The sequence below is a fragment of the Vanessa cardui genome, chromosome 18, assembly GCF_905220365.1.
Source record: "Vanessa cardui chromosome 18, ilVanCard2.1, whole genome shotgun sequence".
In the NCBI taxonomy this organism is placed as follows: domain Eukaryota; kingdom Metazoa; phylum Arthropoda; class Insecta; order Lepidoptera; family Nymphalidae; genus Vanessa; species Vanessa cardui.
In genome coordinates this window covers 1879267-1951355 of record NC_061140.1, presented here as the reverse complement: position 1 = coordinate 1951355, position 72089 = coordinate 1879267, and the positions used below count along the sequence as shown (strand labels likewise).

Below are 72089 nucleotides of genomic sequence, written 5' to 3'. Positions count from 1 at the left end.
CGTGACAACTTGTCTAGGCAACCATATACGCTAGGAACGCCATGTTGTAGAAATCAAAAGTAGGACTCTTTAAAATGATATTAATCAAAACCATGACACCATTTTTTATGAGGTAAGACACAGGGTCAAAAAGTGGCGAAAATATCGCTAGAATTTATTCCCTCCCTCCTATTATAAAAAAAAAATAAGAAGAAGAAAAACAGCCTCATCCCCTCCCCCCTCTTTAATATTTATTACGTAAGAATCTAAAGGAAAAAATGAATACACGTTTAGTTTATTTTAATCAAAGTAACAATATTTTTTAAATGTTCATTTGTAAGTTCAAAGATTCAAAAGGTACGTATAGATATGTATAAACCTCGCCAACCAAGTGGGTCTCAAATAATTTTAACTTTGCTCAATTTTTTGATTTAACATAAGTATCGAAACTCCTTCCCAGCCCCTTTTAGGAAAAGATAAGACATGGTCGAACCCCCTCCCTCTCTCAATCGTCTGACGTAATAAGTGGTCCCCAAATAACAATTATAAAATTAAAACAATTAAATGTATTTGTTTACATTTTCATACTTATCAAATCAAATCAAATTAATTTTATTCAAGTAAACTTCACAATGAAGCGTTTTTGTATCGTCAACAATTAAATACTATCACCGTTTCGGAAAGCAGCTTCTAGCGAGAAGAAACGGCAAGAAACTCGCATAGTTGCTCTTTTCAAATAAACAGATTTACAATGCTCTTATTTACAGTAATTAGTATCCTATGATGGAACCCGAACCTAACTCCATGCGTTTCTTTCTAAAAATCTAATGAATAAATTAAATTATAAAGCTAATGATAAAAACCGTTAAATATATATGCCAAGAAATTCGCAGGGGTTAAGAATATGAGGTTAATTCTATCAAAAAGATGGTCACTTTCTAGCAATCGAATCAAAACGTAATCTTATCTATCTAACGTTTTTCTATTCTTCTAATACAATGAACTAATTGCGGTTCCGTCGTAGTTGATTCAGAGTATCTTATTGTAAGCGTTTAAATGATTAAAATTGGCATTTAAGACTTATTCGAAGTTTTTGCGATGCATAGAATTAAAAATGTAGTGTAATTATTATTAATTGGTACAATTAAAGGCTAAAGTTACATAACAGAGGCAGGATCTCTGGTTAGAACGCGTACTTCAACTGATTGCGGTTTCAAACGAGCAAGCAATGAATTTCATATGCATAATTTGTGTTTATAATTCATCTCGTGCTCTATAATTAAGGAAAACATTGAAAGGATGCCTCATCTATTTTCATGTCAATAAACGTCTCAATAGACAGCGTGTTAATATAAGTTACAAATCTTCACCTCAAAAGAAGAACTAAATCCCATCAATGGAACATTTACAGGCATATATTGTTTCCTCTTTCTTGACAATTCGGACCCGCGTCTAACGCTTTTATGTGATCTTAATATAATAAATAATATAAATATTGGACAACATCACATACATTACTTTGATCCCAATGTAAGAAGCTAAACCGCTTGTATTATAGACATAGAAGTAACGACGGCACCACACACACCCAGACCCAAGACAACGTTGACAATTAATGAACTTTTTCTACATGGACTCGGCCGGGAGTCCGGGACTTCGGAGTGGGGTAACCATGAAAACCGGTATACACACTACTCGATCACGGAAGTCGTATTATAAAAGTAAGAGGTTCCGTTCAGTTGTCCTGAAGATACAAAAGGTTTGGTGACCCGCGTGCAAGCATAAAATTATTCCTTTTAAAGGATTGTACAGTTTGCCGTTCAGTTTGTAGAGATTTAAGATTTAGTTCTGTGTCTTGCAACTTGTTAAATAGAATGTCGAAATTCTAAACTGATATTACGTAAAGTAATCTCGTTGGAAAGATTTATTACTCACTATTGTATGTGATGTTAAATTAGTACTTTTAAAACTACTCGAAATGCGTTTTCCCAACCGACTTCAAAAAAGTTCTATCAATTCGTCTGTATTTTTTTTAAGTTTGTTACCTCATATCTTTTCACTGGGTGAACCGATTTTGATATATATGTATATACATACTTTTGTTTCAAAGCAAGTGCTTCCCGTGTGTTCCCATTTTTTCAGTAATGGACATCGGCTCCAAATATAGCAATAATTATTATAATTGTAAATCGACTTTTAAGTAGCCTAATATTTTTCATTTCATTTTACTTAGGACTCTAAGAAATATGTTGAATACGCAATTATTTTTATTAATTTTTAGTGCTTATTTATTTGTTTTAAAATAATGTTTTGTTTGAAGTCGGTTTTTCTTTTTGTTAAATTTTTTATTTATTTGTTGCAAATTTTATGTTTGTAGTGACATCGGCAACATTTTAAATTAGAGACCGTTTATTATTTCGGACTCTGTTTTATTTATTTTAATATTTTAATTAACATAAAAAATTAATAACATTAAATGCTTAAATATAAACCGACCTCCATGGTCGATTGGTGCGCACACCAGTTTTCATGGGTACACCACCCTGAGGTTCGATTCCCGGCCGAGTCGATGTAGATTACGATTAGTTTTCTATGTTGTCTTGGGTCTGGGTGTTTTTGGTACCGTCGTTACTTCTGATTTCCATAACACAAGTGCTCCAGCTACTTACATTGGGATCAGAGTAATGTATGTGATGTTGTCTCATATTTAAAAAAAATAAATAAATTAAATTGAATAGGTCATATAATGCATTTATTTATTTATTTTAAAAAAAATACCAATATGAATAAAAAATTCTGTATAAATTTTGACAGCGTGGAACGGTGGCAATGGTGACAGAAGGGCTGGTTCGTTTTTTGCCCAGAGGATCGGAATTGCGATTCAACGGGGAAACGCTGCTGGCAATCTTGCCACCATTCCACGTGGTCAAGATTTATACAGTAACTAATTTTAATTCATAATTCTTCTTAAAATATATTATCAATTAAGGTGAACGAATATTAACAAATAAATATGTACATACATACAAACAATTTACATTCATACAACAAACAGCTCATACAACTATTTATGTTTTAAAATATGGATTAAAATTAAATTAAATTTGTTTTTAATAGTCATACATAAATCCTCAAAGACACAAAATATTTTAAACCATATGGGCGGGGTGAATAATGATTTTCGTATAATAGATGAACTGTGCCAGCAAGACTCACTAACTATGACTGCAAATCACACTCCTCATCAGCCTTAGTTGTTAATTATTTTATAATTAACTAGCGACCCGACCCGGATTCACACGGGTGCAATCATCACACAATAAACTTCTAAAATTATCATTATTTATTAACTATATTGTCCATGTATTATATACAAAAAACTTCCATTCGAATCACTCTATCTATTAAAAAAACCGCATCAAAATCCGTTGCGTAATTTGAAAGATCTAAGCATACATAGGGACAGACTGCGGTAAGCGACTTTGTTTTATACTGAGTAATGATAAAGCGTAACACGCAATCTGTTCATTGCAATCATTTCATCGATGAATATTTACAATAGTCAAATCTCTACTATTAAACCGTTGAATGGTTGAAGTTCTATGAAATCTTTGTTAAGAAGTTGTTTCACAGTAACTTCGCGAATTCATACGTGAAACTATAAATTTAAATATGTAGTTACTTCGTTACGATGCAACGCAATGTGCTAAGCTGTTTGTATATGTGGGAAATAACAGCTTTTAAATCTCACTGAAGTATCACCGCTGAGTTGTGTCTGAGTAGTGGTCTTATTAAGGTTTAGAAACGGATCTACTGTATAACGGATTCACTTGATTTAGAATTATATTTAAAGCCAAACATTAATAAAATAAAAGATAAATATCAAGAAAATAATCGTTTTTTTTTACGCTGACAATAAGGAAGATAACGCACTAAGGATATTCTCCATTTCAATCTTAAATAGATCGCTATTTAAATAAAGATGACCAGACTATGGAGGAACTGGTCATAAAAATAGTAACTGATAAGTTTCTTACCTGTTCTTTTCAGGGACAGAGATAGCTGGCAACATTTGGCGGAAGCTTTTACCGCAATAGGCGGCCCTTACATATAATAGAAAATATACAAAGAGGACAAAAATAGAATAAATAAATAAACATACTAAAATACTAACACATAAAAGATGACATTGTTATATGCAACTAATAAGGGAAATAAAGCTTTATTATTATTATTATTATAACTGTTCTTTTCGGTGGAATTTACGTTCAGAACCGATGGTAGCTTCACTTAATTAGTTAAATGACGATTTAAAAGTGCTTATAAAAGCCTGTTTGAATAAAGTATATTTTGATTTTGAACCATTATAATTATTAAAGTATAGTATTGTTTGTTTCTGTTGAAAGCTAAATAAACAGAAGCATCCATTAATGTGTATATTATGAAAGTGTCAAGCAGGTTGCAAGATCGCAAGCTGTAATTATATCGTATGTGATCTCATGACATCGTATAAAAGACGGTGTGCTTTTTAAATGACTAACGACATGTAATTTGTCAATTTCGATTAAGGGCCCGGACACATGACACGATTAACTTAAGCGGTTTTTAGACTAAGTGTCATGTAGCAACGTATATTGTATTGCGTGTTAATCCGTCATTTTGGTCATAGTGTGTTGTACATTAAATAATATATTTATAGAACAACAATCAACAAAAGCCTGTAAATTTCCCACTGAGGCTTTTTCACCCTTTAAGAAGAAGATTTGGAACATATTCCAATGCGTGTTGGTGGAATATACATGTGGCAGAATTTCTATGAAATTAGACGCATGATGTTTTTCTTCACCGCGGAGCACAACACAATTAAAACACATGAATATACAGTGATGCTTGTTTGGGTTTGAACCCGCAATCATCGATTAAGATGCACGCGTTCTAACCACTGTGCCACCTCGGTTCTAGATGTGTACATGTAATCGGATTGGAAATTATATTTATCGTTTATACAAAATTGCATTTGCAAATTTTTGTGTAATCTATCATAATGTATTATTGTATGCTAGTAATTAGATTTACATATATTACATACCTCTCGAAATTTATCTAATTTTTTGTTATGTTAGGTTACCGTTTGTATTAATAGCATTGTTGTGAGTTTTGCGTTTGGTTGTGTTTCTAAAACGAGCGTTTTCAGGGTTATTATAAAATTGCATTATAAGGACCTTGCTTTAGTTTTTATTCATGTTCAATTAAAAGTGTATTATTAATTATGTATTGTAAATATTAAACATACATTTATACAACACAACATTAAGACCAGTTTAGAAGTTTCCTTCTACATTATAATAATAATTTAAAGTAAATAATAATTATTGTTGTTGAACTCTTTTTATTTAAAATTGGTAGCTAGTTGTTCACCTGATAATAAGCAGTAATCTACATATTAAAAAACCTTTTCAATACCAATGCATCACCAACCTTGGACAATGTTATATCCCTTGTGCTTTTAACTACCCAAACTAACTCACCCAACCTTCAAATCAGAAAAAAAAATTCTAACTATTGCTGTAAAATATGGCAGTAAAATATTTGACATGTGGTTGGTACCAAAACGGTTTTGCATGGGCCTGTTAATTATTATTTACAACGCTATAAAACGCAGCGTTTTCACCTCAGTGTGTACATACCGTTATATTTAGTCATGATATTCTGTGACCTATTAAACGGATCCGTTTGACGATGTAACAAGTTCACAACGAATATGTCGATGATTCTAAAACTTCATTTGATTTAAGTTTGAGACGATGACGCTTAGATAAACTGAAGTCTAGATTAATCATCTCGATAGCTTTGTATTTCAGAAGGCTATGAACTCTTTATATATATTGCATAACTGTAACATTCTAATTTCAAATGTTTGTATTAAAATTGAACTTTGGAATTTATGAGATGGTTAGTACTTGATAATGATTGTGGGTTCAAATCCAAGATCTAATTTTCATGAACAAATTATTTTGAATCTTTTGACTTTTAATTGTGACTAATTTCAATAGGAGAGAGCCAAGCTTTGAGATTAAATTTACTTTTACTTTAATGTTAAACAGAATTTAATAATTGATGTTACAAGACCCAATAGATTGACGATTTGAAAACTGTTTTTTTTTTTTTTTAAATATTTATAATGCCCAAAATATTTACAGAACCAATTTTTGGCTTTATAATTTAAAGTGTTGAGCATAATTTCATCAATCTACAATCTTATCAATGTTATCAGTGAAACTATTATTATGGCGTGTGTACTTTTCTGTTAAGTTGTTACTTGATATTTTGTCGGCATTATGAGAGGGTCAGATATTTTAGTTGGATATAATTTGTTGATTACTTCATTCTTTATGTCCGCAATTTAAATCGAAATAACGGTCATTATCAGATAATGTGTTACGAGATCGTTTTTATGTTTTGAAAAAAGAGGTTAGAAAAAAAAGGTTATATATTTTTTTTAAATATTTATTTCATTTCAATCACACAGTGATTTATGATATACGTTTTCGTACAATATTTATATGTACAAAATTATGTTTTTTTTTTACGATTTCTTTAATGCTGTATAAGTTTTTTTTTTTCATAATTTATTTGCCAATTTAGGGTAGGTATGTCTAGAATATTCTATCACTTTACTTCTAATATTTATAACCTTCCTGTGGGCTGAAGCTTGGGGGTTGGCGAGGTCCACCGAATTGGTCAATACCTCTCTGATTATCTTGATTCCCTCTTCCGTTGGTACCCTGAGAACCAGCGTTGAAAGAACTTTGCGGTTGTGTCTCGAAGCTCTGACCAGGTCGGTTGTATTGGTAAGGCGCTTGGATTGCTGAGCCAGCTGAACCAGCCGGGCCTGAAGCACCCGATGCAAACTTATTGCCTGATGGGAATTGTGCCTGCGTACCCTGGCTCGGAGCAGCATTCGATCCAGGCTGGTTTCCATTTTGTTGATATTGAGGAACACGTCCAACTGGGCTTGATTGAGAGTTTTGGTTTCCATTGTATGAGGTGCTCTGACCTGAGCCAGTGTTTGAACCGGAAGATGGGCCATATTGAGTGTTTTGGCCATTGGAGGATGGGCCAGCATTGAATGCATTCTGGTTAGATTGGTAACGTGTACCTTGTCCAGAAGAACCTGCAGATCCAATTGGTTGGCTTTCTGGTTTGTATTGAGAACCTTGTTGAGATCCAAATGATGACCCTTGAGATCCTGATGGAGCTTGATAAGCTTGACCTTGGTTGGAAGTACTGCCAGAGGTAAATTGATTTCCTGACGAAGGTACATTAGCTTGACCTAACTGATTATCTTTATTGCCGAAACCGAAAGCACCCGCGTTGGCATTTGAACCAGATCCAGAAGTTGATCCAGCTGAGTAGCTAGTCTGTTTGTTTATTTGAGGACGGTACTGACTAATTGAGCCTTGTCCAGTCGATCCAAAACCATTTTGGGCTTGTTTAAATCCGTTGGCATCTTGTCCTTGTCCTTGGCTTGCTTGGTTCACACCTGAGGTTAAACCTTGATTCACTTCACCATACTGACCTGATGGACCACTTGGACGCCCAGAAGCACCTTGGTTCGTTGCGAAGTTATTGATTTGAGGTTGGCTTCCAGCTTGCCCTTGAGCTGATTGGAAACCTTGAGCGGAACCAAAGTTCTGACCTTGATTGAATGCGCTACCGGCGTTATACTGCTGAGGTGACTGATCAGATTCATATTCTTCGGGACGGTACGCACCTAAAAATAAACAATAGTTAACTTGATATGCAAACATTTATTATTCTATGATGAAATAGGCTATGACAAGGGCTATTATTAGACGTCAAATGTAGTAAAAAATATCTATGTGATATTTCATAAAAAAAATGGTGAGTTTTAATATAACTAAAATAATATATTACCTTCTTGAGTACCAGCTGCTGCTGCTCTTGCGTTTTCTTCAATGGACCTTAAAATTTCCTCGGGGATAGGATGAGGTGTGGGTAAATGTTCACCCTGTGGTTGATATCCGTTTTCATCAGCAGTGTAGGTCACTGAATAAGTTTTGCCATCGTCACCGGTGTAAGAATATCCTCCCTGTGCTCTCACACCATTAGTAGCTTCACCAGACTCTTCAGCAGATATACCGTTGGATGTTTCGTAGCTGTATCTATAAGATTCACCATTATTTTCGTTGACGTAACTCAGGATCTCAGCATTTCTGTCAGCTGATGCTTGAGCGCGTTCTGGTGTAGACACTTGGGGCACATTTGGGCCTGATAGTCCCGAGCCAAGACCTTGGTTGAAAGCATTTGATTGGCCGAAAGCAGCGTCATTGGGTCCAATTTGAGATGAAGCAAAAGCGGAAGTGGAAGGTACACGAGATTCAAATGCTGAATCATACGAGCTACCACGTGATGTTCCACCTAATTTGGAAGGTCCAAAGCCATTGTTGCTCGGAGCATTGTTCGATAAACCGAATCCATTTGCACTCGATGGCTGTGCACTTCCCGAAGGTCCTTGACCGAATCCAGAGGAGCTAGACTGATCAAATCCTGCAGCTCCAGGTTGACGTGCTGACCCCGATGGAAGGCCTTGTCCAAAGTTGCTTCCTGATTGGAATCCCGGTGCTGTTAATGCGCCTGGACTACCACCAGCCGTTGCAGCGCTTTGCGGTGGAAGATATGTCCTGTCCAACTTGTCGGCACATCCGCACGCAATAACTGACAGGACTATGAGCTGAAAATACAACAAAGAATACATTAAACTGATATTTAAACACAAATAAGTTTAAAATTATTTTTATGTCACTTAGCACGTTCGATTATTATATTCGATAAGTTAAATTATTAATATAATAATTATTCACCAGCTTCATGTTTAAGCTGTTCTCGTTGCAAAGGATGAACTCTGAATGTGGCTCTACTGGCTCATCCCATATTTATATCAGACAATATTCGTTCACCTCTATATCTTACAGCGAGCACTCGTGGTAACCTTTGACTCAAATAAGTGAATCTTCATTTTACTTGTGTGAGTTAGTTGCTCAATTTACTGATCGATTTTATAGATACACTAATTATTGTGATTTCTGTAATGAAAAATTCGAAAGGTATGTCGTTTACTAAGCCAATTATTTTATATTTCAAATATATTATTACATATTATATATTTTTATGGAACTTAAATGAAACTTTGAAATTACTTCGAACATTGTATTTTTTTATATACAACATTAAAGTATTTATATAAATGTGACATAAAAAATAACATATTTTCAATATTATATAAAGATAAGAAATAAAAGGAAAGTGATTAAATGACTCAACTCTTTTGTCAATTGTAATTAATTGTTTATAATTAATATTAAAAAATATTAATCATTAAAAAATACATAAAAAAATACATTACGCAAAAGACACAAAAAACACAAGTCACGTGTTTCTGGATCAATTAGGCTCTACTGTGTTTCCTGTCGACTTGTAATAACGTAATAATACTGACTCTCTATATATTTTTGTTATAACACGTACATTTCTAAAGTTCATTTATATAACAATACTTTATTTTCGAAATCATATTCTTTATTTGATGATGACGTCATTATAAACTAGTTAATTAAATTAAGAGCTTTATAAATGACTAACAACCCGCCCCGGCTTCGCACGGGTACTTGATATGAATATATATGTATATATATTATGACCATATTACTTAAAATAATTATAAATTGTAACGTATGTGTTATTCCGATGAACTTTATTACTGTTTAATTTCATCGAAATTCGTTCATACATACATCCATCGAGATGGCCCAGTGGTTAGAACGCGTGCATCTTAACCGATGATTGCGGGTTCAAACCCAGGCAAGCACCGCTGTTTCATGTGCTTATTTTGTCTTTATAATTCATCTCGTGCTCAGCGGTGAAGGAAAACATCGTGAGGAAACCTGCATGTGACAAATTTCATAGAAATTCTGCCAAATGTGTATTCTACCAACCCGCATTGGAACAGCATGGTGGAATATGTTTCAAACCTTCTCCTCAAAGGGAGAGAAGTCCTTTAGCCCAGAAGTGGAAATTTACAGACTGTTGTTGTTTTTGTTTGTATACAACCATCCTCAAAAATTTACCTATAATATTAGCAGGAATAGTAGACGTATTATATTAGAAGTAACTCGAAAGTCACCGCAGAACGAGCGTAGAATGTCAAAATGATTTTGGTAACATTTACAACAACTATAATAATCATAAAATATAGAGAATACACATATCAATAAGCGTATCACGCTAAGACAGTCAGTATTTCAAAAGTGAGAAATAAAGTGAATTCTTACAGAATCCCACTTTATCGTGATTTAATGTCGCTCAATATATTTTATCAAAAGAAAGTCTAATTGTTCTTTATTAAGCTTGTGTGAGTGTATTCAAAAATTTATTATAAATCTTTGATCAATGTTTTCCTACTATCACCAATAAAATATTTTATATTAATTTACTTGGTTCCGTGAAGAGGTCAAGCAGAGTCCACGACTGTGAAAGGGTTCTTAGGTGTATTTGGATCATGGTCTAAATAAAATACGGAACCATTTCAATTCATGGGCAACAGTAGTCTTCAAAACATCACAGGTGGATGGATAATGATATGTATGTAATAATAATAACTGGCAACCACCCAATACGTAAAAAATTTGGCTGTCATAAAATTATTTAAAAAAATGTATGTAAAATAGTCTAAAATATACGTATATACAAACATGTATAAATATATAACAAAATAATGTGGACTCTACCAAAAATTAAAGTGACAATGCCAAAACAAATAATAATAATATGTATAATAAATAATAAATGTATAATATTATAAATGTGAAAGTAACTCTATCCGTCTGTCTGTCTGGTGATCTTTCACTATCAAACCGCTGAACTTAATTTGATGAAATTTGATACGAAGCAAACTTAAGCTCTAATAAATTACATATACTTTTTTTATCTGACACATGACAAGCAAAACACTAAAACGTGAGCAAAGCCGTAGGCAACTACTAGTATATCATAAGTTAACATAATATCGTTGCATGATGACATACAATATTATAGTTATTAATTTATGCTTTAATTAATGATATCAATTCTATGATGATATGATTGACGCGCTAGAGTAACTCTATTCTTTTCAATAATCGTAACCTATAACCTCGAGCTGTTACTTTAACCTATACTTAAAATTATTTTACTTTGATCGCCATTGGTCGTATTACACTATATATTTCAAATGTACTTCATGCTGAGATGGCCCAGTGGTTAGAACGCGTGCATCTTAATCGATGATTTCGGGTTCAATCCCAGACAAGCACCACTATATATATGTGCTTAATTTGTGTTTATAATTCATCTCGTGTTCGGCGGTGAAGGAAAACATCGTGAAAAAACGTGCATGTGTCTAATTTCGTCGAAATTCTGCCACATATGCATTCCACCAACCCGCATTGGAACAGCGTGGTGGAATATGTTCCAAAACCTCTCCTTAATGGAAGAGGAAGCCTCAGCCCAGTAGTGGGTAATTTACAGGCTGTTGCTGCTGATTTATACTTCATGCATGTGTTGTATGAACGATCATATTTATTGTGAAAAGATTATCATTTATTCGTTTCGAATATTAAATATAATAACAGACTGACAGGAAGACAGCAAGTAAAAGCTCTACCCTTTTTCTATTAAATAATCTTGTATTGAATAATATGACTGTTATTTTTTTAAATTATTTGAATTTCTGAAGATTAGCATTTTCTCGAAACGGTGTTGCGTTGGACGCACCGGTGCTGAATCAAATCAAATCAAAATACTTTATTCTAGTATCCTTTACAAGCTCTATTGAATCGTCATTTTTAACAAATATATTATGTGAAGCTACTCCCTATTATATAAGTAGACTCTACAAAGCCAATGGCACCCTCTCCTTATCTTCGAGGGACATCACGTGATCATCCTCATGACGTTACCCTGTCATAAGCAGCAGTATTCAGTATTGTTATGTTTTGGTTTGAAGGGTGAGTGAGCCAGTGTAACTACAGGCAGAAAAGACATTAGTTATATTAATTATAATTATTATTATATATATTACATTGTTCCTAAGGTCGGTGGAGCATTGATGATGCAAGGAATATTTTATATTTCTTAAATGGCCATTGCCTATGGCGGTGGTAACCACTTGCCATCAAATGGTCCATTTTCTCGTCTATCAAATGGAAATGAGAGAATGCATGTAAGAAACGACCACGGTGTTCTCAGAACACCAGGGTAACACATGCGCAGACGAAACGGTCAGAATCAGAAATAGATCTTTTAATTATTTTCAATTGAGTAATAAAATTATAAACATTTTAATTATTTTAACATTAACAAACATTTTTGTATAAATTCCTTTATATATACAATTATTATTTTATTAAATATTTCTAGATGTGAGACAATAATAAAGAAAAAAGTGTTATACTTTGTTTCGATTATACTTATTGATAAAAAAATATTTTAATAAAATGAATTAATTATATTATATATTTTTTTTATTTCTCCCTAAGGGTTAACACATTCGCTAAGCTCAGAAATAACTCATATAATAAAAAAGTTAATAAATATATTTAGAGTACACGGTGGTTTGAGCAAGCTGTTGCTCCTACTCCAATTCTTGGTGGTAGGGCTTTGTGCAAGCCCGTCTGGGTAGGTACCACCCACTCATCAGATATTCTACCGCTAAACAACAGTACGCAGTATTGTTGTGTTCCGGTTTGAAGGAGTGAGGCAGTGTATCTACAGGCACAAGGGACATAACATCTTAGTCCCCAAGGTTGGTGGCGTATTGACGATGTAAGGAATAATTAATATTTCTTACAGCGTCATTGTCTATGGGTGATGGTGACTACTTATCATCAGGTGGCCCATATTATTGTTCGCCAACCTATATTATAAAAAAAAGAAAAAGAAATGTACTTATCTTTGATTCTACCATCAAACAACAGTGTTTTGTAATGTTGTGTTCTGATCTAAGAAAAACAATATGATGGTGACCGCTTACAAGGTGGTCCGAAGTCACAGATTTTCGGAATTTGTACCCGCAATCATTGGTTAAAACTCTTGCTTTTTAACCAGAGAACCATAACAGTTCTCTGAAAAGACTATAACGGCTATATATGCATATATAAAAATACATATGACTTCATATTATAAATATCATATTATCACAAGTACGTATCTTGGTATGTATATTGATAATCATTACTAAATTAAGTTTTTAAATATTTTACTAAATATTTTCAACTTCGTAATAACTTGTATGTTTTGTATTAAATTATTTTAAAGAAAAACTCAATACAATATTATAAAAACTATATTTGTTTTGTAAAGAAACATGATAACTGTTTATTAATTCAATATTAAGAGAGGCAATGGCGCCAAATAGACAGGAATGTCTTTATAGCAACGCGATGTTTTCGTCGTAATTCCAACGAATGTGTATTTTTTTTAAATAGTTTCATAATTATAACTTTATCATACAAACGAAATAAATATTCTTCAAGATAAGGAACAGCTTTTCTGAAAATTAACAAGGGATTTATTGTATGTTATTCATCTTTTTCATATACAGTCGTTGTTATCGGTCAGTAACTTTATCCCACTCTCTAATATTAAATCTCCGTTAAATCACAAAAAAATAGTGAATGAAATCAAGAATGGAACTGGAGCTCTTCAAAATAAGACAATAACCGATTTTCTATATGCAGATATATCCCATAATCACTGGGACAAAATTCGTCTCACGCTATCAATAAAATAAATAAATATGAGACAACATCATTTACATTACTCTGATCCCCATGTAAGTAGCTGAAGCACTTGTGTTAAGAAAAATCAGAAGTAACGATGGTACCACAAACACCTAGACCCGAACACATAGAAAACTAATGATAATATACATTGTCTCGGCCGGGAATCGAACCCGGGACCTCGGAGTGGGGTACCCATGAAAACCGGTGCACACACCACTCGACTAAGGAGGTCGTCAAATATATGTATATATGAGATAAAAATCAGGTCGAATCAATAAGGCTAGTTTTTGGATATATTGTGCGAACTCGAGCGAATAATACACGAACTTTTCCAATCAATATTGAGTATTCTAGCTTCAAACAGAGAAAAAACTATACTAAATCAAAACAAAATTATCTTAAAGTCATTTCTAGCAACTATAATAACTTAATTGAAATGAAAAAAAAATATTGATCCGAAGCTAGTTAAACAAAATTTGTTAAGCTATGGATTCAAGATGCTATAAAATAAACGAGGCAAGCTGAAATGCCTCAAATACTGTTATCGAATTTCGCAAAATCGATGAAACGAATCTTTAATAGTATAACACAACTATTTTAATTACATACGTCGATATGAGTTGAAATATACGATAAATATGTAATATGAGTTACTAACTAAAATTATTTTTGCGTTTTTATTTACACGTTGTAACATGTACACGTGAAAATTTTAATTAATTTATACTATTAATATTATGAGACAACATCACATACATTACTCTGATCCGAATGTAATTAGCTAAAGCACTTGTGTTATGGAAAATCAGAAGTAACGACGATACCACAAACACCCATACCCAAGACAACATAGAAAACCAATGAACTTTTTATACATCGGCTGGGAATCGAATCTCGGAGCGTACCCATGAAAACCAGTGTACACAGTACTCGACCACGGAGGTCAACAAACATTTATCAATTAACTTTTTGATAGAATAAAAAAAGAACACATTTATTTTGAAATTGGAACTTATAGTTCGTAATTTGAAAAAGTATTAATTAAATTCGTATAAAAATATAATTAATATAAATAGACGGATAGAACATTAACGTGAGGTATTAAATGTATGTTTTAGATTCAATGCGCATACGCATGGCGATGAGAACGCGGACCGTTAGGTCAAACGCCGCACGAGTTCGTGACCAGGTGTCAATAAAAATATACTTTTCGTTTTGTAAATCTGAAAGGGTGCTAGGTTACGCAAACTAAGGTTACCTTAATTGTAAAATCAATAATACGTATTGTAAAATGCATTCGTCGTGTATGTTTGTATGATTTTATTAATGTTTTTTGTAAGCTGGCGGGAAAATTGGCTAAACAGACATAAGTTCGCCCATTGTGCAACATATAAAATAATTGTTTACTTATATTTTTGTCTTAACAATTATTTTAATTCTTTTTGGTATACAGCAAAGTATATTATTTAACAATAAAATAATGATAATTGTTGAACATATTAAAAAAAAAAATGTTGACTATATATGTGTGTTTTGACTATTTTATATATATATCTTCTATATTTATTTATCAGCACCTAATTTTTATATTATTATTACTGTTGTGATGATTTTTATTCATGTTATTCTGATTTAGAGATGGTAACACAGAGGCATCGTGGTTGGCAGGTTAAGAAAGCGGAATTAGCTCGGCTGACCAATTGACTTACGGGACACATTGTGAGGTGTCAGGGGAAAAAAAAGGAGAAACACAAAAGAGAGCGGTCGGTGGTCAGAATCCGGGTTTAAAGGGGTTATTTTAAAAATTAAGGGTGATTGATTGTACAACTTGGAATTGTGCCGATTGAACCTATGATGTTAAATAAATGTATTTATATCTAATCGAACTGAGTTTCGATATATAAAACTATATAGCATCTCACTGAGATAATTCTTACTAAATATATAATTGTAGTACTTCTATAGAGAATAAAAATGATAACGATATTCTCGTTGATAGGCCTTTGTGCAAACCCGTCCGGATAGGTACAAGTCACTCATCAGATATTTTTCCGGCAAACAGTCAAACTCAAACTCAAATAACTTTATTCAATATAGACGCATTACACTTTCTTATTGATGGTCAATTGAAACACTACCACCGGTTCGAAAAAGAAAATACCCTGACCTGAGAAGAACCGGCGAAAGAAACTCAGCGGTGTTTTTTTTGTTTGTCTCATATATTATATAAATAAATAATTTAATATGAGATGAAATAGCCAGGAGGCGATCGTTTCATTCCCAAGGTGTGCATATCGATCATAAACTCATTAATTGTTAATATATAATTGTAGTATTGTATATATAGTTGTAGTATATATAGTTATATAAAAATCTACATAAGTCCGTATACCAGGGAAAATTCATCATAAATCATCTAAAATAGATCAAGTGTTGTTGATATATCAAATTATATTACAATTTTCACCGAGGATTATTTTAAAACAATCTACCACAGAAGTACTATAATTAAATTGTTACACATGTTTAATTAAAAGATATAAAAGACATATGTATATTTAAAAGATACGTTTTATCGTACTATACCTATCTACTACAACTTTATCTATTTACTTTCCAAGTAAAGGAACTCCATATATCTGAAATAATTAAATAGATTTATTTATTTATTTATTTATTTATTTATTTATTTACAGGAAACAGGAAATAAATTAAAATCAAAAAGACGATAGAATAGGAAACGTTGAATATTGTTTGTGAGAGACAAACATAAAGATGAAACGATTAATCACGACGGATAAGGGCAATTACAGTACCGGGTTTTTTTTAGTAGGTAGGACGGTACCTTTTGTCCCGGGAGTTCGCGTCCTGTTCCCTCGACCGGGCAGAATGTAGAATGTTTTTACTTCCCGAAAAAAAAAGAGGTCACGGACAGTTATTCTGTTTTTATAATAAATAATACAAATAAAAATTTACTTATATATTATACGAGTTATCTTATTGCTTATGATATCTATGCCTTATATATTTACAAATATAAACATAGCGATGTATACAATAAAATTGGGTTTAAAATATAAATTTCATTCAAGTAGGCTTTTACAAGCAATTTTGAATCGTCATTATATACCAGTTCGAAATTTAGATTTTACCGAGAAGGTCCGGCAAGTGAGTTGTAACGATTTTAATAAATGATGCAACTATTCCGTACTAAAATTTCAATTTAAATGAAATAAGAATATGAAACACAGGTCAATCCGTATTCTAGCAGTACAACTACAACATAGTAGTGGCGAAAATATGTTAATCCGTTTCAAAATGTCTGTTAATATTTATTAGAATAATTGTTTCGTTTAAAAATAACATCGTTACGACTCATTGCAACGTTATTATGTAATAGTTCTCTATATTCAAATTGTACAACTTTTAATATTAGTTCACAATTCATGATTATCTTTATTGTTCGTTTAATTGCTCGTCTGAATTCAATTGAGACGTCGATGTAAGGTTATATCAATAGTGTTCTAAATTTGAATTTAATACACTTAAATGCAGTTTAAAGGTGATATCGGAACAATTAGCTCTGAAGTACATTCGCTTGAATAAATCAAATCAATGAAGCGTTTTTTTACTGTCGATATTTAAATACTAGCACCGTTTCGGGAAACAGCAAGAAACTCGCTTTTTTCTGATAAATAAACAGATTTACAATGATATTTTTTAAAATAATTATTGTCCTGTGATGGGATCCGAGCCCAATTCCAGGCGATTTTTCTTAAACAACAGTAACTAAGTAAGTACTCTTTTAATGAATAAGATGTATTTATAAATTTAGTTTTAAATTTTTTTTTTGTTTTGTAAATAGTAAATTGATTATACTTCCCGGTACCTTATTATATTTAGTTATATATTATATATATATATATATATATATAATATGTCAATTGCCAATATGTTCGATCGGTACACAAATGAATTAATTGTCCCTTTTGTTTTTTTATATGTTACTTTGAGTGCTACAAATGAACCGTCTGATTCAACCTTCATAAAATTAATGCAATGCATTTAGTTGAATTGGATTACGTTTTATTACATAAAAGGTTATACCTAATTAATAATTTTGAAACTTTAAAAAAAATAATGGACATTATCCTGTAATAACCTATAGCCCATATACATACATAAACCGTGAGAAATATTAACCGTACTCCACATGCTATGTGTAAAAATCAATGACTTCGACGAAACTTTGCACTGATCGCAAAATCCATAGCCATATAAATAGACCAAATTGTAATCTACATGACTAAATCAGTAAGTCAATGCTGCATCCATTTTTATAAACACTAGTTCTGCCCCCGAGTCCATGCATGTTTTATCTAACAAAAAAGTTATCGTTATAGCTAAAGTTCCTTCTTATTACATCAGCTCTCTATCACTGAAAGTCCAAACAAAATCGGACCAGCTCTTCGTGATATAAGTCGTAACGAACAGTGAGACAAAAATTATTAAAAATGCCAATTTGGTATATATACCGTGTGCATTTAGTAAAAAACGATTATTTTAATATCATAAAGAAACAGAATTTTATTATATTATGTATAGATAACGTATTAAATTGTCTACTATATGGGAATTTTTGGTGAGAAAATCTGTATACTGTAATTATGTATATTAGACATCCTAGAGAGGAATGTTGGACAGGACAGGCAAACAGGCCACCTGAGGGAAGAGGTTACCAAAGCCCATATATGATGTCCCTTGTTCCTGTTGACTTCCAGGCAGAATACATTACATACATATATTTAACTAATATGACTGTATTTGTTTAGTGCTCGTAAAAGCCTACTTGAATTAAGTTAATTTTGATTTTGATTATGTAGTTACACTGGCTCATTCGTCCTTCAAAACAAAACTAAGTATCACTTTTTAGGGTTAGATTTCTTATTAATATCTAAACGAATAACCATCAAATTTTGTCAATTGATTTGATTTGATTTGTCAAGCTTTGGTCTTTTATCAAAGATGTCGCTTTAAACAAAGATAATAAATGTCAGGTCAATTGCAAGCTTTTTAATGCTGATTATAACTTAGTATATAATAATAATGTATCTTTCATAGAATAATAATTATGTAGGACGCGTGTATGTTATTAGCTTCAAATGCTTAAGTATAATATAATAAGTAAGACTTTATGCACTAGAATTAAATCTACGACAGTTGTACTGGCTTCAAGTTGCAGTGTGGCGAATTGGGCATCAAACCCACATGCGTAAACAGCATTAATCGTTGTGTATATTTATAAGATAATAATATTATTGACGTAAAAATGACTTCTCATAAAAGGCATATATAATTAACATAAGAAATCCTTCGCATACTGTTAGTATGAAAATTGACCGTCAAACATTTTTAATGTACAATAATATTAAGTTCAAGATCTAAATCCACTTTCAATGTTTTATAAATAAAAATATACCTCTTTTTCTTTTCGCGCCCTGATTGATTTTATTTTAAAAAAGGAATTACCTTTTGGGAAGTGCTATCATTGTAATGTATTATGCCTCTGATGCCGAGCCGTGACTGCTCAGTGGTTTGAACGCGTGCAACTTAACTGATGAATGCGGGTTCAAACCCAGGCAAGCACCACTGAATATTCATGTACTTAATTTGTGTTTATAATTCATCACGTGCTCGGCACTGATAGATAACATCGTGAGGAAACCTGCATGTGTCTAATTTCATAGAAATTCTGAAACAAGTGTATTCCACCAACCCGCATTGGAACAGCGTGGGGAAATATGTTCCAAACCTCTTCACCTTAAAGAGGCCTTAGCCCCACAGTGGGAAATTTACAGGCTGTTGTTGTTGTTGTTTTTTGCTTTTGTATGCCTCTGATATTACTCATGCTGTACACCTTAATTTGAGTCTCTTCTTACGAGTTGTTAATTGTTTTTTCAATCGTCACGTATTCTGCAATCAAACAGATATACTTTCTATTTTTTTTGTTCACTATATAAGTGAGCCAGTGTAACTATATTCTTCAGTCCGCCTGACACTGTTATATAAAAAGGTGTCTTCTATAGCAGTCACTCAAAAATTTAAGGAACCACAATTGGAATTTGTAATAAAATAACCATCGTAAAATATGATAAAGTGTGACTTTCTATTTAGAGATTTTACAGTTAATTGAGAGTATAAAGAAAAAAATCTTCTTGTACTTTTCATAACACCTATATATAAAAACAAAAGTCACTAACAGAAATATTACTCTTTTTAGAAGTAAAAGAGATCTAATTTCATAGAAATTCTGCCACATGTGTATTCCACTAACCTGCATTGCAACAGCGTTGTAAAATATGTTCCGAGCCTTCTCATCAAAGGGAGAGGCGTTAGCCCAGCAGTGGGGAATTTACAGGCTGTTGATATTTTGAGTAGGAAAGGGTATAGGCGCCTTTATTACCTCAACTCTCGAGGGGGTAAATAAGTGCTTTATTAAAAGTTTTATCAATTTGACGGATAAAGCCGCCGGTTCCGCTAGTACATTACAATTACACAAGTGATGACGTAATAATTGTCATCGACAATTAGTGAAAGCGGATATTAACGCACGAATTAAAATCTAAGACGTTATACGCTGCATGTAATGTTACAAAACTGCATAGCTCTCTTCAAATACAGCACGAGTTCCTAGTATGTAGAGTTAGCAAAAGTTTATATTTCGACATTGCTCCGTAATCGAGATTGGAAGGATTAAAAGAAATCACGAATTGTTATTCCTAATATGGTTTGATATATCTGTATGATCTATCTGGTCCTTTAACGACTTAACCTTTTGCTGCTTCTTGGGTCAAGGATGAACCAATTGCATCGACTGTTATAAATCTACAGGATGTAATTTTCACTTGTCATGTCAATAGTCCAAATAGCCCAACAATTTATATATATAGGTTTGTTGGTAATTCGACGTATATCCGTTAGGAGGTGACAGGGGTGACTATTTGCAATAATTTTAACTCCCATATGCATAGTGCAAAAATAACCATTTCTGAGTTATCACGTTTTTTAGCTTTTTAAAAAAAAAATTTAAAACGAAATTATTTTTACATTTTTTTGATTTTTTTCTTCAAAACTGCCTTAAGAATTTAGAGTGGGCCGTCCCGACTATGCACTGATGAACACATTTTTTTATATCATATTTATATATCTTTTGATGCTTTATTCCGACATCTTTAACAATGAGTTCTATTTCAACTTATTTACATTAAATCCTTAATAAATTATATACCTAAACCTTCCTTATGCAAGTGATAGAATGATACACTAAAACCTTTTGCGATACACCCTCAATTGTCTTTTTTTATGTAATAGATAATAGGAGGGGCCAATGAAACTCCTGATGTATGTGGTCACCAAACCCGTAGAAACTGGCGCTGTTGGAAATATGATAAAATATCTCCTAAGTGGATACTACCTACTAATGAATGGTATAATTTGTCGTTCATCTTTTATCGTTCAACAGTAAAGGAAGATATAATACGGCATGTATTGATTTCACTAATATTCTGACACACTTACATCAAACGCACTAGAGCAGTGAGCAGCAGAGTGTTTTTATTTTTCAGAAGCAAACGAGCTAGTGTGACACTTGATGTGACTAATCGTCGATCGTGGACATCACCACTGGAAGGTACACAGCCTTCAGATTGAGTATTCCCAAAACTTATTAAGGGATATTACAGCACTAATGACTTTCTAGTTGACTGCACACCTTGGGAATGAGATGATCGCCTCCAGGCTGTTTCAAATAACATAAATATGTTTATTATAACATATTTTAAATTGACATTATAAAAAATGAAAAAAAAATAGATCCCGCTGAGTTTCTATCGTCGGTTCTTCAGGTCTGAGGTATTATATTCCGAACCGGTGGTAGATTTTCGACAAATAAGAAAGTGTTAAAACTTCTACTATGAATAAAGGTTTTTGACTTTGACCTATACTATGATTTAGCAAAAACCGCCCGCGACTAAGGTCTTTCCCCAACAGTGACACATTTGTTTTTACTTTTATATTGTTAATTAAAACGTCAAAACCTTGTGCTTTTTATCTATTTGTTACTATTAATAACGTTGATTAACGTTTTTTTTATATCTTCTAACACTACTTGTTGTTTTCGTTTTTGTAAATAAAATTATCTGCTCAAAAAAATTAAGTCATTAAATAATCATTAAGGAAATATTAGGTTACGTTACATTAGAAATAAAAACTTTAATACTGAATCGTTAATAAAATTAACAGGAGGCAATGAAAAAAAACGACAATATTTTCTATTTTATTGTCCATTTCAAACCTTTATCGTTGTATTTACATAATAATTTATTACCATATATTTTACAGGAGTAACGCATTTCATCGCGTTATCGTTTTAATTTTAATTAATAAGCACTAAAAGTCACTAAGCGAATATTCACTAAAGTCTTAAAAATCTACTTAATAATGATATCCCGTTTCATCGAAACTGGGAGGTTTTCTTGGTCCACCGAAGTCTTCTCCTATTCCTGCGTAAGTTTGAGAACCTTTTTGTGGCTCTTGCAATGCTGATAAATTTAAATTTTGTTTTTCTTCTATAACATTTTTTTCAGTGACTTGATCCATATTTTGAGTACTTGGATTTAACTCGCTTTCTTGGACTTCGTTGGCCGATGTCGTGATTTGATTCTTTTCTGTTTTAATTCCTTGGCAGCATGCGCTATAGAAAGAAAATTGCGGTGGGGAAGCAGATGGTATAGTTTCTGCCAAGGTTTCCTGTGTAAGTTCAGGTTGAGATGTTAAACTATTTGTTGTTTGGGAGTTTAGACTCGATTGAGTTTGGAATGTAGCAGAAGTTGATATTGGTGCTTCAGTCGATTGAGAAATAGTTGTTTGCTTTGTTTCGAAAGCGCTTTCAGCTGGAATTGTTGTCAGTTTTTCAATTAGTTGCATTTGAATTTTCTGATCAAAATGCTCACTTTCATCCTGGGTTTGTTGAGGTAAACCTTGCGCAGGTTTTGTGTATTCATAAACTTCTCCTACTGTAGATGTTTGATCTGGTACTTGAGTGTTAGAGGTCATTTGTAATTGTGGTGAGCTTGGAATTATTGTTGAACCTGTATTATATTCAGCTCCAGTCACTGCCTCGCTTTGAGCCAAGTGAAACTGCATTGTAACTTTCTCGGTTACTTCCTGGTTGTATTGTGTGCTGGGTTGCGTATTGAATTGAGGCTGTTGAGTTTCTTGCATATTAATTTCTTTTTCGGTAATTGTCATGGTTTGATGATCCATGTTGGACTGGGTTGCAAATTGTTGGCTGACAGTACTCAATTGTCCATTATTTTCATTCTGAGGTGTAATTAAGCCTTCCGTGGGCTTCTTATAGTCATATACTTCCCCAAACTGGGTTGTGCCAGCTGGAGTTTCAGTTTGAGTCGTACTGGGAATAAATGTTGATGGTTGACTAAATGTCGTTGAAATTTCATGACTGGGTGTTTGGAAATGAGACATAGTAGTCTGCTTTTTGTCTATACTTCCCTCGAATGCTTGTGTACCAGACTGTGTCGGCTCGTCTGTTGCGGTCGGTTGAACGAATGAAGTGGATAAAGTATATTGCTTATCTTGATTTTGAGTATTAAATCCATCAAATGTAGATTGATCTACAGCTGGAATTAATGTAGATGGCTTGTAAGCAAATTGAGTAACAGTTTGTTGAAATTGTGGCAAAGTGGTTGCTTTGTTGGTGTAACTCTCTTGATTAAACTGTGCAGTAGATTGTGTACCAAGAATTTGACTGATAGACGCAAACTGAGTTTGCTCATTTATTTCAGGGGTTGTTTGAACAGCTGGGATCGATGTCGATGGCTGGTAGTTAAATTGTGTTTCAGTTTGTTGATTCGTCTGCTGAAAGTGAGAAGATGTTGTTTCCTTAATACTAAAACCATCTAATTGTGTAGTAGACTGAAGTCCAATAGTTGGGTTATCCGATAAAGTTGTAGAGGTTTGATCTGACAGTTTTTCTGTATTACTTGGTACTGTACTTGGGAAAAGTGTTGAAGGTTTGTAATTTGATATTGCTATTGCAGGACTTGTGTGTTGTTGAAATTGAGAAGTAGTATACTCATTACTACTTAAATCTTGTTGAGCCATGGTCGACGGTAGATTAGCGGGTTGTGTGCTTAACTGTACGGTATGTTCTGTTGGATTCGGGATATCATGTTGATTAAATCTGTCAAGTATTGTTTGTGATGTTTCCGATTCTCCCTGGATAGTATTCTGATCCATAGGTAGGGTTGAGCCTTCTTGACTAAATTGTGAAGTAGATACTGCTAACTGAGGTCTTTCTGTCTTAATATTCAATTCACCACCCTCTTTTTCGGTTTGAGATGGTAATTCTTGGGCTGGTTTATCATATTGATATAATTCATTGGTATATTGTACAGTACTCATTTTATTTATATCTTCATTCATTTTATCTTTCACTAATAGTTGGCTATCAGTATAACCAATACGATTGTCTGAAAATGTAGATAAAACTTCTGCAGTTTCAGTTACAGATGTAGTACTCGTTTGAGGTAATGAGGACTGGCTTGGTGTACTTAGTTCAGATTGTGGCAAAGATTCTTTAAAGTTTGATGAATCAGTGGAGACTATCGAAGGAAAAGGTGATAAAGAAGCCTGTGTTATACCAATGGATGCTTGTAAAGTACTTTCTTTAAGTTCATTTTCTGGTAATGTTGTATACGATAACATAGTGGTAGGGATAGGAGAGTTATTGAAAGTAGATTGCGTTTGATATTGAGTAGTTGAAGTAGAATCTTGAGGAGTTAATGATTGAGTTACTTTATCAAATTGAAGTGATGGCATTCCACTAGGGAAAGTATTTGATTGTATTGAAGGTGTATTAAACGCTATAGAGGGTGTGTTGTATATGTAGGAATGATCAGCGGCTTGTGTTTGGCCATTGAAATTATTTGACTGACCGGTAGTGGGAGCCTGAGTAATTTTTGAAGCTTCAGTTTCACTTTGGCGATTGGGTACAAATATAGCTTGTGTTACTTGAGGTGTACTATTTTCTGAGAATTGAGTAGTTTGTGTATTATCGAAACTTTGAGAAGTACTTTGGGGACTAGTGTCAAAGGATGAGGTACTGAGGCCTGAAAAATTATTTCCACTTATTGTTAACGTAGGTTGAGTTGGGAATTGTTGGTTGTTTGAACTAGTTAGTCCTGAAATTTTGGAAGACTGACTATCTGTTACTGTAAAGTCCTGCACCGTTGTAGTTTTCTGTGATTCAGTTTTTCCGAAATCAGCTACGGTGGCAGGCTCTCCAGTTTTAGGAGCTTCGTAAGGAGTAGTTAATGTAATCTGAGGTTGAGATATTGATATAGCAGATGGAAAAGATGGATCAACATTAGAGATAGGTATATGAGTATGGGCTTGTTCTATTATGTTACTATTAGGATTGAAAGTTCCAGAAGGAGCAGTATTTAATTGAGTTGTTGGTAAACGAATATTTTGATTAGTCACGGTTAAGTCCGGGATAGTCGTAGCATTCGAAAACTCCATATTTCTGAAATCAAATATAGTGGTAGGCTCTCTTATTTTCGGGTTTTCAAAAGGGGTAGTCAGTGTAATCTGAGGTTGTACTGTTGGTATAACTGATGACAAGGATGTATCATAACTTGCGATAGGAACCTGAGTATATTGAGTTTGTCCAAAGGTGTTTACGCTAGGATTGAAAGATCCAGATGAGATCGTTGGAGTATTTAATAACTCCGTTTTTCCGGAATCAAGTAAAGTGGCAGGCTCTTTTGTTTTCGGGGCTTCGAAAGCTGTAGTTTGTATAATCTGAGGTTGTAATGTTGGTATAACTGACGACAAAGATGTATCATAACCAGCGATGGGTATATGAGTATACTGAGGCTGCCCAACGGTATTAATACTAGGATTGAATGCTCCGAAAAGGACATTTGAAGCATTTAATAGCTCAGTTTTACCTGAATTAAGTAAAGTGGAAGGCTCGCTAATTTTTGGGGTTTCGAAAGGAGGTGATAAGATAAATTGAGGTTGTACTGTCGGTACAACTGACGAAAAAGTTTTATCAAAACTAGAACCAGGTACCTTTGTATATTGAGGTTGTACAATGGTATTTACATTTGGATTAAAAGATCCAGAAGCAGTACTTAATTGAGTTGTTGGTAAAGAACCTGACTGAGTCTGAGATGGAAAAGAAGATACTGAAGCAAATGATTGGCTAAAAGAGTCTTGAGTAAATATAGGCTTGTTATCATTGGATGCTATCATTGATTGTTGAGTAATAATTGGATTTTGATTCATGAAATTGTTTGCAGCATTACTTTCTGGTTTATTATGAGACTGACTAGACGTAGATGGACTAACATTTTTATCATTACTAAAACTACTCATAGATCCCTGACTGTTAAAACTGTTTGAAGGAAATGAATTTATATGTGAATTAAAAGCTGGTTGTGAAATTATTCCAGGTGATAGATCGAAAGTATTTGGTCTCATATTATTAAATTGAGGCTTTCCAAATTGACCCTGACCTTGTAAGTTTTGTTGTAAATTCGTTTGTGGAATGCTAAAGCTATCTTTATTACCTCCGATAAAGAATGTACTATCAAATTGACCTCTATTAGGAGGCAGATATTCATTTCTCGAACCGAATCCATTGTAGAAAAATTGATTATTATGTTCAATCTTCGGCACCGTATTTCTATCATTCATATTATTAAATTGATGAGCGCCGCTGTATTTAAAAGGCTCTGAATTAAATTTATCCTTGGAAGAATCATGAATGAAACCGAATTGTCCATTAAAATTTGATGTACCAAATGCTTGTTGGTTTTGATTAATGAAGGTCCCGCTGCCATCAGAGGATCCAGGTCGTTCGCCGAATTTATTCGATTGTCTATCATTATATTCGCCATTAGCTTTGCTTTTTGTGTAATAGCCGCCCTCATTGTACTTCTTAGCGTCATACGAGCCTGTAAATAAAAAACGAAAGTTGTAAGTCATTTGTCAACGCCTCTGTCTAAGCCATTTATCAGTCGGCAATACATTTATCAAGCTACACAATCGGCTTAAATGTAATCCTGTCATGTTTGAACGGATTTTTTAAGAACAAATCAGTGTAAAGGGTTTAGTATTAGTTAAAGTTATTGAACTAACACTTAATTAGTTTCCTGAATATATTTGTATATATCTGTCATATTTTTTTTATAGACGAATGTAAATCGCAAAATATCTTTCACAGATAAAATACATATGGATCTTTTGTTCGGATTTACGTAAAAAATAATGTTCCATTTTCAAATATTCTTCTTTTTTTTTAAATTTAATTAATTACTTTTGGGCGCCAAATATTCTGCCAATGTCGCATTCGCAGAGATAAGATCGATTTTAAATTTGCAGGTTTCATTGATAGTATACCACAGATTCTACATTTATGATATTTCTTTTCTATTTTGAAGGTCACCATTCATTAAATATATAAAAACTAGGTGGAACCCTACATACGTACAACGTGATATGTCACGATCGACGATGACATATTTTTAAATAGTTTTTTATTTTCGGTTTTCTACTCCGTAAACAGTCGAAGGCGTTCTTAATATAGAAACGCGGAACCAAAAATGATCTTAGTTGACTTTTATTGCGAATACAATCGCGTGTTTTAAAAGTGATGCCTAAAAGCACTTGTTTTACTATATACGAAAGATCAGAGCAATCACTACAAGGTTATAGAGACCGACAACTTTCAAACGAACGTCGTTTAAAGTTTATATGTAATAAATAATTTGCCTTAAAAAAAATACGATATTATTTGATACAAAACGTCACGGAGTCTTCGACAGCTGTAAACATCGGAATTAAAAAGATTTATGATTAAATAAAAACTAATAAGTAAACTTTGAGTTCAACAAATAAAACATTTAAATAACAAGTCTAATTATTAAAACGAATATGTTGTTTATATTATTATGATAATATATAGACGAAGTATATAACACTAGCCACCCGCCTCGGCTTCGCACGAGTCGTTATATTATGACCAAATTACATAAAATCATTATAAATTGTAGCCTATGTGTAATTCTGATATTAACCTATATTATTGTAAAATTTCATCCAAATCAAGTTAGTAGTTTTTCCTTGAAAGAGTTACAAACATTTAATACCCATCCTCCTAAAGTTTCGATTTTATAATATTAGTACGATACGTTCACATATGGGTGTAGATAGGCTCTACTTTTACGAAATCGTGTCAATAGATGTTTCTTGTTAATTAATAAATACAACAGTTAATGTTTGTTCACTTTCATTGAAGTAATTTCCGTGACCTGAGATGGTACAGTGGTTAGAACGGATACATCTTAAACGATGATTTCGGGTTCAAACCCAGGCAATCAGCACTACATACATGTGCTTAATTTGTGTTTATAATTCATCTCGTGCTCGGCGGTGAAGGAAAACATCGTAAGAAAACCTAAAAAAAGCATGTGTCTAATTTCAACGAAATTCTGCCAAATGTGTATCCAAAGCGCATTGGAGCAGCGTGGTGGAATGTACAGCAGTGAGAAATTTACAGGCTGTTACTATACTTTAATATCCATTGAATATTACAGTCTATGTAATTTGTGTGAAAGAATTACTACCGTATTTACTTCTGGGTTTTTTTCGACGTAATCCACATTACTATGTAGGTAATTACACGATTAATTAATTATTTTAATTATGTGTAGATATTGATCTTATGATTACACAAAAGTGTTTGAATCTAATGGAATAAAGTATCCGGTTTTGTTCATTAACTGTTTTACAAATTGACTATTATTATATTATGGATGCTGTAAATAAAGCCGAGATAGTTCAGTCGTTGGAACACGTGAATCTTAGCCGGGTGTTACGGATTCAAATCCGTAATTCTAATAGCTTAAGAAGGTATAAGAAATGTAATAGAAATGAATTAATTTAAATCCCGTATTTGTTTTAACCTACGGGTGAAAGGGGGTGAATCTTCATTACCATAATAAAGAAGAATTATGAAAATTTTTATCACGTTTTAAGCTATAATATCTTGTCTGGTAATAGGTGTTAGATATAAAAACTAGCTTATTTGTTCTTTCTTGGTGAAGAAATCTGCTTCAAACCAAATTTCATCAAAATCGGTTCAGTCGTGATAGCGTAACAAATAGACAGACATACTTTAGCATTTGCAATATTATAAAGAAATAATTAAGTGTTCTTTATCCAGGTCACTCAGACAAACTAGAAACCCGAAGACTACATATTATATGCGTATACACACACATATATGTGTATATGCGTAGGAAACGTCTGCTAACGTCTTAAGAACGAGGAACAATAATTCACATAATATTTGTATATAACTTTTATTACATGAGAATCATTAATTGAAAGGTAAATAAACTAATTTATCATACTAGTAACAACACGATGTTATATAAAGACAATTTGTAGCATATTATGAAGTTACTTATACATTTTGCATAACAGGGCGCAAATTCTACTAACAGAACACTTGCGGTTCGGTGGATGTTGTATCGGAATGTAAATCGCTGAGATGAATAAGTAGAATTGCCCTCAGTTACCTTTGAGCTCAAGTTTGATCGAAATCGCGAACGTTTCATTACCGTTAAAAGTTAGTAGAATCAGCCCCCAGCATAGGCGAACAGATCGATTTAATTATAATCGCTATTAAATTATTGTCTAATTAATTAAATTATACACTAATTATTATTACACAGTCCTGTGGCTTAGAAACGTACTATTCAAACACAATGAGATTTAAATATATCCGTAATAGTAACCCATTCTACAAGTCGACCTCCTAAGGAACGAAATGCGTATATTCGACCTTATTCATCGCTACGTACAGTGCCTAGTAATCTCTGAAAAGGCTGGACCGATTTTGACGGGACTTCCACTGGCAATAGGTAACTTGGAACAACAACTTTTTTCCTGAACAAAGTCGCGGGCACAGCTAGTGAATAAATATTGCTGATTATATTACTTGGTAGAAAATATAAAGTCATCCTGTAAATGCCCTAAATCTGGACTATGGCCTCCCCATTCACCCATCAACCTTGAGAACTAAGGCCATGTTACACTGGCTCGCCCACCCTTCTAACCACAACAATACCAGGAAGAATATCTGATACGTTAAACCCCTCAATCGGAAAGTGAAAGTAACATATTATATTTATATACACTTGTTTACAATAATGTGTTAAAAACAAAACCAAAAAAATATAATTTGTTATTTATTAAAAATGTTTTTTTCCACACACAACACAACCGGTCATTTTACGTGGAAAGTAGTTAGTTTCAACGAAATAAATATCATATAACGGAGCAGGCATGTCCGAGCGCGTTTTTAAAAAAACATGACGTCAGCATAGCTGACGTCACGAGTGGCAGAGTTTCGATCTTTAACCATCTTCGGTGGTATGAAATAAAACTCAGGGAATAATTCTCTCTGATTTATTCCAATATGAGACGGTCCGATCGCCCCGACGGCTCGACCAAGTCTGTCGATACCGGCGGGCGCTTGATCTTTTATAACAAGAATAGGTGGGTAGACTTATTCACTCAACATACAATCTGTTTACAAACACTAAAATATTTCAGAGTAATTTAACATTTCAAAATTCACTAAAAATTATTCATTTAACAATGAAATAGTTTTAAATTATTAAAATAATCATTTCTGGACACGTGTTTTTCTTAAATTCGTGGCTCCGCGCCGACACGGCCATTCTGACAGGCGGTGCGCGCTCTGCACCTGCCTAAGTTGTGCGATTGGAAATCTGCGAATCAAAAATATTTTTGAAGCAGGTATCTGTAAGCAACACATCATGTTGACCTTTGATAATTGTTTTGTAAAACAGTACACAAAGAAATCTCTCATGCACCTGTATTGTAATAAATATGGGCAGATTTTACGCATACTATGCTCATAACTTTGTCATAATAACTGTTAAAGGTTCTCGTAGATCTGTGGTGTATACATGTCTATACCACGGTCCACAAGGTCTCCCTACGGTATCTCATGGTTCTCTGTGGATACATCAAGGATCCGCGGGTAGCTCGAGGGTAGCTCGAGGGTAACACGTGGTTAGCTCAGAGGTATCACTCTCCAGATTACGGTATATAAATGGCTACCACGGCTCCACAACGCCTCCCAACGGTATCTCATGGTTCACTTTTGGATACATCAAGGATCCGTGAGTAGTACGAGGGTAACACGTGGTTAGCTCAGAGGTATCACTCTCAAACCAGAGTGTACGTGTCTAGTTATGGTTGCACGAGGAATCTCAATGGTAATTAATATTCAAAATTTTTTTTTTTTTTTTTGTTATTGATCTCTTTTTTTTATTTCTTTTTCTGTTTAGATTTTAAGCTTTTCCTTTTTAGATTATAAGAGGTAAGATAAGTAAATTTTGCCTCACAGTTTTATGCGATGATTAGTTCTCGTCGATGTTGACCACTCGGACTGACTGACCAGCTCGTAATATGGATGGCAACTCCCGCTATCACGGCCATTCTGCGGGACGGTGCGTGCTCTGCACCAGTCGTGTTTCTGGCTGTGGTGCTCGCCGAAGCTGATCACGAGCGCCCTCTGCCGACCACCTTCTCCGCTGTCGTAATTTTTATGAAACCTGTAAATCTCGAAAGGCACACTTAATTAGTCATATCAAGTAATAGTGGTTACGTGGAATCTTAATCTTTACGTTGAAAATAATTAATTTTAGTTTTCTGAGAATAGAAACGATGACTGTTATATTTCGAACAAGAGTCATTCGTTGCTTTAGTTGTGTTATTAGTGCCATTCTGCGGGATGGTGCGTGCTCTGCACCAGTCGCATTTCTTGGTCGCCCGGCTGCGTTGCACGACGTAGCTGATCACGAGCGCCCTCTGCCAACCAACTTCGCGATGCGATGCGATGTTATTCTTATGAAACCTGTAAATCTCGAAAGACACAATTAATTAATCATATCAAGTAATGTGTGGTTACGTGGACTCATTAATCTTTATGCTGAAAATAATGATTTTAGTTTTCTGAGAATAGAAGCGATGACTGTTTTATTCCGCACAAAAGTCACTCGTTGCTGTTGTCGTGTTGTTAGTGCTGCAAAGTCCTCTTGTTATTAATGCCGATCAGGTTTAAGAAGTTCAGGTGGTATGCGATGTTTCCTTTGTGTAATAATAGAGTGGTGCAACTTCATATAGTAGATGCACTGTTCGGTCTCGTAGTTCTTGATTATTATTAACTCGTTTTTGAGGGTAGTAATGACTTTTTCCAAATAGCCATTTGCTCGGCTGTTTCCTGACGTGTTGTTTATCTTAGCGTCTCATTTCCCTGTGATATCCATGTTCTCCGTGATCCACATGGTCAGTTGTTGATTTTTCAATTAAGATGTTCCACACATATGAACAGCATGGCAAATGAGGATGCCCTTGAAGCATATTGTTCTTAATTGTAAGAAGTAGCCGCCTCAAGTGTTGATGAAGTGGGTACTCCCGCACTAGTCGGCCTAGGAGCTGATGAATGATTTATTGGATTCGTGGTTTGCGGTCCTCCCACATAGATAGGCCCCATTACACCAGGCAGTAAGTTTAAGCACTGCGCTTAGAGATCTTCTTATCACTTCGCAATATGGTTCTGTCTTGTAGCGATCCTTATATGACAGGTGGAACCGAAGCTGATGAGGACGTGGCAGAGATCGGAGCTTGTTCCGATCCCACTTCTGATAACGGAGCAAGCATGCCCGAGCGCGTTTTTAAAAAACACATGACGTCAGCATAGCTGACGTCACGAGTGGCAGAGTTTCGATCTTTAACCATCTTCGGTGGTATGAAATAAAACTCAGGGAATAATTCTCTCTGATTTATTCCAATATGAGACGGTCCGATCGCCCCGACGGCTCGACCAAGTCTGTCGATACCGGCGGGCGCTTGATCTTTTATAACAAGAATAGGTGGGTAGACTTATTCACTCAACATACAATCTGTTTACAAACACTAAAATATTTCAGAGTAATTTAACATTTCAAAATTCACTAAAAATTATTCATTTAACAATGAAATAGTTTTAAATTATTAAAATAATCATTTCTGGACACGTGTTTTTCTTAAATTCGTGGCTCCGCGCCGACACATACAATATGCTATATATGTCGTATAATATATTTATGTAAATAACATCATGTGTTGATATAGAGCAAAAGAACAAGATATTATTTTTATAGCAAATCTCAGATAAAGTCAAGGCAATTTAAAATTTATTACCAATATTATATGTGTTGTTGTCCGCGTAATATAAGCCTGTATGTTAATTATTAATAAAGATTATCGGTTGATCTTGCTTGCGAATTGTACAATTGTCTTTAGCGTAATTCAAAAACGTCGTATAAAACGATTCGTAAGTATAAAAGTCGAACAATTATGCTGTTTTATAATAAGTATTCTCTAAATATAGAAGCACCAGACGTGATAATGAATCCTTTTTTAATTATAATAGATCATAGGTCATCACACATGCAGCTTGACGCTTACAAATAATGAGCATTCCTTACAACACTGTGGGAACTTATAAGTAACTAGCGACCCGCCTTCACACGGGTGCAATAGTGATACTAAATATACTACAGAATTTTTTCATTTACGACATTACATTAGAAACTTCTATAATTATCAGTGTTCCTTTCCTATACTGTATATACGAAAATATTCCTCTCGAATTACACTACCTATTAAAAGCCGCATCAAAATCCGTTACGTAGTTTTAAAGATTTAAGCATACAGACATATAGGGGCAAAGAAAGCGACTTAGTTTTATAGTATGTAGTGATGTGTGTGTCAGTTATAACACTGGCTAATTCTTATCAAACCGTTACAAAACAGCTCTAACGGGTGAAAATAACGATTAAGCTGATAAGTGATAACAAATATATTCAGACTTTCAATTTTATAGATATTGAAGTAGTCAAAATACACTTAATAATTATTTCTTTTACAAGATGAAATTAAATATTTATTTTACGGCCTGGAATTAAATGTTAAAGCTATCAGCTGTTAAGGATATTGATTGCCGAGAAGCCTCAATGAGAGTCGGAGTTCTGGAAGCAGTACTATTAATACTTAACAATATTACAAATGCAAAAGTTTGCAACGTTTTATGGCTTAATTACTTAATAGATCACTATGAAATTTTGCATTAACTTCGTCAGGGATAAATAGAACATAGACAATAACTGACGTACATACCACAAACTAAAATGAAAAGTTATATTTTAAAAACTCAAAAATGTAATGAGTATGACAAATTGCATGACCAATATTTACAAGTTTAAAAATATAATTTTATTATTTGACTCGATTCGCCTTCTAGGGATGGCATTTAAGATATATACATTTTGATATATAATTAATCTAGGTGTTTAAGCGAATTAATAAACCGATTTCGATATCGATAAATTTATTTACGATACCAGCTGTACCAGCGATATTGTACGCGTTTGAATTTAACAAAAAAAATATTGTAGCCTAAGTTACTCCTTATTTAATCAGTTATCTGCAAGTGAAAGTCCCATCAAAATCGGTCCAGCCGTTGCAGGAAATTAGCCGGAACAGAGAGACATACAAAAGTTGTAAAAAATATTATTTTAGTATAAGTACCGTGTAGTAAAAAAGGGCTATTTTAATAAATATTTTAAATTCGATTAGATTAGATTCGTAATGGATCGTCTACTTCTTTGTGATCAGAAGGTTTTAATGTGTATATGGCTTTAATGTAAACAAATACATATGATGCCTTTGATTCTTACGTCATTATTACGTTTGGAAGACTTAATTTGTACTCCCATCTTTGTAAGATCCACGTGGCTTACTTAATAAAACATTTAAGCGATATAGGCTTTCTACATATATATTTGGGCCACCTGATGATTCATGCTTACCACCGCTCATAAACAGCAACGTCAGTAGAATATATGAATGGTTGATACCTATCAAAAAAAAGCTTTTATGAGGCATAAGATAATAAGGCTGCTTTTCGAAACGGATACTACCAAGTATTTAATTAAAAAACGCTTCATTGTGAAGTTTACTTGAATACAATTATTTGATTTGATTTAAGTAATTACTCTTATTCTCAAAAATATCCTTTCGAATTGATAAATTCACATGCAATTTAATTAACGTTTCAAGTTATAACACTCAACTTTAATATATTATATTATGAATGAAAACGTTTGATTGAATGAACGATTGTGACTCGTTCATTCATGTGCAAGGGGCGCGGGGCGTAACATCTCACTTCTAATGGTGACGCGTTAGCGGTGCAAGGAATGCTTAAACTTTCTTACGCTGCTAACTGTATGTGTTTAACTATATTCGATACTTCCTACTATTAATCAATAAATCCTTCTTGGGGCAAGGTATCCGTTTCTAAAATAAAATTCCGCAGACATTTTTAAATTTGCCGTCTCGTAAATTCAAATCGTTTATAAAAATACATTGGTAAAATGGCATATTATTCGATACAAGATTTTATAGATGATAAAAAGCGTGGAGTTAATACCTGTTGACTTCCAAACAGGAAATATTAATTTAAATAATTGTATTTAACTAACTTGACTTTGTATTTTTTCAATGTTGAAAACGAGTAACTACTGAATTTCTTGCCGGTTCTTCTCGGTAGAATCTACTTTCCGAACCGGTGGCAGCCTCACTTATTTGTTAAATGACGATTCAAAAGTGCTTGTAAAAGCCTACTCGAATAAAGTGTATTTTGATTTTGATTGATTATAAACTTTTTGAAGATGGATGGATGTATATTTGTTACTCTTTTACGAAAAAACGGATGGACGGATTTGGATGAAATTTTACAGTGATGTAGGTTATATATCAGAATAATATACAGGCTACAATTTATTATTTTATGTAATTTGGTCATAATATAACGTAAAAGTACAAAGCCTGGACCGGTCGCTAGTATGTTATAAATGCCTGTGTCTGTCTATCTGTTTACCTGACTACTAACCCCAAAGCAACTAGTCACCTCTTGTCTTATATATGAAAGCATTAATTATAGCGTTTTTCAAATTAGATATAAAATGTATCAATAGACAGCGCTAAAATATCTCAGAATCCTATTATATAGTAACATTTGAATAAAACCCAGGGAAGACTGTGTTTTTTTTTTAAAGAGTAACAGCAAGGCCACTAATGTATTAACGAATTACTAATATTCATATTTACCCCTCCTTTAAAGCTTATCAATTTAGTTAGGAATAGGGATAACAGCCCAATGGCGATCGATTCTGTGACTGAACTATTCGGCTATAGACGCTTGTGTAGTCGGAGACTTAAATCTACTAACTATATTAAAATATATTGATTACAGTTTTTCGTTTTAGTTTAGTCAACTTATGAAGATATTAATTCATCAACTCACCGTCATCAATGATTCCAGCAGCCTCGTCCCTGGCATTCTGTTCCAAGGATTTCAAGATCGCGAGCGGTATTGGTGGAGGAGTTGGCAAATGGCTTCCCTGTGCTCGAAAACCATGTTCGTCTGCTGTATATGACACACTGTAAACACGTCCATCGTCACCAGTGTATGAATAACCTCCTTGAGCCTGAACTCCATTGGTGGCCACACCACTTTCTGATGCCTTGATACCATTGTTCGTTTCAAAACCATAATTAAACTTGTTCAGATCTATATCGTTATGGTATTTAATAGTATCAGATACATAATCTCGAATGATTTGAACGTTCCCTGGTTTAAAGGAATGCGAGGGTTGATAAAAGGCTGATAAATCTGGTTCTTCGCTATGACCTGATCCAAAATTGGAATTATGGTTCGGCTGCTGATTTGAAGTAGTTCTGAATGCTGCGTCCCCAACCTTTGAATCTGTGGATCCATATGTATCCCTTGATCCACCCAATCCACTCTGCTGGCTCGATGCTCTAGTTCCAGCTATTGCAGCTTCGACGACAACACCTTGGTGCTCATTAACGAAACTTCCAGCTGGAATATTCTGTGAAGCTTGATCGATAGCTCTGGTTAAAGGAACTTGTAAGGAGCCAGGGCTACCACCAGCGTGAGCGGCTGATGGTGGTGGTAGGTACGTGCGGTCTAGTTTTGCAGCACCACACGCCGCTATAAAAGCGGCTAAATAGATCTGTAATTAAAAAAAATACAGTTCAATAAAAATTTAAAAAAAAATCAAATCAGACAAGTTTACTTCAAATTCTAAAAAGAAACACGAAAAATTAACATCACTATCACTTAAATTTATTGATTTGTTTTGATTTAAACAATTATCAACTATTAATAAAATCAGCATTAAAATATCACAATAAGAATCATTACAACTTTCATTCAAAAGAAATGGTATCTCTATAAAGTCACCAATTAACACCGTTAAGAAAGTATTCGATCAACTTATACATATAGGTAATTAATGTCACGTTTTAAATGTATGAGTGTTTAATTACCAAAAACATTGTACCCGACAGACTAGGGATCCTACTCCAGTGATAGTTTAACACGTACTGTGCTCGTAATCATCCTAGTTTTGCTTTTATACTCATACAAAACTCATCTAAAAAAACGTGCTCAGGACGAATAATGACAAACTTAATTCTGCTGTCGATAAAATTCGAATACTTTATTATGCTTCTCTATTTAAATGTACGAAGGTATCATGTTCTGATACATTATTGATCTATAGCGCTGTTTACTGAGACGCGTACTCCAAGTTAAGAACAAAAATGCCTTTTATACATATTCGAAGTTTTATTCCAACTGGTATTGTTAATGAAATTGATCGTTAATATTTATTGTATTGTGTTTCGTGATGTTTTAGTAATTACTTATAAAAGGGCAGTTTATTTTATTGTGTCTAGTGTCAAAAATTGTGTTTTATTATTTAAATTGAGGTATATATTACTTTATTAATACCATAATAATAATGCGATTTGTCTCATATAAAATGTCAATAAATGTTAAAATATTCACGAAATTATTTTATTAAAAATAAATTAAAATTTAATTTAAGAAAATAAATTTATATTTTTTTTCTGTTATTACTGGAATTAAAAAACGGGCAATATTGTTGGAAAATATCGGTCTTGTGAGATATATAAATACGAGTATGTATGTATGTATATCTCTGCAGGTATATACAATTAATGAACATAATTATTCTTTTTTAATTCAAAAATATATTAAATAAATTCATGCGTTTGTACTGTGATCACATTTCTTTTGTTAATAATAGTATTGATTGTAATAAATTGATTGCAACACGAATACAATAATATAGTACTTATATTTGAACATGGGACATATCTCTCTCCTGGGCTGACCTAGGAGATACATATGTACAGCCAGTTATTTTACTTTACTTTTACTTTTACTGTGTACTATATACGAGTTGTTTTATATGACAATTAAAATATTTCAATTCATCTATTTTGGTTTTTCGAATCAGAAATAGTTTTAATTATTAATTTGTAGTGATAATAGAGCAATCAGGATTTACCTAGACCATTCCAGGACACTAGGGCACACCTAGTACGAATATGAGGCCAATTAAAAAAAACAGTTTCGGAGTGAATTGAACAAATAATCCTAAATTGTAGTATAATATATAACTACATAATATAACTGGCAATTACAGCCCCAGCCATCTCTGGTTGCCAGAGGGATGAAAGAAATCGTTATTACTAAATCATTTTGTTAGACTCTTGTTAACAAGGGGTTTAATATGAAGTAAATTGGGTTAAACCCATAAAGTATGACGAATCAGCTCTTCGATCGCCATCAATATATAATAATCTTTATAAAGAAACAGACACACGCGCATTCTGATTATTTAATTCTTTAAATATTTCATTTCTAGCCCGCCCGCGGCTTCGCTCATTTTAGGGTAACCGATACAACTTGGGAACCTTCAAGAAAAGAGCGTACTCCTTTCTTAAAGGCCGGCAACGCACCTGCAAGCCCCCTGGAGTTGCAGATGTCCATGGGCGGTGGTAGTCACTTTCCATCAGGTGAGCCTCCTGCTCGTTGGCCACCTATGTCATAAAAAAGGGTGTTGTCATGTGTTAGGTAATAAAGTAGCCTAGTAGTAGAAAGGACATCCTTTCTTGGAGTTCAAGTTTGCTTCATACCAAATTTCATCAAATTCGGTTCAGCGGTTTGCTCGTGAAAGAGCTACAGACAGACAGAGTTACTTTCGCATTTATAATATAGATATTCAGCGATGTAATTAAATATATTACAAAGATTTCAGATTTCGAGCTTTAGATTGTAAATTATCTTATATTAATAACAAAAAAACGAAAGAAATTTTGGTTTGAAAGGGCGATGAACTTTGCCACGGAAAGCCTAAAATAAACCATTTTAATGGTTAAATTAAGCTTTATTTTTTTATTTCTATAAATATATTTCATTATTTATTTTTATAAAAAAATCAAAATATACATTATAAGCGAATATCTCTGGATACCTTTCGGAGACTCTATTGAGTCTGCAAAAGGTATCCAGGTAGGTTTTAATATCATTATACTAACTCTTATTTTGAAGACGCTATTAAGAGCACAATTGTTAAATTGTCTAAATAGATCAACATTGATAAAAAAGCGTGAAGTTATTTTTTAAATGTTAAAAAAGAGTAACTACTGAGTTTCTTGCCGGTTCTTCTCGGTAGAATCTACTTTCCGAACCGGTGGTAGCTTCACTTAATTGTAAAATGACGTTTCAAAAGTGCTTGTAAAAGCCAACTTGAATAAATTTTGATTTGATTTGATTTTGATGAAACGTATATAAAAATGTGGCTGTCACGGTACACTCTGCATGCGAGTCATCGGGGAAAAAGCAAGAAAAAAAATATATAACAATGTAGAATATTTAGAGCATCTAAATCGATGACTGATTGAATCTGTAATTCAAACCTGGGCAAATGCCAAATACGAAACAAACGGGAAAATGTGTGTGTATTAATTAATACGCACATGTGTGTGCTCGGCGACAAAGTGACGCACATTGGAACAGGGTGGAATAAGCTCCAAAACTTTCTCCTCAGACATAAAGGAGATCATAAGCCGTGTGGACGTTTTTTTATAGTATAGTTTGGCGGGCGAGCATATAGGCCACCTGATGGTAAGTGGTCACCATCACCCATATATAGACAATGACGCTATAAGAAATATTAACTATTCCTTACATCGTCAATGTACCACCAATCTTGGGAGCTAAGACGTTATGTCCCTTGTGCCTGTAGTTACATTGGCTCACTCACCCTTCAAACCGAAACACAACAATACTGAGTACCGTTATTTGGCGGTAGAATAACTGATGAGTGGGTAGTACCTACCCAGACGGGCTTGCACAAAGCCCTACCACCAAGTACAAAGCCCTACCACCAAGTAAATAAAATAAACGTTTACTAGAATATTTACTGTACGTGCAAGTATAGTCAAGGATATGGAGAGCGACACCAGAGAAGGAAAGGCCGGCAACGCACCTGCTAGTTCCCCGGTGTGACAGATGTCAGCCTCCTGCTTGTTTGCCAACTCACATCAAAAAGTAAATCATTTAAAATTCACATTATCTGTGAATTTATATGATTTATATTCTATAAATCTCGTGACTCAAGACAACCTATACGATTAGATTGCCTTTTTTTATCTGGTAAAAAGTTGTGAGATCCATGTAATACCAAGTCTTATCCATGTAATACTTAAGCGACTTCCTGTCTTAATACGTCCACTCCCTAAGACCACGATCGTGGTCCATATATTGACTTGGTCATCGCACTAAATAATTTAATTAACACGTGTTTTCATGCGATGGCCGAGTCAATATATGGTCGTTTGTATCACATAACATAAAAAATAATTATAAGAACAATTATGATGACAATAACAAAAAGGTTATATAAATATCTTAGAATATTCGATTATATAAAACCTCTTCGGTTGATACCATAGACAAGACAAGAAAATAGTTTCGAATATTTAATCTTGACAAATATGGAGCGACGAGTATCCGATTGAAAAAGTCCGTGTTCCATTCAATGTTGGACATTTCAATACGATCATTTGTAACGACGATCTATCTTATCTCGTGTCAAAAATATTCTAAAAAGAACTTTCTCGTACCATAATAATTGTTTCAATGACATGAATGTGAGATGACCCAGTGGTTACATGGGAAATATTAGCCGATAATTGCGACTTCAATTCGGTTTAAATTGGATTTACATTTGGTTAGATTTCTATATATTACAGGAATATAAAATAGGTTTCCTTTAGTATAACACATTAGTTTTATCAATGTATACATGCAATAAAATTGGAGTGTTTGTAATATCTACTAAAATAACTGCCTTGTACTACACGCATGTATACAAGGTAAATATACTAATTCAATTTTCTTTTTGTTCGGACTAATCTCTGGAGCAACTGTGGCTAAAAAAGAGTTTTTTGTTGTTAAATTATTATTATTAATAAACTTGCACGTAGTTTTGGACAGTTTGTATGTAATAAAAAAATAAAAGAATTTCTTAATTTACGACATCACATTAAAAACATCTAAAATTATCAATTTTTCTTTTCTATATTGTCCATGAATTATATACAAACATCTTCCCCTCGAATCACTCTATTTATTAAAAAAAACCGCATCGAAATCCGTTGCGTAATTTTAAAGATCTAAGCGTCAGAGGTACCGACAGTGATAAGCAACTTTGTTTTATACTGTGTATTGATTCGCAAACTTTCAATAACGACTTTACTCGAATTTAATGTTCGAACATTAAACGAATTATTAAGTGTATATAACATATCCGAATATATTAAAGCATACATACTGTATAGTTTATTAATAGTAGCATTAGCAGACATACCAGCAATTCACATTAAAGTTTATCTATAGTCCATATTGGTAATTTAAATAATAGTTGTGTACTAAAGTTTGCTTTACAAGGTCCAATTGTAATGCAACAATGACCGGTTATCAATACTTTTTTTTCTAAAGTTTTTGCTTATTTTATAGTAAATTGGTAGACTGTCAAATCACATCTAAACGTAAATGATCAGCCCCACTTACAGACCAACCAACAGGCACTGTAAGATATAAGACGACCTCCATGGTCGAGTGGTCTGTACGCCGGTTTTCATGGGTACGCCACTCTGAGGTCCTGGGTTCGATTCCTGGCCGAGTCGATGTAGATTACCATTAGTTTTCTATGTTTTCTTGGGTCTGGGTGTTTGTGGTACCGTCGTTACTTCTGATTTTCCATAACACAAGTGCTTCAGCTACTTACATTGGGATCAGAGTAATGTATGTGATGTTGTCTCATATTTATTTATTATTTATATTTATTATTTATTTATATCAACAATTCCTTACAAGCGCTACCAACCTTGGGAACTAAGATGTAATGTATCTTGCGTCTATAGCTATATTGAGCGCTCATGCTTTAAATCGTAACTATACAATAGCAGAACAATAAATGAAATTTTGGAACCCAGACGAGAATGCTTTGATGCTTAAGCCATCAAATTAATTCTACCATTTACTATTAGCTTTGTTAATAATGCATCTGTTTATTGTATATGGGCCACTTAATAGTAAGTGGTCACAGGTTCTTCTCAAATTTCGTACATCAATAAGAAAGTGTATTTATTTTCAATGTTCAATACATATATTTGAATTCATATCTGAATTAATATTATTTCGAAACTGTTTCCACCAGGCTTACCTACATTAATAGCGTCACAGGAAGGACTCAAGAACTTGAAATCCTCTTAAGGGCTAAGGATACGCACGACGTCTATGATACGAACTCTTGGTTTAGCACTTCGGAAGATAAAAAATAAGGTTTTGTATGACCCCGACGTGATTTGAACACGCAACCTTCTGATCTGGAGTCAGACGCGCTACCGTTGCGCCACGGAGTCTCTACGATTGGAATCAAACTTTAGTAATGTAAGGACTTCATTGCTATAGACTAATTTGGGAATTTCAATATGTATATATGTATAGCGACATTTTATATCTATTTTAAGACATAGCTGGACGAGATAAATGGCCATCTTGTAGGTAATGATCACCACTGCCGTTCGTATTGGTAGTTAAGTCATTCCTAACATCGTCAATGCGCCATGAAGCTTAGGAACTAAGATACCACATGTCTTGTGCCTGGAGTTGCATTGACTAACACACCAATTAAACTGTAACACAATAATACTAAGTACACCTGTTTGCTGATAGCATCTATTGAGTGGGTGGTACCTACGCAGACTACCGCCTACCAAGTAAAAGTAAAATCAGACGTAATTTTATGAGATTACCAGAGACCCGCCCTGGCTTCGAGTACTTCTATAATTCGAATGTATAACCTATATTACTGTAAAATTTCATCCAAATCCGTTCAGTAGTTTTTTTTAATGTTAGTAGGATTAGTCGGATATGCATTTTATAATCTTAACCGATGATTGCGGGTTCAAAACCCAGGCAAGCACCGCTGAATAATATACTTAATTTGTCATTACAATTTATCTCGTGTTATCCGGTGAAGCAAAAGATCGTGAGAAAACCTGCATGTGTCTAATTTCATTGAAATTCTGCCACATGTGTATTCCAAACCGTATTGGAACAGCGTGGTGGATTATATTCCAAATTTTCTCTCAAAGGGAGAAGAGGCCCTAGCCCAGCTGTGGGAAATTTAATAGCTATTGTTATTGTTGTATTTACAATTATGGAAAACTAATCGTTGAATTTCAAGTATTCTAAAATGTCAATTTTTGTATAGTTCGAAGACCGAACCCAAGTGTGTCGAGGTTAATATACAGACAGAAGGACGATTGATATTTTCAAAAATAATACGACTTCCGTATCAATTAAAAGACAACAACAAAGCAAAATGCAACCACTACGTATTAAATATACACTAATATACATATGTTGCTTTTGAAACGAGTGATCGGTGTAAAATACCAAGGTTATCTTAGTGCAACATAACATATGTAACATATAGAGTGAAATGCTGAAACAAAAGAATCACATATATCACTTACGCCTTTTTGTATATGTTCTAAACAAGAAAACGTGCTTAAATGAATAATACAACTTCCCACAGTTTTCATATATAATGTACAATTAAAATGGTAAAAATTTAATTTATTGATACAACACGGAACCCATCTGTGTTTACTGTTCATTCATTTATTATCTACTAGCTGTGCCCGCGACTTCGTGCGCCTTTGAATTCAAGAAAAAAGTTATACATGTAGCCTAGTTACTGCTTATTGTATCATCTTTCTGCCAGTAATATTCCTATCAAAATTAGCCGGCCAAACAGACAACTGACCGACGGTCAAAAATTTTGGTATATGTACCGTGTATACACGTATATTCATTTCGTAAAAAGAGTTTATTTTAATATTACAAACAGACACCAATTCCGATACCAATTTCATTATATGTATAGATTTCGTATTTCGTATTTCGTCAGGGTCAGGTGGTCATCATTTGTTCCGTGGTCATAGATACTCTTTGGAAAAATGATTTTGACCTTCTGATTTTGTTCGCGACGCCTGCCTTGATGATTGAATGAATACGTAAATTCCTAATTGTTATTAAAAGAAATTCGGTCCCATTTATAAGCTTAAAGTAACGGCCTATAAATTTCCTCGTGGGCTAAGATCGAGCCGAGATGGCCCAGTGATTAGAACGCGTGCATCTTAACCGATGAGTGCGTGTTCAAACCCATTCAAGCACTAATGAATATTCATTTGTTTAATTTGTGTTTATAATTCATGTCGTGCAGAATTTCTATGACATGTGTCTAATTTCCCTCAAAAAACCCTCATTGGAACAGCTATGTTCCAAACCTTCTCCTCAAAGAGAGAGGAGGCCTTAGCCCAGCAGTGGGAAATTTACAGGCTGTTGTTGTTGTTTTTGTTGTTGGACTCAACCACGCTGCTCGGATCGGATTGACAGAATTGCGTTAACATAAGACACATGCAGGTCTCCTCACGATGTTCTAATAAGAAGAATAACATATTTATATAAAAAGGTATTTAAATGTTAATATTCTTTACAATAAACCACAAACATGAAATACAGAAATCTTTGGAAAATACACAAGCCATAAAAAAAATAATTAAAACTAAAAAAAATAAAAAGCAAAATATATACAAATATTTATTTTATATTATTGGATACGATTTATGTTTGATGTATGTAAAACATAAAACCTTCAAGCCATTTTGTTCGCTATTTTAAAAGAACCGTATCAGAGCACCGAATCTACCAAAAATATCCGGTAATCGTATATTATTTAGAAATGAAAAGAGAATTGTAACTGTTCAATCTCGAAAGCAAAAGTTTACACTTTAAATTAAATTTATTACACGAATCATTGACTTCCGGCTAAGTTGTTTTGATGACGTCACAAACAATCATACAATTCACAAATTACACACGCGTGATTTACAGCGACGTCATAATATATTGTGTAACTTCAATTCATAAAAACGTCACTCAAAATCATATGATTTCTCACGCGTAAAGTGTTCGATTATGTGTTTTTTAAGCCTTATGAACAATCGGGGTAAAAAAAGGTTCGTTAAGGTGACGAACCTTTTTTTCTATTTTCGTGTGCTCAGTATGACCGATAATCTGCTTCACCGATCGAGAATGACATACATGGTCATTATAAGTCACTTCTAGCAAAGAGTATGTAGTTGTCAGTTTAGTGCTTTAGTCTCAAAAGGTTAATACGTTTTGAGACTAAAGCACTTGATAAAGGAATGAACAATGATATTCTAATAAACAGATATGTTATATCCATACTAAACAACAGAAAAAAGTGTGCCGCGCCGGGGACCGTTTATTTTAGTTTATTTTTAAATTTCGTTAAAAATAAAAAGGATAGCTTTATAAATACAATAAGAAAAAGGGATAACTAGATGTTTTAATTACGCAAAACGTATTACTACATAATTATGATGTATTATAACGTGTTACTACCTGCAACGACTAAAGGCAAACGTCCCAATTAGGACGTTTTCTAGTCTTTACTTTTTGTGCGTTAATAACATATCTGTTTACTAGAACATCATTGGGAATGAATGAAAACTGACGAAGGTTTTCTTACTCTGATTGTACATGTGTATAATTTATGAGAGCAATTGGACTTTGGATATTGGAAATTTATTAATGTATACCATTCTTTACTCCTTGTACCTGTGTTTAGACATGCGCGCTAACCCTCGAAATTGTAATACAGAACGTTGTGTCTTTGTACATACTTGATCAAACCAACCTAGTAGGAATGTACAAAGTCGACGGTTGTATATTTCTTTTCATTTTAAATGCTAGAACATTATAGTATAATTAAGAGATAAATTAGGAATCGTTATTGTGAGCTTTTTTCGTTACGAATTAAAAATGTGGTGTAATTCTACAGACATTTTTGCGAGACACAAATTTTCCACTTTTTTTGGCTATAAGTGTCAAAATAATGCAAGCGTTTTTAAACTATCCTAATACTATTATAAAGGCGAAAGTTTGTATGTATGGATGTATGGATGTTTGTTACTCTTTCACGTAAAAACTACTGAATGGATTTGAATCAAACTTTACCACAATATAGCTTATACATCAGAATAACACATAGGCTACAATTTTTGAGGTTTCTAATGTGAGGTCGTAAAAAAACACATTTTTTGCGCTTACATTGCAAACGCTGACTGAATCCTACAAGATAGATCAAAACAATGTACTACAGTATTGTACAACTTAAAAAGGTCTACAAAAAAGTCCGTGATGGTATATGTTTATCTCTTAGGAATAACCCACAATAACCATTTTTTATCCTTTACTTTGTACGAGAAATAATGGCTTATTTACGAAGCGATTTTAAGCGATTACTAGACTAGACGGGACGAACCTGAAGTCCACGCGAACGAAGTCGCGGGCAAAAGCTAGTATTAATATAAAATGGAAAATAATAACGAAAAGTAATGTTTATTTTTTAATATAGCCTGTAAAATAACAGATAAAAAAATACAAAAAAATTGTGTAATTGGAATTTTTTAAATATTTTTAAAACTACTTCATAGCCTGATACCGATGCTACCACACCCTTGAAGAATTTCAAATTTTTCATACATTCACATACCTTTTAGTCTGTCACTGGCATCGTCATACAATAACAATATTTGTAACTACTTAATTATAAATGAAGTTGTTTACAATGCTCAGTGAAACATAATAGGCAGTACGCTATTTGATCTTGGCTTAAAAAAAAACAATTCGTGTTGAAATTTAAATTAAGAATCATTAAAAACAAATTTTTAATTCGATTTATCGATAGGCTTTAACAAGCCTAATTATATATTGGACGAGAAACATTTTAGCAAAATATCGACGCCCCTGTTCGAACCGATTTAAAAATATTTGACATTTAATTATTTTATTTTTTTACAAAGATTTCAAAAGACTTTCGCGTTTCCGGGACCGACTTCAATGTCAATTTATTTTTAAAACCTATATGCATCATGCATAGAGTGTATTCAATATACTATAGAGGCAATTAAAAGATTGACGTATCTACATAATTGCATGGTAGTTTAAATTTTTTAAATGCGAATATTGTGTTTAATTATAAATAATTCTTCAATTAGCGATGTGACATTTACTCGTTATTAAAAAATAAATATCGATAACAGAATGTATAGTAATATTTTGGAGTTTTTTTAGTATAACGCCACCGGCGTTATGACTTACGTATTTTATCATTGAGCCTAATCGTCTACAAATGTCTACGATTATAAATTAGAGAAATATACGAATGAGGAAGTTATCTTCACTTTATATCGTTATTAATTATTTTTTATATGTAATTAATTGCTTACAAATATGATATTAATATTTAGATGTCACCTTTCTTATCTGTCTGTTTATAAAAGTGTTACGGTATTTCGTGTGCAGTTATGTTTGAAATCTTGTTTATTCTTATTACATCTATTAATGTTTGTGTAGTAATAATAATAAATTCAATAGAATTGAACTAAAGAAAGGTTCAAATTCAATCAAATTTATATTGTTAATAAAAACTCTGAATTGCATTCCAAATTACAACACAATTTAACACAACACATTTTAATGAAAACCGTTTAGAAACAACAAAGTATATTATTTTTGTAATTTTTAATTAATAAAATTAAAGTAAAATAGAAAGTAATGCATTTATAAAAAAACATATGCATGATCCTTTAGTCTTTGTTAACATTGGCAACTGTGGTGTTGCTGATGCTTATGGGGTCCCATTTTTGACATTAGTAGCTTCCTAGTTTCCGTCACGTTTTTACACAGTCGATTTTACTCGTCGATTTCGATTTACGAGTTCATTCAGTATTCCTTTTTTCTTGTTTATTCTCTACCTTTAAAGCAACTGACTGTTGTTTATGTTATTCATTGTAGACATGGCGATTACATTACATTGCGACAATGACGACAATTTGTGAACTCACTGCATCTTTTTGATTTTTTCCTGCTAGTCCCTCCTTTTCATGTTTCAAATGTCCATACACAGCGTGGACGGTGGTAGTCACTCTCCATTAAGTAACCCTTCTACACGTTTGCCCATATAGCATAAAACCAAATGTATTAGCTAAGATAACTGACATTAAACCTCAGCTTGTAATAATAACGTCTCAAAACATACCCACGACACTATACAACTAGGATAGATGGCAACTTTAATCTTCCGTCAAATCAATAAGACCCATCTATTACAGAGATAAATCTTGATACTTGAAATCATTCCGTTATAGGATATATTCTTGTCATCGTAATTATAAATACGTTGTCTCTATGATAAGTATCGAATACTTGTTTATGTTTGACAGATTCCGTTTTAACGGTTGGTAATTAATTAGATAGTTCATTGACCTAACGCTTAAGTTATTATTTGGTTTTTATAGCATGACATACTTTATTATGCAGTCTGTATTTACAATTGGTAAGACCTGTTTCAAAGCCTCGTTAGTATAGTTATCAGCTAATAGAGAAATATCTTAGTACTTGACTTTAACTGTTTTACTTTCAAAGTATCAGCCTGTACATTTCCCATTGCTGAGATAACGCCTCCTCTTCCATTAAGGAGAGGGTTTGGAACACATTCCACCACACTGTTCCAATGCGGATTGGTAGAATGCACATGTGGCAGAATTTCGATGAAATTAGACACATGCAGGTTTTCTCACGATGATTTCCTTGCCTGGGTGCTTGCCTGGGTTTGAACCCGCAATCATCGGTTTAGATGCACGCGTTCTAACCAATCTACTTTCATACTTAGCCAGTATCAGAAAGGCACTGGAAATGGTGTTTTTTTTTAAATATGTAAATGAAATGTAAATATTTCAGATATTTGCAATTCTTACAGCTATGATGACTTAATAACTTTTAAGTGTCTAAAAATATATGCAACATACCAACTCGTCAAATGCTGCGTCCTCAAACCACAGACTATAATAATATAAATCGGATTATAAAAATAGTATTATAATATACATGATTATATTTATAGACAAAATCAACATAATATACATATTACATTAATATTGTACTTTACCAATGTAACATATTCATACATAATGTGACAATGCAATTTAATTTTTTTTTTATCTGTTTATTCTAAACGGTACTTGACACAGATTAAAAATTGTTTTTTTTTTTTATATATTATTGTGCAAACGCTACAAGAAATAATGTTAAAGCTAAACGTGTATATTATATCTGCACACTAGGAATTAACCCCTTCAAATGTAAGTAGTTATTCATTTAGTTCTTATCTCTTATAATCTTAGAGTTAGCATGATCCTAAATCGTTTAAACGGCAACGATCACTTTTCGAATTCGATTACGGTAAAATGAGTAATTTTAAATAGAATAATACAATGTTGATAGAATTTTCAATATTATTTTCATAGTTAGACGTCCATATAATTTTCTATTATAAAAAAAACAATTAATGTTTTCTCATTTAAATGGAACGATACCTCGATATCATCATTAAATATTTATCATCGATAAACGATGGATGTTATGGCTGGAAAGAATGTTACTTGTGAGATGACGTCAGATAGGTTGGAAAAAAAATACGTGATGCTCTGACCCCGAGTAAATTGGGATAAGGGCAGGAGGATGATGATATGGTGCATCGATACCTCTGTATAATTACAAATTATGTACGACCTTTCATTATTTTTAAAATCAATAAACTAAAAGACTTAAAAATACTAAAATCGTTGAGCCTTCATCGATTCTTCTCAGAACATTGTACCTATTTATTTTCCGATCACTGGCAGCTTTACCTTTGACAATCATCAAGGAAGTAAAATTATTCCCTGTTTAATAAAAGAATCTGAATTTAAATACACCTCTCCTTCTCGCCTAGCTTGTCGAATCCTTCATTCTGAAGTTACTTGAATAATTTACTCTCTAGATGAGGAACGCATTCTCTACTCTTGATTCTCATAGCCCAAAGAGACCTGATACCGGAAAACTGTTACATTCAGTCTTCTTCGTATCTTCAGACTACTGAGAATTATCTGTCTGGAACTATACTGTTACATTCTATCTTCTTTGTAACTTCAGACCACTACTGAGAATTCAATACTGGAACCATAGTTTAAGACAAATAAATACAAGACAAATAAACTATAAGACTTTTTTTTGACGAATTTATGTTTGAATCGATGATCTCGGAATCTGCAGCCTTATAATTTGAACCAAGTATGCCTAATTATTTTAAAAAATGTCTGTTAAATAAGTAGTCGTGTAAACTATAAACAATTTTATATATAACTAAGATTCCATTTAAATACTTCTTTATTTCTCTTGAATTAATTAATAACTCGTTCCTCGCTCATAACTACTTATATACATAACATACATACATCTTATATACATACACACATTCATACTAGATGCATCTATAATATCAAAGAAAAATACAATCATATATAATATCCTTATTAAAATATTTAAACGAATAAATATATTTGTTCTTATTTACTCATTGTTATAAAAGCAAAACTGCGTTTGCCCCGAATTGTTGATGTGTTTTCGTAATTAATCGTTATTTATGAAAAAAAAAAAAACAATTCTTACACTTTCACCAATCAAGGGGACTAATAATTTACAAAACACACTCACCTCCCTAACCGGAAACCTTATTTGCATTAAAACTTTACAATTGGAAAACAAAATGAAATAAACATATATGTATTTCGTTTGATGTTTAAATTATCTATACATGTAATAAAATTGGAGTGTCTGTTTGTAATATTAAAATAGCCCTTTTTTAATGCATATGTATGAATACGTGGTACATATACCAAAATAACATTTTTTACAATTTTTGTGTGTCTCTCTGTCTGTTTGTTCCGGCTAATCTCTGGAACTTCTGGACCTATTTTTACGGGGCTTTCACTGGCAGATAACTGATATAACAAGGAGTAACTTAGCCTTTTTTTATTAAATTCAAATGCGTACAAGGTCGCGGGTACAGCTAGTTAATTAAGTAAAATTAATAATATCATAACGTTATGCAAAACACATCACGAATTTCGTCTGCACACGTCAATCAGTATAAATATTGGGTAATGTAATTAGTTTCAACAAATTTGTAGTTTGTATTAAATTTTGCAATTATTATATGAATATTTTAATAATACGTTCGTATATATAAAAAACTAATAAATTATTAATAAAGTTGTTGTTATTGTAAATTTATTTATTGAACACAAATAACCGTACAAGAAATATAACTAAATATGTAAACATAATACAAGGTGGTGTCGTACTATACGTTAAACATAATAAATAAAGTATACATAAATTAATATTTATTTTATATATTGGAGGTCATATTTCTAGAATGTTTAATAATTAACAAAAAAAAACATAAAATTTGAAATAAATAAAAGTGAAAGTCCAAAAAATTATCCACTAAAATGCTTTACGGGTTATAGGGAATGATAATCCGGAATAATTCCATCCATCGTAGGTTCCTAACGACATTACTTAGTGGATGGACCTAGTGCTCTGGACATTTTCTACCCATTTATCAGATATTGCACCATCGAAGAGCAATACTTAATATAGCTGTTACTGTTTGAAGGTTGAGTGAGTCAGTGTGACAGGTAGACAGGCACAACAGACGTAACAGGTTATTTCCAAAGGTTGATGACGTATTAGTTATTTATTTTTAATGCGCCAATGTCTCTAGTTACTTATCGTCAGAATGCCAATAGCCCTTGCGACTAAAGAATAAAAAAAATAAAAAAAAACAACAAAATCACGCTAAAGTGTTTTGAAATTGGAACACACGTCCATTTTAAATTCTCGTATTGTATCTAAAACATCGTTGAAATGAAATAAACTCAACTCAAACCTGACTAATCCCTATTGGTGGTAGGGCTTTGCGCAAACCCGCCAGGGTAGGTACCACCCACTCATCAGATATTCTACCGCTAAACAACTGTACTCAGTATTGTTGTGTTCCAGTTTGAAGGGTGAGTGAGCCAGTGTAACTACAGGCACAAGGGCTATGTCCCTTAACATCTTAGTCCCCAAGGTTAGTGGCGCATTGACGATGTAAGGAATAGTTAATATTTCTTACAGCGTCATTGTCTATGGGTGATGGTAACCACTTACCAACAACTATTCCATAAAAAAAAATGAATAAATAAAAAACTCCTGATCTAATATATCAAATATAAAATAACATTTAATAATTGGTTCTTCTGGGTTCATAGAGTTCAGAATAAAATGTATTTATCACTTGATACAATCAGAGAGTCATTTCTGTTGAGTAATAACGATTATGATGCGTTATCGATTCTATTTCGATCGTTCAACGTTCACAGTGATTCACAAAAAATTACGAACAATAAGTAATTTAATTTTTATTATTGTTATTTTTGGTATGTCGTATAATTGTCACTCATATGAGATCCCACTGCTGGGATATGGCCCCATCTCCCTATGACGAGATGGTTTGGAGCATATTCCACCACGCTGCTCCAATGCGGGTTGGTGTAAACACGTGTGTAGACACATGCAGGTTTCCTCGCGGTGTTTTCCTTCGACGAGCTCGAGATGAATTATAAACACGAATTAAGCACATGAAAATTCAGTAGTGCTTGCCGGCTTTTAAACCCGCAATCATCGGTTAAGATGCACGCGTTCTAACCACTGGGCCAGCTCGGCTCTCTATCAAATTTCAAAGGTCGTAATTCGAAAAATATTTTAATGCAAATGTGACAAAATATAAAAAACATTTTATGTAGATAATCATTTCGGACAAACTACAACGATTATATTTTTAATTCGATTGACAACGAGTGACAGAATTCTAAAAGAATAAAACGTAACTGATCCGGGGACTACCAGAGAGAAGGGCCTCTACAATAGACATTCTGAAAAAAAAAACATAATTTCGAAGAGTAAACTCTTTAATATAAGATATGTATGTTTTTTTTTTTTGACGTTACTACTAATGAGATGGCCCAGTGGTTAGAACGCGTGCATCTTAACCGATGATTGCGGGTTCAAACCCAGATAAGCGACACTATATATATGTGCTTAATTTGTGTATATAATTCATCTCATGCTCAACGGTGAAGGAAAACATCGTGAGGAAACCTGCATGTGTCTAATTTCATCGAAATTCTGCCACATGTGCATTCCACCAACCCGCATTGGAACAGCATGGTGGAATATGTTCCAAACCCTCTCCTTAATAGAAGAGGAGGCCTTATCTCAGCAGTGGGAAATGTACAGACTGCTACTTTACTTTACTTTACTACTTTACTTTTTACTTTACTTTACTAATTAAAAGGAAATATTATCTCTATTATAGTCTACAATTCGCCAAAATACTATTCACAAACGTAGTTATAATCATATTTTAGAAATATAACAAGAACATTAAGCAACACATAAAATATGCAACTGACAAATCAATCTTTTATCCTCTTTAATAATATGGCCGTCGTCCGCCCGTTTATCTGATATCTTCTGTAATGCTTCGTCGTATGCCCTGTGACGTCACTTCATTTTCGTTCAACAGTATTTATAAATTATTGAAAAATCTGTATGATTTAATAAATGGATGGCTGTATGGATGTGTTCCTTGTTTCCAAATCATAGAAAAACTACCAATTGTCTCTGATTATACATTCTTATCGGTGAATATTTGAGGTGAGTCCAACTACCGCTCATGACTGATTGATATAAATAATATATATTGTAATCAATAGATTGTGTTCACTCGTGGTGGATCAAATGGGGCTAATACCTCGGGTCACGGCCCACTGACACCACCTTGACAGCAAACTTCCGTAATTGCTAACGTACATTGCGAGTAACGTGTCTCGTGATGAAATTTAAAATTAAGCTAACTTAGGTTATTACTTCACTGCAACGTACTTAATTTAACTTAAAAAAAAGTTTCCCACGTATTATATGGATGTGCTATCTGATGTGATGTGTTCTAGAACCATTGGTTCCGGTATACGTAATAAAATAAACTTATTCTTTAAATACTGGAATAGTATTTTACTTTATTCATCAATTATAGTTACGCGTTTTTATTATATATTTGTTTTACTACTTTAATTAAGAAAACTCTCAGTGCTTTTTTATGGTATAGGTTGGCGGACGAGCATATGGGCCACCTGATGGTAAGTGGTCACCATCACCCATAAACAATGATGCTGTAAGAAATATTAACTATTCCTTACATCGTCAACGTGCCACCAACCTTGGGAACTAAGATGTTATGTCCCTTGTGCCTGTAGTTACACTGGCTCACTCACCCTTCAAACCGGAACACAACGAGTACTGTTATTTGGCGGTAGAATAACTGATGAGTGGGTGGTACCTACCCAGACGGGCTTGCACAAAACCCTACCACCAATAAATCTACCTCTTGTTTTAATGTATCTATTAAAATACCGTATCAAAATCTTTTGCGTAATTTTAAAGATCTAAGCATACATAGGGACAGACAGCGGTGAGCGACTTTGTTTTATACTATGTAATGATGATACATAAAATACCACTCACTTTTTAATCACGATACCTCAGGAACTACATCACTTACAAAATAGAAATTTGGCTGGTAGGTTTCTTAAAGCATTTAAAGAAACTCCACACCTATGGGGTATGAAGGTAAAGCGGTAGGTTCAACGAATAAAATAACATTGCGGAGTAAGAAAAGAAATTAAAGAACGCCTCCTGCTCAGTTATAAAACTATTAACGTGTTTACTGACTTGTATCTTCCGATCACATCCTTCAACAACAACAACAACAGCCTGTAAATTCCCACTGCTGGGCTAAAGGCCTCCTCTCCCTTTTGAGGAGAAGGTTTGGAACATATTCCACCACAGTGTTCCAATGCGGGTTGGTGGAATACACATATGGCAGAATTTCTATGAAATTTGTCACATGCAGGTTTCCTCACGATGTGTGGTTTCCTTCACCGCAGAGCACGAGATGAATTATAAAGACAAATTAAGTACATGAATCAGCGGTGCTTGCCTGGGTTTGAACCCGCAATCATCCCATCAGGGCCATCTCGAGTCACATCCTTCATAGTTACTATATTAATAACTTAAAAAGAGTTCCATAGGAATATTCTCAGTTTTTGTCATAATAATACGATGGGATTTAACAATAGTTGTTTTGACCTTGGATGAAGTTGTAACGTGACCTTGCATCGTTCATGGGATAACTTGCGTCGTTCATTGTCCATTGAACTCGCTGTTAAACGTGCGGGAATTACCCTAAGGTTCGAAACCTTAAGTCCCTTACAAATAGACTGCCTTAATGATAATGACAGTAATTTCTCCCTCATAAAGAATGAATGCATAAAAAAGTATAATAATTTTTTTGTATAATCATCACCTGTATTAAAATTCCTTTTATAATAAAAAAAAATAATGTAATTATTTTTAACGTTAAAATAACTATAAATGTAATGAAATCTAATTATCAAATACTATAAATTGATTCAAAATCAAAATGAACTTTATTCGAGTGGGCTTTTACAAGCACTTTTGAATCGTCAATTAACAATTAAGTGAAGCTACCACCGGTTTGGAAAATAGATTCTACCGAGAAGAACCGGTAAGAAACTCAATAGTACTCTTTTTTAACATTTAAAAAATAAAAAGTCGTTTTAGTTAATACAATTATCCAAATTAATATATCCTGCGTGGAAGTCAACAGGTATACTACATAAAAATGACACGTGATAATCTATATTAACGAGATCAATTCGAAAGTATCAGTCTGTCAGTCTGCCCTTTTATGATCAAATCACTTCTAGTTCTGAAGAGTTATCAATGCATTACTAATCCTCGTTATTTATGACCTTAGTTGGTTATTTACTATGTTTTACATCATTAATTTTTTATACAAAAAATATATATGCTGTAAAGGAACGATTCCCTCGTTTCGTGATTGATCCAAAACGATCAATTATGACGCGTGATTAAACCGCCTCGATTCATCTAAAGCGATAAAAAAATACAATTAAAATATTTATCGAATTAAGTGTAAATTGAGATTATTAGTTACGCACAATATATGTACCTACTCATTACGTTGAAATCTATAGTTATCTTTTCATTACTAGCTGTGCCGGCGTCTTCGTGATCGTTTGAATTTAACAAAAAAAGTATTGTTCAGTTCACCGATTTTACTACAACGTCCAGTACGGACGACGAGTATTTGGAATTAATTCTAAATTAAATGTAAAATTTACTTCTTGTGTAATCAACTATGAGTCATTGAAAGTCCCATCAAAATCGGTCCAGCCGTTCCAGTGATTCTAGCCGGAACAACAGAAAGAAAAAATATGGATAAAAATTGTTATTTTGATATATGTACACATACATATGTATTTATTAAAAGCTGTTATTTTAATATTACAAACAGTCATACCAATTTTATTATTTATTCAGATTATTTTTATGACCTTAACGGTATTTATGAAATTATACAAAAAACCTACCAGAAGTATTGAAAAAAAATCTCTAAAGCGTTAACAAGGAGGTCAGAATCAATCATTCAATCGAAAAACTTTTTAACAACCTTTTGAAAGCTGTATAATATAACGTAAAATTGACATAAGTATAGTAAGACACAGATCAGATGTAGCATCACAATAAATGACTTCAAAATCATCAATTTTAATTTATTTCGAATGCGAAAATGATCTTTACGTAAACGTAATCATTTGTAATAAAATACAACCAATCACATTCACCAAATTGAAGATTGATTCTTTTTTTTATTTATCAATTAAATTGTGTAGTATATTCCAATTCCGTACGATAGTAAAAAACAAAGGCGCCTACCGCCGTTTGAACCTATTTATGCTTACGAGTATATCTTTAAAATTACGTAACAGATTTTGATGCGGTTTTTTTTAATTGATTGAGTGATTCGAGAGGACGGTTTTTGTATTCAATACATGTCCAATATATTAAAGAAACAAGATAAATTCTGTAGTATATTTATTTAGTATATGCATTGCACCAGCTGTGCGTGGGCTGATCGCTAGTAAATAATAAAATAAACGTAAGCACATAAAATTCAGTAATTACGAGAATTGAGATTCGCATCTGTCACTCCAGTTCATTTCAATTTATTATGTTTAAGTCAGGTACAATAGTAAAAAGTAATGTGATTAAATGCAACTTAGTTTTTAGTTCGATCAAAGTTTATTTATACAGTACACATTTTTTAAATATTTACATATTTAAATATTTTTATTACATAGTTAATATTTACAAAAATATACACGATGATTCTGAGCGCTCATAATAATAGGTATACTATTTAAAAAAGAAGAAAAAAGCCATAGATTCTGTGTTATTTTTATAGATACGGAAATCTTTGAGTTTGTTCGAGACAAACAAGCAAATTAATAAGTATGCATTGTTATACAGATTATAAATATCTTGACAGTTGACATTTGTTGAAAGTTTATTGAACCTAAATGTAGTTAGGTATATCCACAGTTGTATTTCATTATTAATTGGGTCCATTTTTCTCACCTATTTTTATAAAATTAAGATTTATAATGTAAACATGTAGATATTTTCAATAGGGTTTTGCGAGATTTGTCGAGAAATCGAAACATTTTTTCTTGACTTGTCCAGTCTTGTGGCTTAGACCTACAGCTACAGATAATGAGGCACAGTCTCGAATCTCTATTCATATTTTAACGGTTTATACTTACTTTCAATTTCGTTATATAATAATTTGTTTATAAAAACATGTTAATCTATAAGAATACTATAATGTAATATTTTAAAATAGTTCTTATAAATAACAAGAGACTATCAAATCATGTCTACGTTTGGATTTATTTGTTGGTTATCATGAACATCATATATTTTTGTACATGTTATCATATTAATTGAAAAGAATATAATATACGGTAACTACCGTATTGTAGCATATCTATTAACAAGCATCAGCTTCCCAGCTTCACACGTGTTGCTGCGAGAAGAGACTAGTCGGTTTATATACCGACTTATACACACTAGTTATGTCAGTAAATGTCAGCAACTTCATAATAACATTGATCACATACAAATGCGAGAGCAGGTTGAATTTACTGAAATAAGACTCAAGTAGGAATCGATAATGCCACAGTACCGGATATAACGCAACATGTTGTTACATGTTCGCTAAAAAACATAAAAACAAGAAAAATTTAAGACGTTAATATTTTAAAACATTTGATGAAGTTAATTTTTACTCACTTATTTATAGATTTTATGATTATGACTATGCTAAAAATATCACTACAGCTGATAGTCGTTATGTGTAGAAGCAACCATAAAACCACTACATACTGTTAAAGTTAACTTAATGAATATTTAGCCATGTATTTTGAATTCTAGTTCAAACCTAGTCTTTCAAATACCTTTTCTATAAAAAATAGTTCTTTATATTTAAAAAGTCGGTATTACATAGATATAGTATGAGATAGTACTATTTGTACATTTTCAATGCAGATTGTTACAGCGACATCTATTTTTCATTGTGATAACTACCTCATAAAGTTAAGTTTTGTAAATTTTATAAAGTTTTAGGTAGGTAGAACGTAGTTTCACACAGTATGTCTGTATGAAAATTATGTTCTTTTTTAATAGCATTTTCTCATTGTGAATACATAATACATATTAGTTTTTTTATATTTAACATTCTGTGAAGATTCCGATTCAATTTTAGTCCTGAACTGTGTCAGCGCCATGACAACGTGAAACAATTTGAGGTTGACAACCGCTTTCTATCGATTAAACAGGTAAAAAAACTCTTTTTCGCGTCAATAAAAATGGACAAAGCTTTTAAAATACAAAGACAAGCCCGGGATAATGTGAACACATTGCAAACATATCTCACAGACTTACAGAATTGGGAGATAGAAATGAAACGTAAAGAGGCCGCGCTTAACGGTGAATTTGTACAGGTTTAAAAAAAAACATAATTTACCAATTCAGTGCTTAGTGATACACAAAGTAAATTATATTATATTGTGTTTAGTGTAGTGTTGTACTATGTATTTAGCAATCTCGTTATCGCGTGTGTTATTTCATGGTGGTCCTTGTTTTTTCTTTTTCTTTATATATTTTTTGGCGGCGATAATCGAGTTTTTGCGAACAAGTATTCACACTGAGTCTTTTGGGGATAGGATCTTCCACCAGTAAGGAGCAAGGCGCGTAAAGAAAAACCCATCCAAGTCAAGAAGCAGCCAGAGAAAAGGATCACAGGATCTGACTACAGCGCCTGGGACAAATTTGATGTTGTAAGCATAATTTTTGTTATGTTCTACAAATATTTACTTTTTTGCCTGCAGCTATGTCCATTATTCAGTTTCCCTGACATACAAACTTCCAACTGAAATGTAAAACTCAAAAGTACTATAAAATCTTAAAAATGAGTTAGCAACATTTTGTTCTGTCATTTGTACTCAGGAATAGTAAGTATTGTTCTGTTCTGGTTTAAAGGGTGAGCCAGTGTAACAGGTGCAAGTGTTATGACATCTCAGTTCCCATGTTTGTTGACATATTCTTCTGATAGTGCTAATGTCTATTGATGATGATGACCACTGCCATTAAGTGGTCCATTGGCCTATCTGTCTATATTATAAAAGAAAGCAGTAAGATTTTTTCTATTAAGAAATATTTGTCTCCTAAAAAACTAAACTAAACCCTAAACTCCTATAAGAGAGCTCATAAGAATTCCCTTATAGGTGTAGTTTACAAATTCAAAAATCAAAATCAAAATAAACTTTATTCAAGTAGGCTTTTACAAGAACTTTTGAATCATCATTTAACAATTAAGTGAATCTACCACTGGTTCGGAAAGTAGATTCTACATAGAAGTAACTACAAGTTCTCTTGGTGGTAGGGCTTTGTGCAAGCCCGTCTGGGTAGGTACCACCCACTCATCAGTTATTCTACCGCCAAATAACAGTACTCAGTATTGTTGTTTTCCGGTTTGAAGGGTGAGTGAGCCAGTGTAACTACAGGCACAAGGGACATAACATCTTAGTTCCCAAGGTTGGTGGCACATTGACGATGTAAGGAATAGTTAAAATTTCTTACATCATTGTCTATGGGTTATGGTGACCACTTACCATCACGTGGCCCATATGCTCGTCTGCCAACCTATACCATAAAATAAAAAAATAAAAAATAAAAAAAATACAAGAAACTCAGTAGTTACTCTTTTTGACAAAATCTTTGATCATCATTTTATACCAAAGCATTTCTTTTCTATTTGTGTTTATATTGTAAACAATGCTATGAGCACTGAGTGACTATTTGTCAGCTGGTTTACTTTCCTGTCAGCCCGCCCTCCTGTCATATAATTTAAATTATGTATTATTTGAATGTCCCTTTTTCTTTTTCTAGATGTTTAATTTTGAATAACCTATGGTGTGTCTTAGTGACATATTTTAAAATACTATATTACAATTTGAATTGCTACACATAAATAAAAACTTTAATTTAATTTTTATAGCTGATAATTAAAGTTTTCCAATTACATTGACAGTATTATTGATTTCATTCCTTAATTGCGTTAAATTAACAATAACTAAGGACATTGGCACAATGTTACACTTGCCTGTAAATGTTTACCTGTTGAGTTCATCTTCCTCATTGAATATCCAGATCAGGTAATCTTGGTTTAAAATTGGCTAAAGACATGTTACAGAAGAGAGGCCTGGAATACTGGCCAACATAAACTAACTAGAAAAAAAAAGAAAGTAGTTCTTATTTATATTTTTAAAGATAAAATTAATATAAACACAGAGCAACATTAAAATAAATCTTTTAGTCATTTTGAAACTGTATCAACACAAGATATATGTTTGTACTTATTAATATTTAATTTTTAATTTTGATAGTTATAAAGTGGTAGTTTTTTATGTGAAGGTTTTTTTTTCATGAATGCCTCATAGTCTTAATAGATCTATTTGTTCTAGAACAAAGCATGTGAAGAAGTAGACATGGCGGATCTGGGACCCGTGTCCCTCGACAGCAAGAAGAGTCAGGCAGCTAAGGCAGAGAAGTTGAAAGAAGAAGGACGGTATGAGAAGGAAAGGGTATGTATAAGATATTTATTTTTCATTATTTTGACTATATTGTGAAACAATTTGCAGCTGCTCTATTTTAAAACATGGTTTTATATGGATACTGGTTATTTTCTTGGTGGTGGGGCATTGTGCAAGCCTCTCTGGGTTGGTACCATCAGCTCATCAAATAGCCTAACATCTATAACAATAGTGAGTAGTATTGTAGTGTCTCGGGTTAAAGGGTGAATCCGCCAGTGTAAATACAGGCACCAGGAACATAGCATCTTAATTCCCTTAGTACTTATTTGGTAAGTGCATTGGTGTTGTACCGTTAATATTTTTTGTGTATGGGCCGTGGGAACACTTACTATCAGGTGGCTTGTCGGCCAACATATGCCATAAAAAATACTGTGTAGATTATTTATTAACATTTTATTTCTCAGACAAAGAACAAGAAAGCTTGGGACCCACAAACAAATAGTATTCTTTAGTATATGGACTGAATAGAACTTTTCAAGTGACAAATTGTCTATTGCTATGAATGCTAATTAATTTTAAATTTGATTGTGTGTAAAATTACAATATTATTTGAAGTTTTATTTGATCTATATAGACAATGCTTCAATTTTGTCAAAATAAAGTTTAAATATTATTTTTTCATACATACTTTAATCTCCTAGGAGAATTCTCCAGAACTTGATTTTTAGAATCAATGGTGTGTCTGCAGGTTGACAAATCCAAATGTGTCAGAATTTCATCTGATATTATCATTGCACATAGTTCTTTATCTCAAAACGTATGTAAATATAATTATAATTAGCAATTTGCTTTATTCAATTATTTTTATTTTTTATTTTTAGGGTAACAATTTTGTCAAGCAAGAGAAATGGGACGAGGCTATTGCCTGTTACAATAGAGCTATAGAACTTGTCAAAGATGATGCTATCTTTTATGCTAACAGGGGACTATGTTACTTGAAAAAGGACAGGTAATTGTTATAGCTGAAGCTTTTTAAATATTATTTTTGATGTAATTAATGAATAAAATATTTAACAAGCTGTACCTACTATTTCTTGTGTGTTTGAAAATTTTACTGTTGTAGATTAAGTTACTCCTTATTACATCTGCTATCTGCTAGAGATTAGCCGAAACGAATAAACAGACAAAAATTTGAAACAAAAAAAAAATAGGAAATTGTTTTTCAATTTTATTATATTTATATAGATTTATACAAAATATTTTCCAATGAGGAGTAATTTTTTTTACATAAGATCAATAGAAATTATAATAAACTAGTTGTCGCCCGTAGCTTCACTCGCGTTTTAGGAAAAAAAGTAGCCTATGTCCTATTCTTTGGAGCTCAAATTTGCTTCATACCAAGTTTGGTAATGTAAGAACGACAGACAGACAGAGTCACTTTCACATTTATAATATTAGTATAGATGATGATCATGATGAATGATGAAGATGATGATGAAGATGCTCACAAATTTGCTCACACCAAGTTTGGTAATGTAAGAGCGACAGACAGTCACTTTCACATTTATAATATTAATAGATGATGATCATGATGAATGATGAAGATGCTCACAAATTTGCTCACACCAAGTTTGGTAATGTAAGAGCGACAGACAGAGTCACTTTCACATTTATAATATTAATAGATGATGAATGATGATGATGAAGATACTCACAAATTTGCTCACACCAAGTTTGGTAATGTAAGAGCGACAGACAGACAGAGTCACTTTCACATTTATAAAATTAGTATAGATGATGATGTTGATGATGAATGATGATGATGAATGATGATGATGATGAATAATTTGGTAATGTCAAATGTCACTTTCACATTTATAATATTAGTATAGATAATGATTATTAATAAAGAATGTTTACAAATTCCAGTCTCCATCAAGCGGAAACGGACTGCACGGAGGCTCTGCGTCTGGACCCGACGTACGTGAAGGCGCTGCAGCGGCGCGCCACGGCCCGCGAGCGCTTGGGCTCACTGCGCGCCGCGTCGCACGACCTGGCCGCCGTGCTGCAGTTAGAGCCGCACAACGCCGCCGCGCGCCGCCAGCTCGACGCCATCAAGGCCCGCATGGGCACCAAGGGGGTGAGCTGACCTCATACACACCCACGTTGGGACTATCCATGACTATCCATCAGGATGATGAGGGACTCGAGCACGCCGCCGCCGCGCGCCGCCAGCTCGACGCCATCAAGGCCCGCATGGGCACCAAGGGGGTGAGACGACCTCATACGCACCCACGTTGGGACTATCCATGACGGATAGTCACCAGGACCAGGATGATGAGGGATTCAATCAGGATGGAGATTATCCTGAAAAAAGCTGAAGCTTATGCCCAGCTATAAACCTCGATTTTCTAAAGACAAATATGATTTTGTTCGAATTTGTTGAATATATGTTTCTTTTTTTTTAAATTAGATAATATCTTCTTGATAATCAAAATTTGTGCATTCGTTTCATTTACGGTCTGCACAAATTTGATCACATTTCTCAATATCGACGTCAGTTAAAGTGGCTTCCTATCCGACTTCGCCGGAGCTTGCACATTTTATCGCTTCTTTTTAAAATATTAAAACATGGTAGCCCTGATTACCTACATGAGCGTTTTCTGTTCTGTCCTGCTCGTGAAAGACCAGTACGCGCATGTGTGGCGTCGAAAACTCTTGAGGTACCATTTCTTAATACTACTTCCTATGGTAACTCGTTTTCCGTTGTTGCCGCTCGCCTATGGAACTCTCTTCCCGATAATATTTTCTATAATAATGTTACAATAAATTCGTTTAAAATCAGAGTCAAGCAACACTTTCTTTCCACTTAAGTTTAATTTATTTTATATGTATGTATTTATATATATATATATATATATATATATATATATTTTTTGTATCTATGTACGTTGAATGTATATATATGTATATAATAATAATATATATATATTTGTGTATATGTATATATATAGGTATATATTAATGTATTTATTTGTATTTAGTGTGTAATATATTAATTTATCGTTAAGTCTACTTGAATTTTATAATATAAAACTAATTGATATTGTACCTACACCATAAATCTGTACTACAAATAATCTCCACTAGATTCAGGGTTTCTGGAAGAGATCTCTTGTTAGAGATAAGTTATCCCTATGTACACATTTTTCATGTATATTATTCTCTGTATATTCTGTTGGTACATAAATAAATAAATAAATAAATAATGTGTTAAATATTGTATAATTAACATTTTCTGAGGGCGGCGATTATAATTCAAAACACTATATCTTTTTTTAATCAAATCAAATAAATTACTCTACAATAATTACATAATTTATTTAATTAAGATCACTTGTTTTGAATACAACTATAACACATTTTAGGTTAAATAACTGATATTATCGCGATCTAGCACGTGGCGTTACTTAGAGCTGTCTCTGAGGCCCTTTTTAAACAATTTATGTTAAATATAAAAAATTGGGTACATCGTTTTGTCTTACAATATATTATTTTGTTGGAGAAATTGGGCTGCGCGTTAGATAGGCATATTTATGTATTACTACGCTGCGAATTGGTTAATGTGTGTTGGTTTCTTCAAGTTACTTTGAGCGTCGTTAAAGATTATCAATATTAAATTGTATGGATTGCTAGAACTATAACATTTCAATTTTGATTATAATATATGTGTTGATGCAACTTTTATATATTCATACATAAATTATATATTTTCAGGCGAAATCAAAATCGTCACCATTATCAACTCCAACAAATGAATCGAAACCCGTGGTCACGAATCCTCCGTCACCAGCAAAGATTGTGGAATTGCCAAGCGAGCCAGTGAAAAAGGAACTCAGTCCACTAGAGAAATGGAGAAATGGTGTTGGTGAAAATATAACGGTTATACGACCGGTGAAGAAACCTCCACATTTAAGATCTAAGGTATGTAACAAATATAAAATTCAAACATTTTACATAAGGGCATTGATTTCCCTAAGGTAGATCTAACCTAAGTATGATCAGAATACGATGCGTTATGCGACTTTTTCGAGCTGAGTTAAACCCGATTCGCTGGCTAGCTTTAGCGTTGGCAAACTCGCGTCAATGCTGAGACTTGCTTTTTTAGTGTTGATTCCTGCACGTGATTCGCTGCTGCGTTGTTTTAGAAAAACATGTGAAAGTGCAGCGAAACCTTTTCATGAACAAACGTCCCAAAAGTGAAGTCAAAATTAATGTTACAACAAAATGTATAGTACAAAACCCGCCCATAAATACTACCAATATTTATTTATATTAAAAGATCATTACAATAAAATCTCATTATATAATAAAAGATAACAATAAATTGTAATACTACGAGTATCAAGTCACCTTTCTTTGTTATTCAGCTGTTCATTATGAATTTTGCATATATTGAGGAAACTAATAATCTACATGTTTTTTCCAGAGAGCATTAAAACACGTGCCCATTCATGAAGTCCCCTTAGGTGGTACCGCGCACGACAAACCACCAACACGGATGAAGATTATAGAAATTAATGATAATATGTCACATGGAGACTCGAACAACAATGATTCCAACAAGATCACCGACAAAATTGTTGAGACCCCACAGTGTGATGGTGACAAGAAGATTAATACGAAAATTACTGAACATGTGAATGTTAATGAAGTAGTCCAAAATATGGTACCACCGGTGAATAGTGTTCAATTTATGTCAGAATGGAAGTATTTAAAAGGAAACAACCATGCACGAAGTGATTATTTGAGTGTGAGTATTTTTATATAATATGTATTTATTAATATGGCAACATTTAAATTTTTATTGTAATTTAAGTAAAATAACATTGAGAAAGATTCATTGAATGAGTATTTTTGATTGTTGGAGTGTAAGCATATTTGTGCACTAAAGATTTTTTTACAGGGCAACATTTATATTTGTGATGCCATTGAAATGAATTATTTTATTTTTAAAATGCTTAACTAGCAAAACCATTACGAGAACAATTCATCTTTGATTTGTGAATTGTTCTCGTAATGGTTTTGCTTAACTAGCAAAACCATTACGAGAACAATTCATCAAATTCATATATTATGTCAATTTGTATTTATATGATCATTACACATAGAATTAGTAAGTCTTTGACCATTTTATTATATGAAGTGCTCATGCTTATCACATTATAATTTGTCCCACAGATAATAGAACCAACAAAGTTACCGTCGATCTTCGAGAATGCTCTGGAGAGCGATGTGCTCTCTGAACTCCTATACACGTTATGTAATAATAAGGATAAATTTAGAAACAAAACAATATCAGCGTATCTCAAGGGACTCTGCAAGGTTAAGAGATTCTCTGCTCTGGCTATGTTCCTCACGAACAGTGATAAGACTAGTAAGTTGAAACCAATGTATAAAAATTAAAAAAGACATTTGCAAGTCAATTATAAATAACGAATATGCGTTCTAAATTTATTATATGCCTTGTTTTTATTATACATTAATATCTACAGATTTTTCTAGTGTCTATTCAATTATATCGATTGTGTTTTTAGAGTTCCGACGGAAGAAAAGACTTTGGTGTCTGTCCGTCCGTCTGTCTATCAGGCTGTATCTCAAAAACTGTGATAGCTGGACAGTTTAAATTTTCACAAATTATGTTTTTTTTTGCCGCTGTAACAATAAATACTAAAAACAAAATAAAATAAATGTTTAAAGGGAGCTCCCAAACAAATAGCGTGCTTATTTTTGCTCGATATCAATAAATGTGTGTATTGTTGTTTACCTAGTTATTAGCACGGAACCCTTTGTGTTCGAGTCCGACTTACACGTGGCCAGGTTTTTTAGCTTTCTCTTAGCTTCCCTCTATAACCCATATTCTTAAAAGAGGACCTTGTAAAGCGATCTATAAATATTATAGATATTTGAAATACATGTATAATATATATCTACCTAATATATAAATATGGGTACTGTAATAGGTATTGTTTCTTTTTTCAGTGTTAAATGACATGCTGTCTCACTGCAAGGATGTTGAAAATTTAAGCGACAATGAAATTGCGGATTTGACGAACAAATATGAGCTCTAATTAAATTGTAATAAAGTACTAGAAAACATTGCTAATAACAAGAGTAAAATTTTGATTTTGAGGACTGTTTTTAATAAAAATTATCATTTGGAATTGTTATTAGTTGTGATAGTGAACAATTTGCTTACGAAGTTAAATTTTGCGTAATCAAAAGCAGTTTTCGAATTTGAATGTAATTCATTTTGTGTTTGAATATCGTCGCTCTGCAATGAAGCCTCGCTAAGAATAAAATTGTTTTTTTTTTTATTCGATAGAAAATTCGAGAACAACGTCATCTATTGACGAGAAGTTGAACGGATTGTTATGGATTGACAATGAGTCTACTACTATTATGCCTTCAAAAGTCATTAATGTAACCAGTCGTGCTATTACGGCTATAGCATAGCAACTGTTGCTATCAAATATTTTATTGTTATCAAATGAAATTAAATCAAATAAAAAAAAACAATATTATGGATATGCAGTAGCATCGTACTCCATCATACTGATTTTTCAACATTTATCAATCTGCAACAAAAATTTGATTGCAAGTTGCTATGCTATATGTGTAATAGCACCACTGCATACTTTTCCATTGCACGCATGCCATTGCAAGCCGCTTTTACTCATGCTGAGTTTTATATCTGATAAAGGAAAATATATTCTTTACATACGACATAAAGTCTATATTTGCGTAGACGCACAAACGATCTCATTCTACTGTGTATGTTCCTGTAATCAATCATGGATTTGAAGAATAAACATATTTTACTATGTAAATGAGTTAAAATTAAGTTTAGTTTATATAGATTGTCAAAATGTTATGCTAGGTATTTAGAGTTTCGAAATTTCAAATTAGCAACTGATCTTTGTCAAATAGAAGTTATTTTTTTTTTTTTTAAAAACGTTTTTTTATGAGTTTCACTGCAGAGTGACGTACACTTGAATTGTAGATAGAGAAACTATGAATTGATATGAAATATATATTTAGATAGACTTTTCAAATAATTGCTGTTTTACTGCCTTTTATTTTATTTCAGAAAATAACTGTTATAATGGTAACCCTGACTTATAAATGCAAAATTAATTTTGTTCATTTGGTTGTTAGTTACGCTTTACCATCTGAACTACTCAACCAATCAGGAATAGTCATAGGATGCCTATAGGATGAAAACTAGTTGAATATATTTTGCCATCTCATATTATTGAAGCTACCCTCCAATCGCTGAGAGAATGTACTATGTAAAATTGAAATTAAATGTTATTATTTTTAATAATAAATGAGAAAATAGTATTTGTTAATCCATTCTGCGCTTTTAAAAGGTTATGTCAACTGTACCTTATTGCAATGTTAATAGTCATAAACAACTAACACATTTTCCGAAGGTATTTTCTCACTGGTCAGACATTAGGTGTACTTTCGAGAGTATACTATTACATTATGAAACTATTTTCGTCTCAACCCAGCCTTTGCTTACAGTTATTTCCTGTGTTACATATAAATGTTTAAAACTGTTATGACATGTAATTCTATATGTCTGAAGGTAAAATGTTACTGATAGGCAATCAACTTTAAACAATAGTCTATTCCAACTACAAGAAGAATAAACAACCTTGATATATAGAATTGTCGCTGTGTGATTGGTTGAGAATTTAAATAGTCTATGATATTCATTATGTATTCCCGAAAAAGTTTCCAATCGAACTATGGAACAGTCAAAATCTGCATGTAATAAGCAATGCATGCAAGGAATATGTACATTTAACATTTATTTATCTATACTTTTTCTTTGATTGCAATCGACAATATATATTAATTTTATGTTATTTGTTTAAATTTTTAATTATCTTAGATTACATAGTTTTACATGTAAATAAAAGGCTTTTACATACATATCTGAGTTTGTCCAAATAAAGTCATATGGAAACTAAATCTGTTGAATATGAATATGTATTGTTTTGATTTCATTTAAATCCAAACAAAAATATTTAGCTTGTAGATGTATGTTAAAAAATATTTTTAAGATATTAGTAAAATTAATTAAGTAGGTATATTAAAATGTACTAAAATTGAACCACTGCTTTGTGATAGTCTGTTTGATCTGCACAAAATACTACCACCTATCTACCATATTAATTTAGCAATCAATTTATGCGTTTAAGGTTTTTATATTTCATAGAAGTGGTTCCTTAATTTTGTATTAAAAATGTTTAGTCATATTTTCATGTATTTTTTTGCGTGATTTGGTGCAAGGATGCGTTTTAGTTGTATGATTTAAGGTTAAATAAATTTTATTATTATTTTATGTGTTTTATTTATGTGATTAATTACTTTTAATTTATTTTAATAAATTTATCATTTTTACGAGCAATTTGTAAAAATGAGTTGAATAGAGTTAAACAGTATAGAAGTGGCTATTGGTTCGAAATGAAAATTAGTTTAATTCTAAGCTGTCTTTAAATTCCAAATATGAGATAATTTTTTAAATAAAGTTGTATTCTAATATAACTATGAGGGTGTTTATTTACTGACCTCTAAAACTAGTTGAATATAAAGTTACATTTATTTCATGTTAAAATATGGAAAGATTTTTGTGTGATGTTGAAAAAAGCAGTGATTGTATAAAGGATAGAAGACGATTTAAGCTGTCTGCACCTCTTAACTCCTCAATGTAATTAATCACTCTGTTGATTATATTATTATTACGTTTAATGTTTTATTTATTCTCATTTTGGTATCATACACAACATAACTGTTTTTCGTCAAAATAAAAACTTGCTAAAATGCTCTAAAATTTCAATCAATAGTAAAGCTGTCAGCGGTTCGGGAAGTAGATCTGCCGAGAAGAAACGACAAGAAACTCAGTACTACTCTTTCACTATCTTAATAAAATAATACATCAGTAAAGAAAAAAAAAGTATATATATAATCCCTAGAAATCTATCAATAATTTATTTTACCTTTTCTCCTCGTATGTATATTATACTTGTCATCGTTTCATTCCAAGATCTCATCAGATTTGTGAAAGTATAATATTTTAAAAACTGGGTCTTAACTCAGAAATATAACGATGTTTATTAGTTATGTAGGTTAGGTTTACTTAAATTATTTGATTGCGTGAGTCAATTTTCCCGCCATCTATCCATGTCCAGTGTCCATTGTGTATGTTGCCAGGTTCAAAAAAGAATATTTTGATGATTATTATACAATGTGACAAATACTCGTTTGTAATGTACGGGTTAAATAATATGTATACTGTCTATTGTCGTTATTTGTATAAGTAAAAATTATAAATTTAAATAGAAAAGTTAATGAAATGGTTTGATCAAAGATTTACCTTTCTACCTATTCTTATCGTGAGTACATCATGTCAAAATATTTACTACTTAGTCTGTGGTCAATATTTTGAAATTAAAATGTCTAAACGGTCGAATAAATATCTCTGTTTTATAGCTTTTCTATTATTTGCAATGAGTTATATTATTTCAAGTTTTATATTCGCTTATTTGAGGAAAGTTATTTTTGCAGAATTATCTGCCGTGTAAATTTTGGAATATTTTAATAAAGACCAAAAATATACAATTATTTTGTTTTAAATTTGAATAAAGTTGTATGGACGGTGAGTTATTAGTTTTATATTTATTTTATTAATATATAAAAAGTAAAATAATTATGTATAATAATTTACTTCCATACATTAGGGCCTTAACTATATGAATAAAAATAGATATTTTTATGTTGATCGTGTGGAATATTGGCAATCTAACCACCATTGCGTCGAATCGCAATTCCGATCCCCTGAGCAAAAATGTATATAATTGTATTAGCCCTCTTACACCACCAGTGGATTTCTACCTACTTTTACTTTCAAACTTTTACACTTAGTAATATAATAGTTATATAGTTTTATGTTTAACATTATTGTACATGTAACATGAAGTGAAAATCTATATATATGTATATATACCGGTGGTAGATTTTCGACTTTGATACTATTGATTCTATTATGTAAATGGCAAAGCCGCTTCCCCTTAGTACATATGAAATAAATTTTAATATATAATATACTAGTTATCGCTCGCAGCTTCGCTGTGTGTGTTAGGCAAAAAACGTAGCCTTTCTTGAAGTTCAAGTTTAACTCACACCAAATTTCATCAAATTCAGTTCATTGGTTTAGGAATGAAGAATTCATTACATTACTACGGATATTGTAATACTTATTTCGAATATGAAGTTATTAGAATTTTGCGCCAAATTGTAATACCGTTTCTGTTCCGGACGCTTAGACTTTAATGCAGAGATTTTAATGCAGTTTTCACCAATAAATAGAGAGATATGTGTAAAACAGGTATATGATGGTATAGACATTTTGAAGCCGGAAAAGACATG

At 32.8% G+C, this 72089-nt stretch overlaps 3 protein-coding genes and 1 non-coding gene across 5 annotated transcripts; 1 reads left to right on the top strand and 3 right to left on the bottom strand.

Annotated features, from left to right (window-relative positions):
• Window positions 1-6550: 6550 nt before the first annotated feature.
• LOC124537679 (pupal cuticle protein 36-like) lies at window positions 6551-8898 on the bottom strand. Its single transcript, XM_047114596.1, has 3 exons — window positions 8865-8898; window positions 7918-8734; window positions 6551-7753 (listed from the first exon to the last, which is right to left on the bottom strand). The coding sequence occupies exons 1-3, from the start codon at window positions 8871-8873 to the stop codon at window positions 6660-6662; spliced, it is 1920 nt and encodes a 639-aa protein (XP_046970552.1). The 5' UTR covers window positions 8874-8898; the 3' UTR covers window positions 6551-6659.
• A 13270-nt stretch (window positions 8899-22168) lies between these two features.
• LOC124537657 (mucin-5AC-like) lies at window positions 22169-37455 on the bottom strand. The gene is made up of 3 exons (XM_047114554.1): window positions 37410-37455; window positions 36361-37093; window positions 22169-26863 (listed from the first exon to the last, which is right to left on the bottom strand). The coding sequence occupies exons 1-3, from the start codon at window positions 37416-37418 to the stop codon at window positions 22314-22316; spliced, it is 5292 nt and encodes a 1763-aa protein (XP_046970510.1). The 5' UTR covers window positions 37419-37455; the 3' UTR covers window positions 22169-22313.
• Window positions 37456-42812: 5357 nt separating this feature from the next.
• Trnaw-cca lies at window positions 42813-42884 on the bottom strand. The gene has a single exon. It is a non-coding gene; the product is annotated as a tRNA-Trp (tRNA).
• A 16232-nt stretch (window positions 42885-59116) lies between these two features.
• Window positions 59117-68010, top strand: LOC124537298 (RNA polymerase II-associated protein 3). Of its 2 annotated transcripts, none has more exons than XM_047114094.1 (9): window positions 59117-59333; window positions 59721-59834; window positions 61521-61640; window positions 62471-62598; window positions 63519-63729; window positions 65367-65573; window positions 66079-66402; window positions 66831-67026; window positions 67632-68010. In XM_047114094.1, exons 3-9 carry the CDS (start codon window positions 61545-61547, stop codon window positions 67718-67720), a joined length of 1251 nt encoding a protein of 416 aa, XP_046970050.1. In that variant the 5' UTR covers window positions 59117-59333; window positions 59721-59834; window positions 61521-61544; the 3' UTR covers window positions 67721-68010. The 2 variants fall into 2 exon arrangements, with proteins under 2 accessions (XP_046970050.1, XP_046970049.1); XM_047114093.1 differs by lacking the exon at window positions 59117-59333 and adding an exon at window positions 59340-59498.
• Window positions 68011-72089: the final 4079 nt, after the last annotated feature.

Bases quoted from the DNA above. Each gene is read 5' to 3' on its own strand.
- LOC124537679 (XM_047114596.1), bottom strand. The intron at 7,754-7,917 runs GTAATATATTAT...GTTTATTTTTAG, and splicing joins AGCAGCTGGTACTCAAGAAG to GTGCGTACCGTCCCGAAGAA.
- LOC124537657 (XM_047114554.1), bottom strand. The intron at 26,864-36,360 runs GTGAGTTGATGA...TTTTATTTACAG, and splicing joins TGCTGGAATCATTGATGACG to GCTCGTATGACGCTAAGAAG.
- LOC124537298 (XM_047114093.1), top strand. From the start codon at position 59,364: ATGGACAAAGCTTTTAAAATACAAAGACAAGCCCGGGATAATGTGAAC. The intron at 62,599-63,518 runs GTAATTGTTATA...TACAAATTCCAG, and splicing joins TGTTACTTGAAAAAGGACAG to TCTCCATCAAGCGGAAACGG. The intron at 67,027-67,631 runs GTAAGTTGAAAC...TTCTTTTTTCAG, and splicing joins CACGAACAGTGATAAGACTA to TGTTAAATGACATGCTGTCT.